The sequence below is a fragment of the Amblyomma americanum genome, chromosome 11 (assembly GCF_052857255.1).
Source record: "Amblyomma americanum isolate KBUSLIRL-KWMA chromosome 11, ASM5285725v1, whole genome shotgun sequence".
In the NCBI taxonomy this organism is placed as follows: domain Eukaryota; kingdom Metazoa; phylum Arthropoda; class Arachnida; order Ixodida; family Ixodidae; genus Amblyomma; species Amblyomma americanum.
Window position 1 is genome coordinate 51,500,547 of NC_135507.1, and position 72,089 is coordinate 51,572,635.

General features: G+C 49.3%; 1 protein-coding gene across 1 annotated transcript; it reads right to left on the reverse strand.

The window, feature by feature from the left end:
* Positions 1-13,917: 13,917 nt before the first annotated feature.
* Positions 13,918-38,741, reverse strand: LOC144110182 (piwi-like protein 1). The gene is made up of 7 exons (XM_077643016.1): positions 38,602-38,741; positions 34,110-34,575; positions 29,691-30,536; positions 29,179-29,319; positions 23,349-23,921; positions 22,159-22,542; positions 13,918-17,034 (listed from the first exon to the last, which is right to left on the reverse strand). The coding sequence occupies exons 2-7, from the start codon at positions 34,428-34,430 to the stop codon at positions 16,582-16,584; spliced, it is 2,718 nt and encodes a 905-aa protein (XP_077499142.1). The 5' UTR covers positions 34,431-34,575; positions 38,602-38,741; the 3' UTR covers positions 13,918-16,581.
* Positions 38,742-72,089: the final 33,348 nt, after the last annotated feature.

Consider the following 72,089-nt stretch of genomic DNA (forward strand, 5'->3'; position numbering starts at 1 on the left):
GAGACAGGTCGCTAACCAGCAGAATACAGCAAGCAGCCAGCCAGCCAGCGCGAGACACTTCAACGTCTTCGAAGACACTTCAGCGCCACCTGAGAACACCAGGTGGCAATATAAGGGCACATATATGCACCAAACGGACGACATTACAGAAAATAAGGTTTTAATAAAGGCGTGGGAGGCCATGCTCCGGGATGTGCGTTGCTCGTTGTTACTTTTAGAGGTGAAGGGAGTGGTGTATAATCGCAGCGCTGTGCTCGACCTCGAGGTAGGTCACTCCTTATGGGACGGGGACGAGCTCGGCTACTTCCATTTCCTTTCTTGCCTCTCCTGTATAGCCCGTAGAAATTTTCTGGAATTCCTTTACAACAACATGCGTACATAGGGGATTGCGTGACTAAAGAGCTGGGAGTGGTTGGAAGCAATTAATGGAAGGGTCACTGCCACTACAGCTGGAAGAAATCCAAGGACGCAGCACTCGAAGCCTGAATGAACCTGAATGGGCCAGGGCTCTGTATCCAAGGCTAGGCAGCAAATTAAAGGGAAACAACAAGCCAAATTTCTTCTCACGACTCTAGTTAGGCCGCCATGATAGCAGCATTTTCCCTTCATCTCTGCACATTTTCCCGACAAGGCACATTTAGAACACCGGTCTTTAGTGAAACGATAATTTCCCACGTTTTCAATGGGTTATTAAACAAAGTTCCCTTTTTCCGTCAGTGGCTTGATTTTCTCACGATATGGGAAATTTCCCACGATTCGGCAACACTGCTGGCGGTGCGCGCTTGCGACCGATTTGAGGAAGGAACTTCTGGCTACTCGCCCGTGGGGAAGGAGGAAAGCGTCCGCTTTCCTGCGTCTCCACGGCGGGCCTTGCCGGCTAGGAAAGGATACCGCAGTCCGGAAACTCACGCAAGCTGTCAATCAAATGACGTCAACCCGATAAGAAAAACATAATCCTTATGCACTGCGTGATTCGAACCACCATCCTGCCGTTCCGCAGTCGAGCATGCTAACGACTACGCTACTTACGGCTTTTTTTGTCTTTATTGCCTGTTTCGACAGACTACGCTACTTACTGCAAACGCATATGTGATTCTCCTTGCAAACAATTGCTATTATTTTTCAATCTTTTTAGGCTGCCCCAACCTAACGAATAGGGACACTTTATTTCTCGTACTTTTTATCGTCCCACAATAATTTTTGCAAACAATTGCCCTGCTTGCACCGTCTAGCGTAGGGAGGGTGCGGCCAGGGCAACTGTTTTTTCTTTGGCCCAATCTAACCTCTGTCTAGCGTAAGGTAGTGGCACGGGGACAACCACACTAATCTGCGGGCTATAGTCGCACAATAATTTTGTCTAGCGTACGGAATTATTTTTCTTTCTTTTTCTCTGCCCATATTATTATATGCCTAGCGTCAGGACGCTGGAGAGTGCTTGCGGAAAGGCGTCGAATCAGACGAATGCCTCCCAAACGCCCTCTATTGTGTGCAGCATTTATGATTCTCAAGCAATTGTGTACTTAGCATCTCAACCACACATCAGTGACACAGCAGCAACACCGCGCTAAAGGCTTTCGCCTCACCGCACTTTAGGTCAGCAAAGTGTCCCCCCCCCCCCCCCCCCACTTGAATTTTTCTCAGTGCACGGAAAAGCCTACGTTCTTTCTCAGCTTTTACGAGGTTTGTAATATACCAGGCCCGGGCTTCTGACTGGCCGCTTTTATTACGAAAGCACTACTCCAGACAAACCAGCCACGAGCGAGAATCTTGTCTTGGGAGGGCGAATCTTGCCTTGTCGGACTTGGCAGGGCGTAGCGCCACCTGTAGGTCACGTGAGTTTGTGGCGCCATCACAACCTGCCCACCGAATTCTGAGCAAAATGAGCACCGTGGCAGGTGGCAGTTAAATTAATGATTGGTCGCGAGGGTTGCTAGGGAAGACAACATGGGTCGCACAGTCCCCGCCGGTGGCAGCACCTTCCTTCGCAGGGGAGCGGAGCAAAGCTTACTTTCTGCACCACCTCTATGGGCACTGCTGCTCACCTGGACGTCCCGCGGACGTCCTCTGGACGTCTACGGGAGTTTTAATGTCTATTGGGACAGCGCCAGGAGTGGTATGAAGACTCCCGGGAATCTGTGAATGTTAAGAAGAGAATGACCAATTCTGCATATATGGGCATTAACTCACTAAAGCTATCGCCTCATACTTTGAGGCGGAGCTTAAAGGGGCTATGACATGGTCGTTCTTCATATTGCAGTTTTGTGCTTCAGTAACTAATACAAGAGCTTATGATTCAATTTCCGAAATTTGGCTCCCCTGGACGCGCTGTATATTCCAAAAACTGCGATCGAAATTGAGAACGGGAAACTCCTCCCACCGGCAGCGACCGCCATATTGAACGCTCTCGTGACGTCACCAGGGCATGCACGGAGAAACGCCGCCTGCTCTCGTTGCTGCAATATGCGCAGCAAGGTCTCATTCCGCCTCTACTTTTGCAGGCGATCGAAGTAGCATTCGTCCCCCATATATGAGGGACTGGTGCCGCAAAAGCGGTAATAACAGTAACGCAGTTTTTCTTCAGTATAGGTAAGGTCCGGTCACACTATAGGCCGATGCGACGGCGATCGACGGTCGGTGGGCTGGTCGGCACGCAAAGGCCGTCGGTGACGTACTGGTCTGTCACGCTAGACCGACGACGACGCCAGCACGATCAACGAGCGCGCATCGTATTAATGTTAAGAGTCAGCTTTGTGGGAACCAGAAGAGTGGGGCAGGGGACACGTTGATATGACATTCTATAAACATAGGAATTTTAAAACTTATTGGACCTCATGCTAGCCACGGCGACATACGCGATGTGCGTGCACCAGCGAAGATGTGCTTTCAATCAGTGCCTGCGCATAGAACCGATCGGCGAGGCAAGCGACACGGGAAGAAAATGCCACACGACGGTGCCGGTCGTCGCGCCGCCTGGGCTTGTGCGGCCGAGCGAAAGCTTCACGCCCGGTGAGGCGACGGCCGGAAAAACTGCGCTTGTGTACCTCATCCGTATCGAAAAAAGCAAAACGAGCGGCTACGTATCAATCTTCACACTTTATTACTAATCAGTGAGAAACTTTTGCCATATTCTTGAATTTCGGTCGACGGTGGACCGCCGGCCCCTTTCGTGACGAGGCCTAGCGAGTACGCAGGATTCGTGTGTGCGATTTCGGCAATTGCGGAGAGCGAATTCGCAAGTTTTAGCGCCTGCAAATAGCTGTCGTGCGTAGTTTTGGCTACAGTGCCCTCAAAGCGACGGCTGCCTACATCGCAGGACGCGAGTACAACAAGGGGGAAGTGCCGATATGTGACACGGTCTGCATGGCATGTGAAGAAAGCAGCCGGCAGCAGCCGGCGGCATCGACTGTAGACAACAAATCTGGTTGTTTTCATTAATTCAAGTAATGTCCGAACGTATTTTTAGTCAAAGCGATCTCAAATTAAATTTTGGTGACATAAGAGAAAGCAGATACAATTAGCGGGAAGCGCCGGTATCCTACGCGAAGCGTTTCCCAAGTAGGCGATATAGCATCCTCGGCGCTTATTGCAGCGTTATCATGGTGTGTAAATGAGTAAAAGTGCAATTTGTGAGCAAGAGTACGTAATATTTAAGATAAGGAGGAGCCACCTTGCGTTTTATGCCACGCAAAAGAGCAGTACTGTTTGCGCAGAGCCATGTAAACAACCTCTGCGCGGGGCGGCAGTTGTCGTAATCGTCGCACTCCTGGGGCACAATGCGCACGCACAACAAAATGCTAAATCCTGTACGATTATTTCGAAGCACTCATTTAGACGGCGGCGACTATTCATCGGTGAGGGCAGTGAAAGCATTCGAGTCGCTTAGGGTTTTGCAAGCGGCTTGGTTCCTGCAAAAGGGTTCTCGAAGGAAATGTATATATATCTTCGACTTACAAACGCGTACATGCTGCGGAAAAGTCGCACACGGCCCTTTTTTCTGCTCCTTTCGTGCCTCAAGGTTACTGTAGTACCACCTTTTGATAATTTGAGTTTAATTATCGAGCCGATGAATAGCGGACAAGAACTTGGTAGCTAGCTACAAAACGCCGCGGCTTTCACGGCGCACATCGGCGAAGGCATGCACGGCACGGGCCGCTTTCCACATACGGGAGCACTTGACTGCTCAAAAGAGGCCCCACGAATAACATACGAACAGCATGCTTCTAAGCGTGAATACTAAAGCAGGGGTCCATCGATGTCTGTTTCCTCAACGATCGGAAAACGGGCGCCACAAACAAGTCCGCTTTCCCAAGGATCACTCAGCTCGCGTACAAAGTCGAAGGCTTCCCAAAACAAAATACGGAAAATGCATTTTATTTCGCTAAACTAAAAGAAAAAACTTTTCGAGCGACCGCTGTCGAAGGTGTGCATGCAAGCACCTCAACAGCTCGCAGCAGACGACGCGGGGCGTGTATGCCCTCGTGACGTCAGCGATTAGAGGTTGCCACACCAGCAAGCAGTTCGCAGAAGAAACGAAAAAAATCGTTTTAGAAATATTTTCCGCACAGAATCAACTGAAAATTCAGGGAGTTACAATTTAACCTGTCGTGAATTAAACGCGATAAGCAAAATATGCGTAAAAATAGGCTGTCATGGCGCCTTTAAGTGTCCCGCTAATTGAAGAATGAACACATGCTTTCGCACCTCTACGAGATTTAACTCCGTTAAACTACTACCACTTATATATAACTGCGCTATAGACGGGAAAATAAGGAAGTGGCACAAACATGAGCACAGACTAGCAACTGAAAGAAATTTTACTGCAGTGACGGCAATATGTACCGAGGGCCACGCCCACAGCATAAAAACAAAAAGTTTGAAACCAAGCAGCAAGATTCACCGCGTTCTTAGAAATCATGAAAACTGATCTTTCTTCTTTTCAAAATGATAGATGGTGCGTTCACGCACTTCACTCCTCCTTTATCGATGACATGTGCTACAAATAATTCGCGCACAGGCTTGTATCTCCTCAGAACCTTGTTTTTGTCAAGATTCGCGGTGCAATTGCAGGTGGCCACCTGTTCAGGCAGATTCTTTCTCGCGCTGTCTTTGAGATCCCTGTTATGTTCTCTGAGCCTATAATTTAAAAAGCATCCAGTCTGTCGTATACGTATGATGACCCCCAGGACCCCCGTCGTAGACCACTTCTTTTTTGCATTCGGCGGAAGCCATCCCGTGTTTCTTTCCGCACTGTTTTGGCGGCTTTCTTGTAGACTGACCATTTCTCAAAGTTTTTCCAGTTTGTTAGGTTCAGAAAAACCGACCTTATTTATGTGTGTCACGAACCAACTAGCCCGGTTAATTCCGCTCCTGGCACAACCACTTTTTTATTGGAGGAGGGGCGAATACCATCGGTCCATGGTTGTCCGCCTGCCAGCTATAGATATGGTGTAGTTAATGGTATAGCCTACTGGGCTGTATCACTGTCCGCAGCCGGAGTAGTTATGGCCGGGACCCACGCTCTGGGCTTGCGGAGAGTAATCAACGTGCTGCCTGCGGCCATGCGATCGGGCAGCCGCCCACTGCCGGATGAGATGAGGGGTCTGGGCTGATCCAGGCATGGCACGTGCGAATCTGGCTTCAAATTGCGGCAAAAAAAAGTTTAAAGTGGATATGCAGTACGATCTGCCTCTCGGTCCGGAAGGCGTTCCACCTAGCCGCTGCTTGTAGTTCTCTGATTATGAAGAGCTCGGTGCCTGACTGGGAGTTGCAGCTGGGCAGACCGAAAGAATTTCCCATTTCTACGCGCTACTGGCTTCTCGTTAACATCTTGACTGCGTTTGAGTCTGTGTAGATTTTCCCGTAGAACTCATCTGCTATTTTAACTCTATTATACATAACGACACTGCTCTCTTGGTCTCTTAACTCATTCATCTGATTTTTGCCTGTGCCTAGCTTTCTCTTCAAAGCTTTTAGGATAACTCCTTCCTGTGAAGCATGCTCGATTGTTACCATAATAAACTTCCCAATATCGGTTACTTGCGCTGCTTGATTGGTTAGAGGCTTTCATATCTTGGCGTTTCTTAATCAGATCTTTCGCGTCCTTAGAGGGCTTGCTGGTATCCTCTCTGACCATCCTACCACCTACTTCTGCTGCGCTCTTCGTAATGATAGCTGTGAGATTAACTTTCATCGTTTGAACATTAAGGTCGTTTTCCTGAATTGAAGCCGAATATCTGTTCTGCTGCGAAATCCTGAATTCCTCTGCATTCCTTCTCACCTCTTAACACGTTGATTGACTTCCGCCTCACTAGTTTCTTCCGTTTCCTCTTCAACGTCTAGGCTAATTCGAGACCATTGACAGTTTGCCAGATTCCAATTACAGTTTTCTACACAAATTGTATGGCGGAGGTGACATTGCCGACATTGATGACGAGCTATTGCAAGATTTCTGCTCAAAAGGTTCCGACTTCGTACGCCAGGCTTCTCTTCCGCGCTAAGTATGGCTGCGGTGTCAATAGCTTGTCTTTCCCACCTTTCCTTGAACCCGGTAGTACTAGGCAGAAGCATCTGCGGCATACACTGCATAGCAAGCGTCGGATGTACAAGACATTCAAACCTATTCCTCTATTCCTTCAGTATGTGGCTCATGGGCGAAAGTCGTAACGATGGCCGCAAAAAGGTGGTAGCATTAAGCGCGATAAAATCAATGCCTTATCGTGACGGGGTTGTTGTCGCTTTATAACTCCCCGCTATTCAACACTCAAGTGTTGGCAGCCTGATAAACAGTATCGAAAGCGTAACTACTGCTGCAAAAGAAGTCATCGTACATGCAGTCCATGTTTTTTTTTTATTACACACCTAAAATGTCGCATCATATTCTGCGCAATGTAGACTGCAGTGAGACGCGTTCATTACATTCGGGCAGGCGTTTTCACCGCCCATAAAGAAGTGCAAAGACTGAAATGAAGGACAACTCCGGTCAGGTTGTATGAGTAACAGACCATATTCCCATATTTAAAAAAGTGTGACTATAACAAAGCGAAAAGGAAAAAAAGCATGCGTGCACTTGATTCCTTGTGACATTATCGGCATTTGTATACATGGATGTAGTAACTACATCTCCGCTAGGTGCTTCTATTCCCAGTGTATTAAATCTAGAAATGTCCTCTGCGTTAGGGTACGATTGACAAAGGCGTCAGGGATCAACAGTCGTCACTACGGCGCCTTCCTGGCACAGGCCTCGTTGCAGACGGCCATCGAAGAAAACTGGTTTCTGCCGGCCAGGCACCGGTGGCCGCCGACCACGGCTGCGGAGGTGCGCTGGCAGGTGGCGCAGCGAGAAGTGCGCGAAGTAGGGAAAGTGGAGGTGGCGCCGCTCACAGGGCACGGCGCGAGGCTTGCCGCAGGAAGAGTGCCGCTGTGCTCGATGGCCGGCGCACCGGCCGACGCACTCGGCGGCCGTGGCAAAGACGGCGCTGTCGTTCGACGGACACGTTCCCGAAGGGAAGCTCCACAAGTGGCAGCGGCCGCCGTCGTAGAACCACCAGCTATCTCTCATGTCTTCCCTGCAATAGGCAGACAGCATGGTAGGGTGCTTTCAGCCTGGATCGCTTTTCACTGTGGACGCCAACTAGAATTTAGCCAGGTTGCGAAAGTGGATCAAGCTACGCAAAAATACTTGCAGTACGGTTACGACTATGTAACGCGAGATTCAGTGGCAGCTGATTATAGCATTTAGTTTTGGGGATATTTTGAGGTAGAAAAGATAAAGGGACTACATATCGCACTGGTGTAGTGGTCAAGTGATGCATTCCTGCATTGGCAGACGGCTGTTCCAAGCAGAGCCACCCCTAGGCTTATGCGACCCAGGTTGACCGTTATATAAGGTGAGTGCGTTAATGACCGGTGGGTGCGTTAATGATAAGTCATTAACGCACCCACCGGTTACGCCGACGACGGCGACGCGCAAGCTAGGGACGGGCGCCTAACAGCTCTCGCTGTAAAAATAGAATGACGAAATGAACGCACGCTGAATAATGTACAGTCTTGGCCAAAGGTCTCAAGGTAAAATGCTTTTCGCTTCAACCACATAACAGAGCTATTGCGGCACTATTAAAGACCGAGTTAAATGCTAGCAAAATGTTTCTTCTTGCGGTACAGAAGTTTTCTGCTTGACTGGTGTTTTGAATAATCCGCTACACGGAGCAATCTATAGGAACATTCATTTCGCTGCAGCTGAAGGCTGTGGCCTTAAAACTTTTGACCAGTGCTTCACTATAGTTATGAACAGTTAGCAGACAGGAGAAAACAAAAGGCTTGGACACCGTAGGAGGCTCATTGCGAAGTAAACATTTTGACAGATTTGCCTTTCTGGTTGGGTTTGAAGACATAATGAACTGCACATCTCCAATCAAAAATTTTACTTTAAAGGGGCTCGGAAACGCCTTCCGGGGGGAGCACATTAACTCGCTTAATCACTGCACTGTGCTGCCATGAAAACCAGAGCCATATAATACCCTTCTACTTGCAGCAGACGACCCACAATTATGCGTCAAAGTTGGCGAGCCCTTCCCGGCGACTTTTTCATGCCCGCACCCTCTTCCGTCCCCCGCATCTGTGTAGACAAGGTGAGAGGTGGCCATTGGTTAGATTCTTCCAGACGTCAGGCAGCTACCGTGGCCGCGGCCAATAAGCCGCTTAGCTCCGGCGGATCGGGAAGCTCCTCTCCCAGAGGAGGGGTCGGCGAAGGAGCGCCTACCTTCCAGCGTGCAAAAAGTGACGAGAGGAGAGGGAAAGGCACGAATACATTGAAATTCAAATGTTAACTACCGATAACTCAGCTTCTACAAAGCGCATTTAAAAAAATTACTGCCGGGCACTATTCGTGAAGCGGCGTGCTTCAATATCCCAGGCATGCCGCAACTTTATTAGAGCCCCTTTCACAGCCCCTTTAACCTAACGTTTCGAAGCCGACTCGGCTCCTTCATCAGGGGTGACTGAGGGAAGTAGCTAGCGTCTTTTAAGTGAGGAGGGGAGGGGGGGTGTGAAAAGAACGACAGCTGTGTCGCGAAAGGCGCGGGGGAGGGGGTTTAGGCTGTTAGTCAAGCTGGCCCACTACAGGGAGGCGCTGAATGGCGACTTCTTTTCGTTGTGTTGAAGAGCGAAGTCCCTGGGCATATACTGCGGGCAGGTTTCCTTTTGTGCGGTTGATATTGTTCGGGGTGGTTTGGATATGCCAGGATTCCAGAAGGAGCCTTTTGTGGTAATTTGTTTCGGTTCCGAGGACGCGGGTTTCTTCGAAGTTGATTCTATGGTCGGAGTCCTCGGAATGCGTGGTGTCTGCTATTTATCCCATACAAAGAGGACCAGAAACTCACAAAACAGGGTCGAATGTACAGAGAACCGCATATGCTTGTCTGCAGACGTCGACACCGAGAAAACCTGGGGTCCGTTACAGGCCCATCCTAGCTAAGCATGTATCAGCCAAGGCTGGTTCTGTGGTGTAGAGTTGGCCAGCGGTTTCTACCACAATGCAGAGCTTGGGGTAGGCTGGTGTGTACTTTTTGGTATTTCCTGGTTTTGTCGGTTGAAGTGCTATTACTTATAATAAACTGCACATCTCCAACCAAAATTTTAACTTTAACCCAACGTTTCGAAGCCCACTCGGCTCCTTCACCAGGGGTGACTGAGGGCAGTATGGAGGGGAGGGGGGGGGGTGTCAAAGGAACGACAGCTGTGACGCGAAAGGCATGACCAGATTAAATTAATAAGCTGTACAGCAGGAGCCCGCTGGGCATGCCACCGTTTACTCAAGTACGGGGACAGAATCTACATGCAACCATGGTTTGATTGGAAACAGTTTATGGGTTTATGGGGGATTTAACGTCCCAAAGCGACTCAGGCTATGAGGGACGCCGTAGTGAAGGGCTCCGGAAATTTCGACCACCTGGGGTTCTTTTACGTGCACTGACATCGCACAGCACACGTGCCTCTAGAATTTCGCCTCCATCGAAATTCGAAATTCGACCGCCGCGGCCGGCGGTCGAACCCGCGTCTTTCGGGCCGGCAGCCGAGCGCCATAACCACTCAGCCACCGCGGCGGCTATTGATTGGAAACAGTGACACAGGCATTATAAACTGACTTTTTATGGGTAATTTCCCTGTAATAACCGAATATGGGTTAACTTGTTTGCAATCGACTGAGTAGCCTCTGGCTTCCAAGTTATTGGTCCTGTGTGGGTGTCCAACCATTCGTGCCCGCTTTCAGCTTCTAGGCTGAGCTGTCGATGTCCTGCGCGCCATCGTTTGATCACTCGACAAGACCTCCATGCATGCCTCGTTGCTCAAGGGTACACTGGTGCTCCTCACGCATCGTGGATACACACGCAGTCAAGAAAAATATCAACTTTCATTTTACAGCCATGATGATGATGATAATAATTGATTTTTGGGGAAGGAAATGAGGAGGTGTCTCATATATCGGTAGACACCTAAACCGCGAGCCGTAAGGCAAGGGATAAACGAGAGAGTGAAAGAAGAGGTGCCGTAGTGGAGGGCTCCGGTATAATTTCGACCACCTGGGGATCTTTAACGTGCACTGACGTCGCACAGCACACGGGCGCCTTATCGTTTTTTTCCCTGCATAAAAACGCAGTCGCCGCGGTCGGGTTCGAACCCGGGAGCTCCGGATCAGTAGCCGAGCGCTCAAACCACCCAGTCACCGCGGCGGGTACAATAAGTAAACTTTCAATTTTCAAAATGCAACTTTCAATTATCAGTTTTTTCTTCTTTCCCTCCCTCCTTTATCCCTTTCTTTACATCGCGGTTCGGGTGTCCACCGAGATATGTGAGACAGTTACTGTGACATTTCCTTTCCTCAAAAACCTAACCAAACTAGTGAGCCGACGGCGTTCATAGAGTTCATTGGCGTTGACAACTTTGCAAAGGCCGTTCATTTTCATGAAAGGAAAGGCGCACAACCAGCTCCGTAGGTCTGTGGAGACCTCAATCTCGCTTTCATGCCCGTGGCGTTGGTGTCCGACTGCAAAAGCCTTCTTTGATTGCGTTCCGCACACTGGATAAAGAGCGCGCCTTCCCTGCCAGCCTGGGAGGTGGCATGAATTAAGTTAATTGTTGATCGCGAGAGATTGATCACCAAATGAACGCTGCGGCCCAGCTATTGCTGCAGTGCCACTTGTCAGCCACAACGCTGCCAGCGCTAATGCATTCAGGCCACAACTCTCTCTACCACCGCCACATGTATCAAAGCACGCGTGAGGCGTCCGTATACCCAGGGTTCCAGCTAGATATGCGCCCTTCCTTTGCTCAAAGCCATCGCCGTCTAGAACATTGTCAACGCCAATGAACAGAGGGAACGCCGCCATCTTTCGCTTTGTATATCCTGGATTAGTTGAGCTTATCCGCATTAATTTTTTTTCTGGTTGCAGTGGAACAGACACTCCCCAAATGTTGCCGCTTCTGGTTTTCCCTACGGGGTCTAGGCCACCTTCTCCGCTTCAGACCGCCGTATATAAGAAAGGACGCGGAAAAGGCGACCGGGAATAGTTATATGCTAACAGAAGCGGCCGCTGTCCGCGCAGCGCTCGTGGCGCGTTGGGACTATACCCTAGCGGAGCCATTCGTCGGTAAAGGCAGTTGTGGTACTCGTGAACAGCCCCTCAGCAATGGCAGCACAGAGGCCGCGATGATCGGCAGTGTGCCAGACGTCGCTTTTGCGTGGGCCGACACGACACACGGCTGCGGCGTATGCCATTGAAAATTTAAAATTGGTTTTGAAGAATGGAAATGACGCAGCAACGATGTCATATCTTGGTGGACACCCAGACCGCGCCTTAAGGGAAAGGATGAAGGAGGAACTAAGAGAAGAAAGGTATAAAGAGGTGTCGTAGTGGAGGGCTCCGGAATAATTTCGACTACCTGGGGATCTTTAACGAGCACTGACATCGCCCAGCACACGGGCGCCTTTTGTGTTTCGCCTCCATCGAAACGCGGCCGCCGTGGGCGGGTTCGAACCAAATAAAAAGCACTAAAGCTTTTTTTGATGTCTTTAAAACAGCGCATTACAAATTCAAACATAGACACAAGAAACACAGACAAATGGGCGATCCGGAGCTTTTTTCCACTTTCTATAAACATCAATCCTTGACCCATAACTTCCTGTTGCGCTCAACAAATAATATTCATGAACACAGTGTCAAGCAGCTGCATTCCTATTTTGCTAATATATGATTTCTACTGCTATTTTTGTTCTGTTAGCGATATTCAATATTTAATTGCACATATTGATGTTATTACTCTTTTGTTGTTTTGCTTTGTGTGAGATCTCTTTGTGATATGCATCATGTATGCTAAATGCTGTGTGTATGCTATGGAAATAGTATAGATCAGTTTCATTTGTGAACATTTTGGGTGTATTTTTTGTAAACACACGCTACTGCCATGCACATGCACATGCACGCACGCACGCACGCGCACACGCAGAGAGAGCGTTGCAGCACACACTCGCACTGAGCATTGCACATCATACTATTCGTCAATACTATTGTCAACCTAATATTGCGGTAGTGACAGATGTGTGTGGCATGCATTGGCGTGGACAGTGTTGTAGCAGTAACACGGCACATAGAGCATGCGCGTTGGCGTCGACATTGCTGCATAAACGTGGCATTTTATAATGGCAAATTGGCACGATGGTGAAAAAGCTCAAGATGCACATAACTGGCTCCATAGACCTCGATCGTGCTTTCAGGTAAGTGACGGTGGGGCCTACCTGCAAAGACCCATGCTTTCCCACAATGTTTCGTACTTAGCAATACTAAACCACCAAACTACCAGTAATTTGTTGTCTAAATTTGCAGGATTGTTTAAATTCAGCTATCACGCACTTTTATTTCACAAAAATCCGGCTTCCACTGCTTCGTTTCCTGCCAGGCGGCACACCGTCGGAACCAAGCTGGCCGTAGGGTGCCTCAAGGCACCCAAACTGACGACTGGGGTATTCAGAATGATCGCACCGACAGTGCGGTGATGCGCCAAAATTCTTGAAAGCCAGTCGCAGTCGGTCTGCGACGACAGCGACGCGAATTGGTGTCGCAAAATGGCTCATATACACTGTACGGCATTGACAATCGCTCTATGTGAAGTTGGATTTAGGTATCAAAAATGAAAATTTGTTTTTGAGGAAAGGAAATGACGCAGTAACTGTCTCACCTATCACATGGGCACACGAACCCCACCATAAGGGAAGGGATAAAGGAGGAAGGGACAGAAGAAAGAGGTGCGGTAGGGAAGGTCTCCTGAATAATATCGACCACCTGGTGATCTTTAACGCATGGGAGTCTTTTGCGTTTCGCCTCCATCTAGAATGAGATATCTGACCTAGAATACCGACCCGGCATGAAAAATACGCAGGGCAGCTAACACAAGCGGTCATGCATCTTTATTGGTGTTCCAAATTTTGGTACGAACAAATGAAAACTACAAGTATCATGCAATACCGTAACACTACACAACACGAAGCGAAGAACCCAGCCAATTAATGTTTGCATAGACAGCAGCCAGGAAGCCAGAGTACTTGTCCCATGTCAATGCTGCTTCAATGAAGCCAAGTGTTCAAGCGGAAAACTTGGTATGAATTTTATTGAACACACTGCAAATTACATCCAAAAGAAACTTTGTCCAAATCACCAGAAGTAACCTCCAAAGCTACACGCTGCACCCGATATAACACACTCGGTAACTGCCAAGCTTGTTGAAACATCGGAAAGAATATGAAAAATTACGCTATACATCCTTCAATGAAATAATGCACACCTTGTATGAATCACATAACTACACTTTTGGCATATCCCAATTCCAGTTAACACCCTTCTTTTCAAATATTAGCATTTCTAAGTCCTTTATACTTTGACAATTTTAGTTCGCATACAATGCATACGAGCATGCGACTGAGATTCATTGCTTAGCTTCTAATTTTAATACTTTATGCTTAGAAAAGGCCCCTAAGCCAAGGATTTGAAGATCCCTACGTTGCATAGCAGAGCTTCCATTGCCATCTGCCTGCTCCTCCTGACATACTTAGCCCTTTTGAGGCATGAGCGTTGAAACCCATCTCGTAAACTAAGACGTTAAGCTAAGAGATCGGGGAAATGTCATTACATTCGACATGTAGAAACCTGGAAGCATTCGGGGCCTTTCCAGAGCATACCATGCTGAAATTGCACAACTATCCTAGCCAGACCAGTAGCACTGTTATTCATAAAAATGACTGCAGTCGCAATTCAAATCAAAATATCTAAAGACAACATACGTCTATGCCGGATAATAATTCCATGCCCAGATGCTACATAGAAAAAACTTCAATTTCAGATCCTTAGACTGCTTGGTGTAGCACCATTCTTCCGTTTTGAAGACCTAGCTTCCCCTGCCCTCTGCCTATTTACTCTCACACAAGAAGTTAACCCCTCTTGAGCGCATCAGTGTTCCAAATGGTCTCTTCAACTATGAGACCCAGCAAAGCAGCAAGCAGAGGAATGGGGTTTGTCATCAACTTCTCATGAAGGAACCTCGCAGGCTTCAGGGGGCTTTATTTACCAAATGGTAACGGCACAACTTTTCCGACCAAATTCTCAGTGAAGTTTTTGTGACAACATTTACAAAAAAAAAGTTCCAATACAAATTTAAAGCAAACCAAGATGTAAAGACAACTGACCAAAAAAATTGCTTCAACAACTTTTGAAAGCAAACCATATGACAACATTTACGCACAAAAAGTTTCAGTACAAATTCAAAGCAAACCAACATGTAAAAACAAACAAAAAAGTTCCTACGACAACTTTGGAAAGCAAACCAACTACTGACAAAAAAAGGCACACAATGAAGGAAAAAGAAAGGCAAGAAATTAGAAAGTAAAGCATTGGTAGAAACAAAAGTGTTCCCCAATTTTTTGTGGCATAAAAAATGTTTAACTAACTAAATGGAAAAAAATAAAGCAATTCTATTTTAGGAAGAGTGCCTTACTCATCATTTCCAGAGAAAAAAAAACAGAGGGCTTTCAGTCACCATAACACCTCACAGAGGTTCCAAGATGAATCTTGAAAAAAGTCGAATATTTTTAGAGAAAAGTACAGGAGTGAGATGCTGCACTGACTAACTGCCGCATCACAAGAACACATTTTTTGAAATTGTTACGAATAAATCAAGATGAAACATAATTGCGCACATCAATAAATGCATGAGACGCTTAAAAATCATTTTCAGGCAGAGAAAACAAAAATAAAAAATAATCATGAGTGCTTCTCAAGCCCCACGTATGTGAAAATCGTGTTAGCATCCACACAAATTGCGCAACACCAATTGTTTCTGTGAAGCAATTGGAAGAACACCAATTGGTTCAATATATTCTTGGCTGCAACAGGTTAGACAACACTGCTCTACCTGTATTACATCCAGGCATTCCTAACTTGTTTATATTGTTTACTGCAACAACACATATGTGTCATGCTAACTCATTACAATTCATTCAATATAATCATGCGAAGAAAATGAGCCACTGGCCACAAGTGGCTGAATCAAGATATATGCTTCACTGCCTAAATAAAGAAAACCAAGTCAACATACTTCACTGAAATACGATACAGAAAACATACCATGACTACACGTCTGATGACGACATGCCTACATGGCTAATGAAAAAAATAAGATGTCTGCTTGCATTTTTCAATTATAAATGTACATCATAAATCATTCATTCACCCACTCTCCTGGTTAAAGTCTGAAAAAATTCGCTATAACAATCTGGCAAACACTTGGGACATTTGAAAAAATAGATAACTTGATAAGGAATAGCATAAATTTATTGCACAGTTTCATAAATTCATAAACAGATTAATGCTCTCGAACAACCAGAAATTCTCCAATAACAATACAAAAATGCCTGCTCTGAAAACTTGATGGCTGTATTCATGGGCAGTACATGTTATTTAGTTCAACAAAATCACGGAATAATGACACCCGCAATTCTTGAACCAGTATCCGTTAATTTTACAAAATCTGCCCATGGGCACAAACAAAAAGATATCAAGAAAGAAAACGCCAAAAAAGTCAAGCGTCAAGCATCCATCAAGAATCAAATTGCACAAGACATATCGAATTCATTGCTCTCCTAAGGTAAAGCGGAAAAAAATGTGCCATCTAGTACAGATAAACTTTGAATCAATGACTTACTGCCACGCAGCAGCTCCTGCAGCGAAGGCCTCAGGCATGAACCTTTCCACAAACAATCAGACACGCCCTTCACATCGCCAGTGTTCTCACCTGAAAAAGCAACCCTTACTACAGAGCCATGGTAAGGCTTAACCCATCCCTGCTTCTATTAGACGCCGGCGCTTCGTTCATGAACTGCCATGGGAACATGCGGTGGTCGATCACACACACCTGCTTAGCCTCTTTCCGTGCTCCTTAGATGCTGTGTGCAGGTGTGCAGGAGGAGGCAGAGTGCGCAAACCTCCCTTCCCACCTTCCTCACACCAGCGAACGTCAGCAAACCCCGAACGCCAGAGTTTAAAGGTAAAAGAGGGTTGAGGAGAGGCACGGGTTGTGCTCCGTGTGCAGTGACTGGCCGGCAAGGAAGGCCAGCTTGTGGGCGTACTGGCACGGGGCCGGCACGCGGACGGTGCCCGGCCAGTTGAAGTAGAGGTGGGTCAGTTTATAGGCCAGGCGCTGCATGTGGTCCGGCTTGAGGCCCGTCGTGTCGTAGATGACGTTGTAAAGGGTCGGGGCCACGGTGCCCTGGCGCACGCTCTGCGACACCAGGAAGAAGTCGTACCGCTCGGGGCGCGTCACATCGCTGTCGACCACGGTGCCCGGCGGCGGGTTGGTCATGCGCTCACGGTTGGACAGGAAGAAGCGCGTGGAGATGTGCTTGGTGACCACCACGAAGGCCAGCTTGTGCTGCACGCCCGGGAAGAGCGCTTGCAGCGAGGCCACAATCTGATTGATCTCCCACTCCTTCACCTGCGCCGCGAACACACGAGACATGCTTCAGTCGCGCCCGCTGCCGCCACCTGCATCACCTGCCAGTGCACTTCTGCTGACAGCAGAGGCCATTGGAAGTTACCGAAAAGTCATTGGACGATTGGTGGCTCAAAAGCAGGGAGGAGACATAAGGTTAAATGTACAGGACTGAAAACGGAGAATTGCAAAACCAATTTATAACAGTTAAATAAAAAAATCCTATGAGATCACTGCGACCCCCGCACTGGAGGAATGCGAAAGCATTGACGCCTCCTTGCCCCTCTTTGCCTAAATAAAGTGCCATTATTGCCCATTTCGAGTTAAAAAAGTTGGCGCCACGCTTCGTTTTTAACAGAGGCCATTAGAAGTTACCAAAAAGTCATTGGACGATTGGTGGCTCAAAAGCAGGGAGGTGACATAAGGTTAAAAGTACAGGACTGAAAACGGAGAATTGTAAAATCAATTTATAACAGTTAAATAAAAAAAAACCTATGAGATCACTGCGACCCCCGCACTGGAGGAATGCGAAAGCATTGATGCCTCTTTGCCCCTCTTTGCCTAAATAAAGTGCCATTATTGCCCATTTTGAGTTAAAAAAGTTGGCGCCATGCTTCGTTTTTAAATTTGGCGCCACGGTTCGCTCCGTATACACTTCCGGTTTTTCAGATTTGGCACCAAGCTTCAGCTCCACCAATTTCCTGTGTTTTAAATTTGTGCGCCATTTGTGTTTGGCCCCGCCCACTTTTGGGACATTTTTGGCTCTGATTAATTACTACCCAACTAGCACCTCATGATTCCTCCTTCGAGATTTTTTGATGCTGAATCTAATGCAAACATTGTTTTCCTTATAACTCAATTCGTTCGAACGTTATCGTGATGACAAGCTCCTAATGACATGAAACCGCATAAAATGCCATGCAATGCTTACGTATTATTAAAATAAAGCCGATCCGGGGCCAGCTGTGCACGCGCTACCTAGGGCTCCAGGTAGTGGCGTATGGTAACGGGACTGCACCAGGAGCTTTCACCCAAGCCCCAGTGGCAGCCGTGTTGGTGTACATTGATGGAACGTAGTGGAAGCATGTGCGCAAGTCTAACCTGATTATCGCCACTTGCTCGGGCTTCGAACATCCAATTTACATGTTGCACATCATCATACAGCCCCCGTCATCTCATGTGAAAACCACCAAAAAAACATTATGCTAAACCTTTCGATTACCGCACTGCATTGCCGCGAGCCTGGTCCCGAGCAAGGCGTGCATGCCTGTCACATACTTTGTAGCCATGATGACATCCTCACGGAAAATCGACCGCCCACGCAGGTGCCATCTGCAAAGTTTCCAATATCCGCACATTTTGTCATGCTATTCTGAACTCCCGCGAATCAAATCAGTGCGTACGTACATGGCAGATGCTCAGAGCTCCAGCCTCTTGATTCCTAATCCTATTCTACTAGTCCGAAATTCAGCCTGCCTTGCTACAAAAAGTTACCGTTCTTGGAAGAAAATTTAAGTTTACTGTGGAATAAAAGCTTTCTGTAATCACTACAACGCCTCGGCAAAAAGTTAAGCGTGGTCCACTACTGCAGTTTCCTGCCGGATCACACTTCCAACACGGAGGCCGCATCATCTCAAGCAGATACGAAATGTAAAAATACCCGCGTAGTCTGCAATGTAAATGCAAGTCAAAGAACAGCTTGTAAATATTAATTAGCCACCGGTGGTCTAAATTATCCCCGTGCCCTTTACTACACCATATCTCGCGCAGCTTTCATGCAGGTTTGGTACGCTCAGTGCCAAAAGTTTTTAGGCAATTGAGTATATATGCCGTTCGGTCGAAAAGCCGTCGTCGCATTCAGCCCATCGTGTCGGAAATAATGGGGGCTGCGTAAAACAAATCTTACCATGCCAAGCGTTTTCCGCAGAACGTTCCGGATTGTCTCTTATGATTCAGCGTTTCGCGCAGCATAATGTTAGACTAGCTCGTGGCAGGAATTCCAACCGGCGTTTTATAATCTGGGCTGCGTAAAAAATCCTCTCATGCTAATTTGCGGTTCTAGTGATAGACGATTCATTGGTGTGGGTTAGGCGATGAAGAGTTAATGAATGGACTCCTTAGAATGGAAAGCCTAACTCCCTCCGCTATCGTGTTACACCGTTAAAGCGAAGCTTTAGTGTCCTCTCCAATTCATTTAATGTGATAGCATTAAGTGGACCATGAAGGCGAAAAACTCGCCAGCAGTGTCTACGTGAAGCATCCACCTGAAAGGGACTTCCCTCTCTCCACCCTCCACCTGTCAACTGTCCTCCTGCAGGGGAAAGGAGCAAGACGTGGGTCGATGGATGAGGAGCAGACCCCCGCTCAGAATATATAGCCTCCCAAAGAACGATGCGTGTGAAATTGAAGCTTCCTGGATCCATTACTTCTCGCACAGCTCGGGAAGAACAACATGGTTCTCAAAGGCCCACCGGTGGCTCTGTTCGAAACGGCCACCTTCCTGTGCAGAGGTATTCCTTACAAAAATTTCCTTTAGATAGTCAATAGACTGCCATAGACTAATGTCTATAATGTCTATAGGCTGTTTATGGACAAATGCTATAGCCTGTTTATAGACTTCTGTCTATAATGTCTGTAGACTCTTTGTGGACAAATGCTACAGAAACATCTGTAGGCAATAATAATCCTATAGGCAGTCTATACACATTATATATGTTTATGGCCATACAATTTTAGTTGACTTTTTTCCGTAGACAGTCTATAGACTATGAATTGACAAAAATATACATCTTTAGGAAACAGTAGTCTCTATAATAAGTTTATAGACTATCTATAGACCATTTTTGTAAGGGATATCGCATAACCACTCCCGCACTGCGCCGGTAGTGGTATGAGGACTTGCCGCAATCTCAGATTTTGCATAGAAAACAACTGGAGTAGACTGGGTAGTGGAAGACAATGGACTCAGAATTGGAATAGAAATATAATTACAATAAAATGAAAACTGAAATAGACTGGTGAGGCAAAGAAGAATGCTGTTATATTTCCTCTGCATCAATCCAACTGATTGCTCTAAAATGTTTTTTCTTCCCAGCTACGAAACACGCTACAGCAAACATTTATCAATAACGTGCAGTTTGACAGGGCCAAAATGACGAAGTCTGTCTCGCCAGGACATTTTAGCAACCCGCGAAATGCTTGCCGAGATGCAATGAATCCTCGCGCCCATGTATTTATTACCAGTGGTGACGAACGCCACCAGACAGGTCAATCATGTTATTTTCTAGAAAGATGGTTAGACAAATTCTTTCTGCGACCTTCAATGGCTGGCCCAGGCGGGAGAGAAGAAGATGGGATGCCTGCACCGTCCAAGCCGCCTAGTTTTCGAGGCCATACGGTGCCATATGCCAGGCCATAGTCACGCCTTCAAAATTCGATTTTCTAAGAGCCGCAAAGAGAAGGTGGGTGTGCTTCTCGACCAGTAAATGTTGGAAACACTTAATAACTGACATACCCTGCCAAGAACTCCTGCTGACAGTAATAGACTCTCGATGTATTTTTCCTGAAAGTCGAGAGAAACTATTGAAATGTTTTGAGGGGATGGCATTAGCATCGGCCAGCTACGTATCTCTCATTGAGACTATCCGAATAACCACAATAGTTATGTAGCAAGCGATTACAATTTAGCTAAGCAGCTTCCCTGTAAACCTGATTCGCTTGTATTTGGATGTTCATGGTTCATGGATTATATGGGTTTAACGTAACAAAGCGAGTTAGGCTATGAGGGACGCCGTACTGAAGGGCTCTGGAAATCTCGGATGTTTGCCACCACTACAGACACAGCGCAAAATGCCTGCACTACGAACCTTCATTACACTCCACATGCGCCTACATTATTTGACTTTATTTACATGATACTGCAGATCTCAAATGGTCCAGGAAGGATGGGCAAAAATTAGAAAGAATCAGCATTTGTAAAGCCAATAAATAACAATACAGTTCAATGGTCACAGTACACATTTTGGAGAGAGTATTTAAGCTCCGCTTTAACGATATGATGCGGCAGCATAAAAGGTTGATTCCCATATATGCAGAAGGTCGTTCTCTACATTCATAGAACCATGGGACTCCTCATACCTCTCCTGGCACGGTGGTGCAGCGGTTAAGCAATGAGAAACATGCCTGTGCCCTTCTGCGCCCCAGGTTTCTCTTTTTGAGCGACCAATCATTAACTGCCATCTGCGATGGTGGGCAGCTTGCTACCTATCCGCTAGGCAGGTTGCGACGCCGCCGCAAGGCCACGTGACCTAGATGGCCCACCTGCCTCCTGGGTTGCTTTGTGGGCACCACCTGCCATAGTCATGCTCGTGACTTTACTTACGTTTGTCAAGGACGCGTCCGTATGCAATGAAGGTCAAATTACCACGTGACTTCGCTACTTACAGCAAAAGTGGTTGCACAGCGCCTGAATAGGTAGATACCCATACTTTCGACTCGTTATATATGTGCTAGTATAGCGGCATCATTTGTATAAATTCTAGGGGACACCAGCTTGATGGAGAATGTTCAAAGTGGTGCCAAATGACGACGTGTTGTGGAGGATAAAACTGCTAATTGAGATGAAGCCCAAAACATGTGCGAGATTCGCACCGATGATCTTCCCATCCTAAACCGTACATTCCAAGGATGTTCAGGCGGCCATTGCGGCCGAACCGCCTGTCGGAGGGGATTCCGGTTGGTGTCACACGATTCGTCCTGTTGTGTTGCACACGTTTAAAACATTAATTATCTGACATAACGAAGAAATATACCGGATATAGCGAAGCTGGCTGTAAATATCAAAAGTAGTGCAAAATCCATGAGGTAGATGGCGCTGCTTGTGTCTTAGAAGGGATGTTTCCGGAAAGGAAACATTCGCAAACATTCATATTTACTCTTGTTCACGTTTGCTGAGCACACCGATGTAATACGGAGCTCCCGTAGCTAACACTCTGAAGTCGTACACTGGGGCAGCGTTGGCGGAGAAATTTTTCGCTCACAAGTCCAATGCCTGGTGTTCTGGGTAACAACGCCTCTGACGCTGTCGCGTTAAAACTGCAGGTAAACAGTACCATAAGAAATGCTCACCTGGGGGATCTGTCCGTCGGACACCCCGTCGCGGAAGAAGATGATGCGGTCGGGTGAAGCGCCGTCATTGCACTGCGAGTACTTGCGCAGCGCGTCAAGCAGCAGCGAGGCAAGCGAGTGGCCCAGCCCCTCGTGGGTGTCGTGGAAGGAGACGCGTGAGTACCACCGTGTCAGGCTCTTGTTTATGCTGGCCACGAAGGCGCCCGCCGAGCGATGGGGTGAGCTCGAGTCGCGGTAGGTGTCGTAGCCGATCACCATGGTGCTGACCAGAGGGATCTCCAGGCACCAGGCCTCACCGCCCAGCTTGCAGTTCAGCTGCACCGCCACCTTGGTGGCCACCGAGCGGATGTTCTTGCGGTTGCCGACGGTGCGCGCGAGGATCACCTGGAAAGTGTAGCAAAAACAATGAGGGCCATCGTCACCATTATGCACTGTACTGCATTAGCCATGGCTTTGCTTTCTTCAGTCTACTTGCCCCATCTGTACCAGTCTACTTGCCTCATCTTACCCTACAGCTCCTTGCAACGTTAACATTTACATACACATCGACCAACTTTCACACCTAGACAGCCCTCACATCGCTCTTGGCGTAAGTGTTTACAGCGTAGGGAAAAGAGGAAACAGCTAATCTTGACAGTAATATAGATTACAGCACGACCAACTAGACAGTCATGCTCCTGGCCAGAGAATTTCTCGGTGCTCAGCATGTCAAATGAAGGGATTATTCTCTTTGTGCACAGCGTTCTCGCCAGTTATGACTAATTGGAGCCTCCATTTATACAAATGAAACCAACCGAAGAACAATTGAAATTAGGTAATTCTAAACTATGTGTCCTGAAAAGCACACCACACCACAGCACAGCACACCATCTCCGTATTTTGCACACAAATGGCAAAGGGAACACTCATTTCAACTGATTCTAATTGTGTTTCAAAGAGGCTGGGCTCGGCGCTCTATAATAATGATAATAATAATGCTTGTTGGCATCAAATACAATATACAGGATGCCGGAGGTCGGCAGAAAAAGCTGTCATGAAGACCACTTGACAAAGCCGCAGGCCCCCTGTACAATGGTAATCTTACAGCATCACAAAATCAGACTCATGATAAGTCTTGAAAACTCAATCCAGAGTTTTTACTGGATTTCGCTACCCGCTTCGGGCGACAAAGAACAATAGCGTCGGCCAACCTGTGTGTGGAGGCCGAGGTCGACGCAGGCCTCCTTCTTGATGATGTCATAGCGGTCCTTGCGGTTGTTGGGAAGCACTATCAAAGCCAGCTCAATATTGCCTCCTCTGGCAAGCTGGCGCAGGGCTTCCACGAAGCCGCTCGGCCGGTCGTCATCCAGCAGCACCAGACGCGGTTGCCTGATCTTGACGCCCATGGGCGGGCACACGGACATCAGGGTGCGCGTGAACTCCGTCACATTGGCCTCCTCGCGTCGGTGGCAGAGGACGATCCACGACTCGACGGCGACGGCCACATGCAGCGGCCGGTCGCGCGTCTCGCGCGAGAAGTCTGCTGTGGTTGCGCTGTACCGGTACGTGTTGCACCCCTGCATCACCTTCTCGGGTGGCAGCACGCGGGCATCGATTCTGACGAGCGAGTCGTCGAACCTTAGACCCCAGCTGTCCATATCGTTGCGGATAGCCTCGTTGTTGTTGATGCGATCCATGAACTCGAGCAGGTTCCGCACCCGTTTAGAAGGCTCCACGCGGGTGTGCTGAGCCAGGTCCCGCATCACGGACACATTGGCTCGCATCTGCGAAGGAATTAAGGGCCTGTTAGACGGCAACTGTGGTTTGTGGTCTATGGCCGTCCCAAAGCAACTCAGGTTATGGAGGGACGCCATAGTGGAGGGTCTTCGGATAATTTCAACCACCTGGACTTCTTTAACCTGCACTGACAATGCACGGTACGCGGGCCTCCACAAATTCGCCTCCATCGAAATGCGACCGCTGCGGCAGGGATCGAGCCCGTGTCGTTCAGGTCAGCAGGCGTGCACCATAACCACTCAGCCACGGTGGTGGCGGACAGCGGCACTTATCTGGATAGCTCCAATGGTTCAGAGTCCGCCAAAAATTTTCAGTCGGGTCCCAGAAGGCCCGTATACCCATTATATGCTAAACCAGTTTTAAAATTAGCGCAAACTAGACTTTGTAGGAGCACATGTGCCCTTAGCGATCACGACACAGCGCGGGGTCCGCAATCTTCAAGTTCCGACAAAGTGCATACATTCATGTGGGCATGGCTTAAACTGGGCACGCTTTATGGTTCTACAAGGAATGGTAAAAGATGCTGACGCCTTCCCGTCCCCAAGCCCGTTGCTCCAGAAACGTTTGTAGCGCCTTCAAATCAATTCGAACAAAAACCTTATGAAGAAGATGCACAAACCCCCATTTCTGGTTTCCAACCTTTCAATTTTAAATTCAGGCTTTTAGTACATACTAAGTCCTAAGCATTTTGCAGTACCAGTTTTGTAATGCAGTAAAACCTTGTTAAGCCAGCTCAGAGCGTACTCGCATGAGCAATACTTGCGCTTAGGAAGTTGCAGCACGAAATCCCCCACCTCCGCTTCCATTCAGCCTCATATCTTGTTGCCTGCTTAAGGCGTAGCGGCTTATCGCGAACGTTTCGGTTACCGTGTACTAATCACGAAAAATGCTGAAGGAATATCTCGTAGCACACCCACGAGTAAGCCGCGCATCCAATGGAAGCAAGCTTCACGGGTAATACGTCGATACGGATACAACGTAGCACGCTTGAAGCAGCTGACAGGCTCGGAGAGCGAGCACTTGTGTGACCTAACAAAGCACCTCTCCTTCGCCCGCGGGGTGGGAGGAAAGGGAGCGAAGCTCGGAATGCTTACCACCGCCGAAGATAACGCCTCCGAAGTGCTCGTAAAAGTTCACACCGGAAAGGTACTCTAGAAACTGTCGCCTTTTGCATGCTTAGAGACAGACAGTCCATTTGAGGCGTCGTTCCAGCAACGGGGGCGGTGCCACGCGGCCTCTTACTGAAGCGGCGAGCTGGTGATCGCTCTGCGCGGCGCGTGCAATCGCAGTGGTTTGGAGCCAAAGATACGCGTCAAAAAAGCATACTGTGTTATTCTACGATCTGCAGACATTCCAAATAGCAAACATGTTGTTTCTGCGAACACGTAAAGAGTTCAAAAAGCAGTGATTAAGTTCATTCTGCAGGTTGGAAACGAGTTTCAGCCCAATGACCCATCTGTTAATCAGCGACATACTCTGTTGACGGCACGTTACCGTGTGATCAATGCATTCCTATCCGGAGTTTTGTTCATGCTACCAGCGTAGCCTATTACAGCTGCATGAAAGCAGTGCAGAGCTTAAACACTTAGCTGATACGGAGTATATTTCATGCTACCAGCGTAGCCTATTACAGCTGCATGAAAGCAGTGCAGAGCTTAAACACTTAGCTGATATGGAGTATATTGGTTATATTCTAAGGCAGACGTTTGCAGCAAACAGATTTTTCATCAAGCTTCAGTCCATTCTGGTCTAGATTAAACACGGCTTTCTTGCCACGACGTGATTGCTAAAGAGTGATATGAGTGGCAAGAACTTCACAATTGTACCTTCATTCTTCAGATATAATGCGTAAAGTGGATGAATAATTGCAAACGCTTCTTGTCAACTGTCGTCTGCTCACTCGATCACAGCGTTTTCCCCCGCTTGTCAAAAACACATTTTGAGCTCTAATTTCGACTGTATTATAAAGCGCGAATGGCCCCTGGCTGCCGCTTCAAGCAACAGCTACATTGCCTCTTCTATTACCGCATATGTGACCAACGTACGCTGCAGATGGACTATAATCGGATATAATTAAATCTGCACCAAAGCTCCGCCCACATTCAGGACCACCGAAAAGAATTCCTCCATGAGAAAATGTCGACCACTGGTAAAAATTTCTGTTTATGCAAACAAGCAGTCAATCATGCGTCGAAATTGTAGGCTCAAGGATTTTGACGTTTCTGGCTTGTTTGATGCAGTCCAACATTAAAAAGTTGATTTTGATCACAGCTGTAATTGGTAAGTGTTGTACGCTGTGGACCATGGCCAGTGTTACTAACTGCTGATTTTTTTTTTAGTTGTGCACTTATAAGCTCAGCACGCAATAAATACACATACCGCATTTACGCGAGTAAGGGCCGCACTCGTGTAGGCGTGAAATATAGCGTCAGACTGCCTGTGTCATTAAAGTAGTTTATTTGCGCTTTCGGGTGAGTGCCAAAAGAAGAAGAAAGTGAACGCACAAAAAATTACACTTTAAAGTGTTCGTCGCACTTCACCATGCTGAGTTCGCAAGTTTCAACGCCGACGGGGTTTTGGCGCGTGGCACTTGCGAACTAGCGAGATAAAAATTTAATTTCAGCCTGTTATGCAGCCAAACTCAACCTTAGGATCTTATTAATAACCAAGAATCATTTACTGCTGCTTACCTAGACTCTAAAAATCACATCAAAGGTGCTACAACGTCAAGAAGCCGCTTTGCTTCTATAGAAACGCAGGCTATGGCATCGGCGCCATCACCGCCTCGTCCGCTATGTCGCACTGCCGCCGCGCCACCTATAGGAGCTGGAATGACCGAATAGCGCTGTCCGATAAAGACACTGTTGCCTCTGTCAAAACGCCATCGAGGAAACTTAAGACGGGCTTCGCCTGTTCAACCAAAACGGCCGAGGCCTAGCAGAGAAATCAGGCAGCATCTAGTGGGGAAATTTATAGCCGATTGAAATGCCCTGGCAGCTGCGCTAGTACAGCCTCGAGCCATATAACAGAATAACGAATTTATGTGGTCATGCGCGAATAAAAATGACAGAATTTTGGCCTAAATTCTATAAATGTGGAAAAGCAGAACTGCATAAATCCTAGCTACTCAAATGCAACCGCATGAAAAGACACGGCACTGCATGAGCTGTTGCTCACGTGACTCCGACCCTGATGGCTGTCGCGCGCTGTGAGCGGGGACGGCGGAGCGCACTGGCGACGCGTTGTGGGTGAGAATATTGGCTAAGCGGTGGCGCTAGGTTTGTAAACGACGGCGGCACCGTCGGCAGTGATGGCACAAAGCCACAAACAGCGCAAGATCTTGTTCCAGGATAACCCATCATAATAGTGTTTTCGAACTAAAACAGTACAGTATGGTATTTGGGGTTTAACGTCCCACAGCAACACAAGCCATGAGGGAGGCCGGTCTAGAGGGCCAGAAGTAATTTACATCACCTGGGGTTCTAACAGTGCCCGCGTGTTCCGCCCTTGATGCAATTACCCTATTACTGATGCAGTACAAGGGCAATATGATAGTAATGTGACGAAACCGGAAAAACATGTCAGGTGTCACCACGCAGCCGTCACGCCCGCGTTTCGGGCTGGAATCGATCGGCGTGGACCGAAGTGATGAACCTGCCCATTCCGTGGACACCTTCGGAATACAGCCTCAAGTGTCCACACCACGAAGTAAAATATCAATTGTAAATTGAGGGAGTTTAAGCTCCGCATTAATGTCGACCACTTGGGATTCTTTAACGTCCGCTCACATCGCACAGTACCTGGGCACCTTCGGCGTTCCGCCCCCATCGAAGCGCGCAGCCATGAGCCCAGGTCTTAAGGCTCAGTAGCCGAGCGCTCTTACCATAGGGCCACCGCGGAGGGTGGTGTAGCATAGCATTCACAGCAGACGTACTCTACTCTAAACAGGACGACTAGTACTTCAGCACAGCAGACCGGCGCATTCGATAGACGACGGCGCGAATGACGCAGTGGCAGATGGTAATAATGCACTGCGACAGCCATGTTCCCGTTGTCGTGAGCGCTCTCCTGCCTCTTATCCTGTAAGAAACAGGTGGCGCTTATTCTATATAAGCTGACTAAGCAGAGCTGACAGCCTAACCACTTTATCAGCGAAAGCTGTCATTCCTTTCGTTTAGCTCTGCATTTGACTCTGGAATCTACTTTGTCAATCATAAGTGGTAGCCTATAGTCAAATATAAGACAAGAAAAAAGCGGTTTTCCCCGTCCCAGGACCCCCTTGCGACCACTGGCGTTGGCTGGTGGTTCTCACAACCTTGTTTGCGTGACAATGCAAGGAGTCGCAGATGAAAAAGGGATAGTCTCCTCACTGCACTGTGGCGCCGCTCACTCCATTGTCATGAGAATCGGCGACGCCGTTTGTTAGTAGGAAGCCCTTTGATGGGGAGAAGCCGCTTCGTTCTTGAGGTGCATCCGACTGCAGCCGTGGTGATAAGAATAAGCGAAACCTGATCTAGCGATCTATCACCTCCCACCTTCTCTGCCATTCCTCTCGTACTTGCCCTCCCCCTCTCCACTTATGCGAAAAGCTGGATTTCCCTCTTTCCACTCTGCAACCTGTCAACTGTGGCAAGCAGGTAACAAGTGAATTGAATTAAGCTCCTAAGGCTGACGCTGTTGTAGATCACGCGATAGAATGCAGGGCTTTATGACCAAACTACATCTGTATCATCTGCCACTTAAACAGCTGACGCTGACAAAAAAAAAAAGAGACAAACAGCCGTATACGTGTCGAATAGCCGTATAGGCATTGTTGGTCTAGAGTTCCTAGCACTATGGCTGGCAGATTAGAAGTGCCATGAGGTTTGTCACATGACGAACTGACAAACGTTTCGGTATGCCGCGCATTAAAAGAGAACGCCGTTGCAACTGTTACGCTGTTCAACATAGCACACTTTCAACTTTCCGCACCGCGCCGTCACTGGACAGCCCTTTTGCGTCGTGCCGCTGCACCTCATACTCTCCCACCACACTGCGTTGTATTTGCAAGTATTCAGGTATTCACGCTCGCCGAGCGGCGCATCAATGGCCTGATCCCTCCCCGCCTCCTCCGTAACCCCCACACCCCCCCGCCGGTTGTGCGCACGTCTACGGCCAAGTCGCGAACACAGGAGTTAGACCCATTATAAACAGCGGCCGCTGTAGAAAAGGTCAAACAGCACTACATTCAAACCGACTGCCCACCTCGTCAGTGAGTCCCGTCAGGACACATAGCTCCGGCACCAGGTAGATGTTCTGCGTGCGACCGGCGCGCAGGTCCTTTTCCTTGGGACGGACCACCAGCAGCGGCTGGTGCATGTCGCGGATGCGCCTCTCGTACTGGTCCTGCACATGGCATCGCCCAAAGGCGGACGGGGTCGGTCGTACCTGCAGCTATACTGCTAAGCATATGCACTGTCACCTACACTGGGCTTTGCAACACATGGATAAATTTTTGAAGAAACAAAATGGGCTGTATGCCAGATAGCTAGTGGTTTGTCACAGAAAGACGGCATCAATGGAAGGAAAACGTGATTCAGTGAGAGGCGGCTGAGCCAGATAGAGAAACAAACTTGGAAAAATTCGGGTACCACTTCAGAATGGACCCTCCTGGCATAATATATTGGAAGAAGTTTCTGATGTGATGGTGACGACACCACCAGTTAATTCACCACTTTGCACAGAACCAATAACATGTCACTAGTAACAACACGTACCCGGTAGTAGTCGGCGTACGTCTTGGACCCCTCCTTGGTTTCAAAGGTGCAGGCCGGGTTTTTGTTCCAGTCAATGTCATCCACCCTGTAGGTCTTGTTGTTGTAGGGCGTCATGACAATGCAGCCGGCCACCCGTTTCACGCACTCGTCCTTGTAGTTCGGGACATGCTGGATCTGAGACATGAGGTCGAAGACGCTGTCGCGACGCAGCACCTTGTGCAGCGTGTCCGTCACCAACAGGACGCCCGCATCGTGCTGACCAATGGCCGTGACAAGCCCCTGCCACAGCTCGAGTGCGTGCTGCGGAATGCTCGCCACGGCTCGCTTGTCGAAGAAGTACCGGTTGATCTGCACAAAGTCCAGGCGCTCCAGGTTGCGGCGCATCTGCGTGTTGAAGAGGCGCAGCAGCTCCGGGTTGAACGGGGCCAGTTCCTGGACCCACTTGAAGCGGACGCAGATGATCATGCCGTCGGTGCGCCGCTGCGGGAACACCTCGGTGATGTCCTGGTTCAGCCGCTTCGGCGACTTCAAGTCAGACATGCCATCGAACACGAGGCACTTGTCGAACATGTCCATGTAGTCCACGAGCAGGGCACGCCGCATGCGACTAGACTCAACCGTCGGCGTGAACTCCACGTGGTACTGGTGTATGCAGCACTGGGGCATGGAGATGAGCCGGAAGTAGTTGGCCACAACCTTGATGGGGCTGCCCGAAGTGCCTCTCTTGTTGTTGATGTGCGCAGGCCGCGTCTCGATGACGGCGAACTTGTCGCGGCGACGCCGGGTCTCTAGGCGGTCGCCGTCGCCACTGACGCCAGGTGTGACGGCCGGTGCGAACTGTAACTGCTGCAAGCAGACATGAAGAGAGGGAGAGAGAAAGCTTTGCACACAACGCCACAGCTCACTCTACGCATATACTTAAAATTTCACGAAGGCACTAAGTCTGCTTAAGAGCGCAATTACGAAAGCCTTTTCTGTCCTATGTTTTTTCCCTCCATTTTTCACCCGCCGCGTTGGCTGAGTGGTTAGGACGCGCGATTATTGAGCCGAAGTTCCCGGGTTCGATCCGACCTGGGCGGTCGCGTTTCGTTGAAAGTGTAACGCAAAAGGCGTTCGTGTGCTGTGAAATGTCGGTGCTCGTTGAAGATCCCCACGTGGTAGAAAGTATTCCGGAGATCACCACATGGCACCTCTTACTTGGTTTCTTCTATCACTCCCTCTACCACACTTCTCACCACATGGCACCTCTTAATTGGTTTCTTCTATCACTCCCTCTACCACACTTCCCTTACGATGCCCATTCCTGTGTCCGCTGAGGTATGTGAGACTGTTACTTCATTTCCTTTACTCAAAAACAGCTTTCCCTCTATTTTTCACTGTTTTGTTATTCGTCGTGATTTTTGTTAACTTTTACTATTTCATTTTTGTAATTTCTAATTTTTATTTTTATTTCAGTTTTTATTTTACCGTTTTTTGTTTTTGTTCTAATTTTATTTCATTGCATATACGTTATTTGCTTGTGAACTGTTGCTTAGCTTTTTTTACATTTCTTTACTACACAACTTATGATTGAGAGTGGGTGCTAAAAATTTCCGTCCACAACATGCGTCCACGGCACTCATGAGCGAGGATAGGCTTACGCCTTAACTCATACTCCTCTTGAGTTGATCAAAGAGATGATCTTGAATACTGCAACAACCCGTACAACCGTTACATCAGATACGCGCTGATGTAAAAACTCCTGCTCTTTTTGACTGTTGCAAATAGGTTTGAGCAATATGGCTGCCAACCACATCGAACTAAGGCTCTAAAACACGAAAAGTTCTATCCGTGTGGGCATCGCATATTAAAAAGCTCAGAACAACTTTCTGGCGCTGCTGCACTTGTGCAGCCACCCTTCATGAAGAAGAGCCGCATTCCTGCACCCTGTGGTGCTACCACTGCGGAGGGGACCACGCCCTTTCAGTACAAGGTGCTTTGTGCGACAGCGCTTGTGGTGTCCTTTCTTCGTTGTGTCCCGTTGTTTTATTGCGCTGTTCAAATATGAATCAATACCAACTCGCCCAGATCGCAGCTTTAATGTGCGACAGCGAAGAGACCGAGTTTGCATACAGACGGCCTATTTTCATCGAATTCATCTTCGTTGAACGCTGGACCGTATCCTTGCAAGTGACACCTATTCTGACGTGCAAAAACCCACAAACTCATCCTAACCCCCTCCATAGCACTCCGGTCGGACCACACCTCCAAATGATCGCCTACCCCATCCGCCCCTGGACACAGATCGAAAGGAGCACCGACACTCGTCCGGCCTCATACGGCAACTTGGGCCAGACTAGAATGATTTCCAGTGCAAATTACCTCAACGCAACCCCCTTCCCGATCACACCGGACACCTGCGCCACGGAACAAGCGGACAGCAGCTGAGGTATCAGCATCCAATCCGACATTCATTGATTGGAAAGCTCACCTTGTTCTACTGCGGGCTGCCCAAGTCAAACCTGCTCAGCCAGGTATTATCCTCAGCCAGGCACCATCCTGGCCCTCTCCCTGGCCTTGTACCACACAAGCTAACTTCATCCAACCACCCTTCATCAAGTACTTGGCTCGAACAGCAATGTGCCGCCTTTAAGGAGTGTTTGGCATCATGCGAACAACATATCGCCTGCATAACGGAAGGCATAACCTGCATGAAATCAATGGTCGCGGATATTCTCAAGGTCGTCAATCATCAATTGTCTCGTCTCCCGCATTTTCAGCAGACGATCTATAATTTTAGAGGACACAGGCAAGACTAATATAGGGCGGCAATTGTTTATGTAATCAGGCCGGCCTCCTTTATGTATAACTATGACTTTAGCTATCTTCATGCTATCAGTGAATTAGATCTTCCTTACCCAGCAACAACTCACACGGCTCGCTTCTGCCTAAACAATTTACACGAAGCTTCTCTCTACCTCCCCAGTCAACATCAGATTGCATGACACCGGTCTCTTCCTACCTCTTACCTGCCTTCCTGGCGTTCACCGGAACCGACAGATTGCATGATTATCCGGCGCCTTCCAAGAGACCCCTGGTTACTTCATCATTTCAGCCTTTCCCCAATCGATCTCCCTCTTCACGTTATCAATACCCCCGTCTCATCAAACCTAGTCTTTGGCCCCTCCCCCATAGCATGACACCAAGGCTAGATGAAGGCGGCTTGTAGACGCGACACATCACACAACTCCGTGCCGCAACCGGACGGTGGCCTACAATGACGCGGTGGTCTCATATTCACACGGACTGGGCGCTGCAACGTACGTGATGTGTACAGCCCCACACGCTCTCGTCTCACACATACACCTCCAGCCCATACGGTCAATCTCCTAATGCTTCCACCCTGGAAACTATTCCAGCTGTGCACACCATCAGCTCCTTCACTCAGTTACCCCCGCATCAGTATACACAGTATACACGGGAAACATGGATATGCTATCCGTTGCCTTCAAAAGCGCACAATCCCGGCGGACCTATACGGCTACCTCAGTGAGGCCCTGCGTACCCCCTGCACGGTCACAGGTAGGTAGATTTCTGGCCATGCTGGGACCGCAGGTAATGTGGTGATACTATGAACAGTATCGAAGTCTCCTCATTTTTCCCGCGAAAACTGACGGCAACGTCGAAGCCTGCGCTCCACGGCACCATCTTAGCGTAGAAAAGCTCCGTTTCGCGTTGAAGCAGCTTCTCGTCATTAGATTAATGCGCTAAGACGTTTAATGTATACGGGCGAACTTCGGCAAGTTGTCTTCGGTGTCACCACTGTGAAATGCCAGATTGAGGGCCACCTGAGGGGCTATCTTCATTTCATTATATAGAATTAAAGAATCTGAGAGCGCATGCATATGCATATAATTACAGAGCAACGCTTTTAAGTTCTCGAGTAGCACTACGACGCGAATCCCAGGTAACAGGCCTTTAACAGGTGTTGTTATAAAATTGAAATGCCTCCGATTGCATATTCTTCCGCTCTCTCCATTCTTTGCACATTCCGCGTTCACCCTCCCCTGTCTACGGTAGCAACTCTTCGGACGGTTTCCGTGGCAGCCATTTTTCAGTTGCGAATTACTACTAATACGACGCAAAACCCAAGGGTGCCGCCGCGGTTGCTCAGTGGTTTTGGAGCTCGGCTGCTGACCCGAAAGACGCGGGTTGGATCAAGTCCGGCGTTCTCGAATTTGCATGGAGGCGAAATTCTAGCGGCCCGTGTACTGTCCGATGTCAGTGCACGTTAAACAACCCAAGGTGGCCAAACTTTCCAGAGCCCTTCACTGCGCTCATAGCCTCAGTTGGTCTGGGACATTAAACCCCATAGACCTAGGCCTAAAACATAGCCAACAGCTGTTCAAGAGCTGTCGCTGTAAACAAGAGATAACTCACCTGAGGCACCACAGCTGAAGGGGCCATCGCCGCCATCTGGTGGAGGTGTGCCCCGTCGCCGATGGCCATGCTGTCGATGGAGAACGACAGGCCCGCCACGCTGTCAACGGCGGGCATCGACGGCAAGGACACCGTCGCAGGCCTCAAAACACCAGGCGTCCTTGGAAAAGCCGCTGGTGGTGCCATGGCAGCAGGAAATTGAGGCACCGTAGGTGCCGCCTGTGCTCCGGGCAATACGACCACGGCCCGTGCCCTGCCGCGCGAACGGCCGCGAGCGCGACCGAGGGGCGGAGGTGCTTGACCGCCGCTGTTTTTGTCCATCTGGCTCTACAACGAGCCGCTGAGCTACAGCGGTGCCCACTCGTCGCGGTGGTGTTGAAGACAAGACACGTCAAGGGTGAGACGGCTTAGGTCTATGTGCTCGCCTCGTTGACTCGAATAGCGGCAATGGGGCGCAGCAGAAGCCCTGCGGCGACGAACAAAGACATGATCGTCACTCTTAAAATGCAAGCAGGACAAAAGGAGCAAATATGGGGAGGCAACTGCATGGCACCCGTACCCGAGCGCTGACGTTCAGAACACGCGTTTTTTTTTTTTTCCTTCAAGGGATAACACAACCTGCACCTCAGCCGCTGAGGTGTCTCTGTGGTTATGGCACTCGGCTAATGACGCGAATGACGCCGGTTCGATCCCAGCCACGGTGGTCGAATTTTCATGGAGGCGAAACTCTAGAGGTCCGTGTACTGTGCGATGTCATTGCACGTTAAAGAACCCCAGGTGTCGAAATTTACGGAGCCCTCCACTACAGCGTTCCTAATAGCCGGAGTCGCTTTGGGCCATTAAAGCCCATAAATCAAACCAAACCAAAGCAACTTTCACCTCAAAAGGCAAGATATTCCGTTCGATGCAATGAGACAGTACACAGTGCAGACAACAGCAACGAAGCTTACTCACGTGGCATCGTGCTTCAAATGGTGAGATTCACGACTCAAGAGCGCTACCTGGGTGTCCTTCGCTATAAGGCCCGACCGAAATATTGCTTTCCGTGTGCGCCTTAGCTGATTTTGAATTGAAAATAATATTATTTAGGCACTACCTGCGACGTTGCGTTCCGGATAGTTTGGGTAGAGGTACAACGCAACCAAGGCATTGGCTGGGGCGTTTAATTCCTTCCCTAACGTGTATACCTCAACAGCTAAGTCACACACTAAGATCCAAAACGGCTTGGTACTACTGGAACGCTACGCATCAGGGATCTGACAGTCGGCCGTCGCTCTATATATACTAATGATTCTTGTTCCACCAGCCATAACATATAGGTATCCAGGCAATCACTGAAATGCACTGCGAGGCTGATCGTTTCGGTGGATATCCTTCCTGCCAATTAATTACGACGGGATGGAGCAGACTGCGCATTTACGCGTGTCTAGTTCGACGGCTCCTCCTCATTTCCACCAAGAGATGTGGCTCTGAACAGCGCACCGATAGCTCAAGTACGCGAGGGCGTTGCTGTGCAGATATTGCTTTTCGCCTCACATGAAACACGCCCGGGATCCACGAGCGCTGCAGGTAGCTCGCAACTACGTACAGCGTCCAAGACGCGTTTCAAGCGCGTTGCAGCGTCTGTCGACAAAGCTGCACGAACAGCAAGGCTCTGTGTGCATGCAGTCGGTGACCACGTGACCGCGTAACGGAGTAGCGAGTAACTCGGCAGGAGAGCCGTCTTCGAGCGAAAGAACGCCAGCGACAGAGGACCGACCTCGTCTGTTTTAACGAGGTAGAGAAATTAAGTTAACGCAGCATACAAGATAAAAGCATTGACCAAACAAATTTAACAAGGCGGCACAAATAAATTGGAGGACGCTTAAGCTTCGCCTTTACGAGCGGAGACAGACAGTGTGTCGCAGAGCTGCCAGGGTGTCCACGGAACGCCTTCGCCCGTTCGGCGCAACGCTGTGCCCATGAAACAAATGGCCTGGAGTCCCCAGCAGGCCTCTGAAGAAAGCCCATCCGCCGCCGAAAGAGGTCGCCAAAAAGTTGCGGAGAAGCTGCTGCCTGAATTGGCCGTTGTGCGTCTCCGTTGCGATTTTAGAGGAAATGAAAGACGCAGTAACTGCCTCACATATCAGTGGACACCTCAACCACGCCGTCAGGGAAAGGAGGAAGTTTGCAGTGAAAGACAAATGATGTAATGGAGGTCTGCCTCCTCTCTGGCGTCGCATTCGTTGAACACAAGAGCACACGGGCGCGATCTACATCACATGCGCTCGGGCAGTGCGAGCACCACGACATCGCAATGGTTGGCACCCGCACAAAACAGGACGCACGCAGGTCCGGCCACCGCTGCCTGTCCGTCTGCAAAGCCCGAAGAGGTCGCGATGTGTTGCACCCACGCTGCCGCGCGCAGGGGCGGAACCGTCATGTTATCACCGGGCTGAGCGTTCGGACCAGTGGACGTCCAGTGATTTCGTTTGCTGGTTCCCTAAATTGAAATCCACAACCCCTATGCGATGTCAGTCCACGTTATTAACTCCAGATCGGCGAAATTACCGAAGCCTTCTACTACGGCGCCTCTCATAGCCCGAATCGCTTTCGAACGCCCAACTATATCAATCCAAACCGAACACGGTCATTATACCACCTGTCGTGCCTTAGTGCAAGCTATTCGCATTTACTTCATCTCTATAACATAGATTGCGCTGCGTTCAAACAGATCACGACAGTAAATTAAAATGCATTATAAAGCAGAACGCGATTTTTATGGGGTCACATTTCAAAATTTGCACACTCATAATTATTCATGAGCGCATCAGTACACAAAGACACTTCACGAAGTCAGAGACCACAACGCATTCACTAAGTCCACCTTCTATTCAGTTCGAACCAACGAGCCTTCTTGACGCGTTTGCGCGTACTCACATCGCAATCTGAGAGACCTTGGTTCCATTCCCAGTGTCTAAGCGATTTTTTATGGCGAAAGCCTTTACAGGCCAATGACTCGACAGCGGGGATGTTCGCAGAAACGTGTCACACTATAGCTGTCAATCGAACTAATGACGTCAGCATACAAGAACCGAATAAAAAGTGAAAACCTTAAAAATTAATCACAATAAAAACAATAAGAAATACAAGGAAATTGACAAACATAGGTAATGAGAAAGAAATAAAAAACAAATTGAAATGACAAACAGAAAATAACAGAATTTTTTAAAAATATACAACGGCCACTGCCGTCGTGGAAAAACACCCGCGTTCTGGAAAGTTGCATGCATTAGCGTTATCTGCGCGCAAGCAGATATAAGTGCCCTCAGAAATTTTTATTTGGAGATTATCGTGTTTCGGGTAACAACGCATTGGCCCACAACGCCGACTTATCTGCGAAAGAGCTCCTTAAAGCCATCGCGTTAAACTCCGAACAGAACGGCACAACCAGCCATGGGCATGCAGCGTTCGAAGGGGATATAGCGCGCGCAGCACTCGAACGCAACAACACCAAACGGCATCTGGATCCAGGGGTTTAGGCAACGCACAACGAAGCTTTCGGCCATGAAACAACCAAGATCACACATAGCAAAAAAGTGACGAAAACCTTTTAAATTTCTGGAAACGCTAAACTGACTCGCAATTCCCTTCACTCGTGGCAGTCGGAGGAGCTCGTCGTCCGAAATGGGCACGAAATTAAGCAACGTATTCCAAAATGAAAATCGCAATTTTTGCCAAACGGCAGCAACCAGCGCGTTTTTATTCACAGCTGTTCACGGCTTTTCTTTTCTCAACGCCGGAGAATGCCGGCGCGTCACTCGAACGCTAGTCTGAAGACCACGTAACTCTAAGCACAATGCTCACATAATTCAGCTTAAACTTGCACAGCTTAGGTTTCCGCACCACTACTAATATTTTTTTATGAACTGCCCGCACTGACCTTTTTTTATGACAAGCGTCCGTCCTTGTAACTTCTCTCAGCTGAGACCCAGAAAGCCAATATACGTAAGCGGCATGATGAACGTCTCGGTTACTGCATCGCGACAATAAGCATACAGTGAGGTTTAAAAATAACTCAATAACGCAGAGAAGAGATGCGAAGCTTAAGCAAACAAGCCCAAAGCAGCCTTTGGCCTCCGTGCACTCTTCGAACGCTCAGTCTTAGCAGGTCTGAAAGCATTCTCCATCAAGATCAACAAAAATTCTGACTCTTGGGAAAGATTATGAAACTGCAAAATGCATTTCCGCAATAATTAGAGGCGAATACCGAGGCAATACATAGCGACTGAGAAAAAATCGAGATCCAAATCGCGAAGGAGCATGATACTTTGTACATCTCTCGAGAAACGCGCCGTTAGGCCTAACGACAGATCTCGAACTCAAATCATTAGGGGGAAAAAAAACTGGTTGCCAAATTCCTCAACACACCACGAACTTAAAAATCTCGTTCAGAGAGATGTGAAATAAAAGCACGGGAAAATATTGCGAAGCAGCAAATAACAATACTCACTTAGCTTTGTGTGTCCGACCTCAGCTGACGAACAGCCGGCTTCTACACCAGTCAACTACAGTTGCGTCTTCTCGCTCTCTGCTCTCTTCCCGGACTGGCTTAACACGTGGGCGAGTGTCACGTGATCATGCTCGCGTGCTATTGGCGCGCCTAAAACAACAAAAAGTAAAAAAAAACATGTCCGACATGCGTCCTGTCTTCGCACGAACGCACGCCGGGACGCTGCGGTTTGGCTTGATAGAATAATAATAATAATTGGTTTTTTGGGGAAAGGAAATGGCGCAGTATCTGTCTCATATGGACCCCTGATCAGCGCCGTAAGGGAAGGGATAAAGGAGGGAGTGAAAGAATAAATGAAGAAAGAGGTGCCGTAGTGGAGGGCTCCGAAATAATTTCGACCACCTGGGGATCTTTAACGTGCACTGACATCGCACAGCACACGGGCGCCTTAGCGTTTTGCCTCCATAAAAACGCAGCCGCCGCGGTCGGGTTCGAGCCCGAGAACTCCGGATCAGTAGCCAAGCGCCCTTACCACTGAGCCACCGCGGCGGGCGTTTTGTCCAACTCGCGTTGTGGATAATCACCACTCGATGACTCGTTGATAATCAGCGCTTTATGTTCCGCCGCGGTGACTACTAAGCCGGAGTACTCTGGTTGGAACCCGGCCGCGGCGGCCGCGTTTCGATGGAGGCGAAACGCAAAGGGCACCCGTGTGAGGTGCGATGCCAGTGCATGTCAAGATCCCTGATGGTCGAAATTAATCCGGAGCCCTCCACTACGGCACCTCTTTCTTCCTTTCCTTCTTTCACTCCCTCCTTCCTCCCTTCCCTCACTGCGCGGTTCCGGTGTCCACCCACATGTGACACAAATGGTAACGGTAGCGGGTGTTTGAAAAAAAAATAGCTATGTTCCCTGGGAATACCTTGACCTTACTTGTTCTTGTCATTTCTTAATAGCCCCAGGGACTTCCGCAAGGGCTCGGCACAAGTTTAACGAGCTGCTGGCGTCCGGTCTCCAAGCTCTTATGTTTCTCGACTTCTTGGCGTTGCTACCGCCTGCTTTCGGCGTGAAATTTTCTGTCCGAGTAACTCAAGACGGCGGTTCCCATAGTAAACCGATTTAGCGGCCCAATTGGTGATTGATTGCTGACGTCATTAGTGTATCAAATTGGTGATCGATTGGTGACGTCATTGATATATCCATTTGGTAATTGATTGGTGACCTCACTTATAAATCGAAGATGTCGGCCAATAAGGGTAATTTATGGAAACGTAAAGTTCGTAATTCCATTGGTGTACCTCGCTTTATTCTCATTCATATAAATTCTAGTAAACCAAGCAGCTATAGCGCTGGTTACTTCGTCTTCCACACGGTGGCTGAATCATTTTTTTTAAGCGAAAGCTTTGCCACTCCCCTCCGGAGCTCCTTCGCCGTGTGCGAGAGTTTGAACTTGAACCGAGGAGAAACCCTATGGCGACAATCAACCGCCGCCGAAACCGAGCGCTGGTCTGTTTCAATAGGCCGTCGGCGTTCATTGTGCTCATTGACGTTGGCGCTGACAGCGTTCTAGGTTCCGATGAATTTGGGGAAGGAAGGCACATAACTGGCTCCCTTGCTCAGTGGACACCACAATCGTGCTTTGAGGTAGGTGGCGGTGGTGAGTGTGATGTGGGTTGCATGCATTAGCGCCGAACACGTTACGGCAGACACGCGCATTGCAGCAATAGGCCGCAGCGTTCATTGGGGGACCAACCTCTGACTGACTGATGTTGCTGAGAGGAAGAAGGAAAAGGAAAGGGCACGGGCCTGCCTACTGGCTCAAGCCAAGCCCCGCTCGCTGTCGCGTGCTGCTCGCAATCAACCATTTATGCAAATGCCACCTGCGAGGGTGGCAGTGCTGCCTATCCAGTGTGCGGAACGCACTCAACGTTACAGACACCCGAGACGCGTCTACTTGCCCGAGCATTACAGAAAATTGGAAATTAAAAATTTGTTTTTGAGGAATGGAAATGGTGCAGTAATTGTCTCACATAAGTAGGTGGACACCCGAACCGCGCCATAAGGAAGAGATAAAGAAGTCAGAGAAAGAAGAAAAGCGAGAAACAGGTGCCGTAGTAAAGGTCTCCAGAAAATGAAAATGGTTGGTTGAAACATTGGCCGAGGCAGGAGCGTGGCCACCTGAGCTCCAAGCAGCGCGCAGGGCATTGAATCATATCGACCGGCTTCACCGCGCACCGGACGGCGGCTCGCTGCTGCAGCGTATGCGCGCGCACCCGCGCTCACGAATGGGCGCGGCGCTGCTCGAGTATGAGCAATTGACACAAGGCCCACCCCCTACGGCTCCTGCGCGCCCTGGCCTGCTGCCTCGGAGGTACAGCGAGAGATCGTCGGCATTGCGGGAAAGCGGAGCACACCCCTCTGTGCTGTGCAGCAGCTGGCCAGAGCCGTCATACACGAGGAGCTCCAGGACCATCTCCTCGTGTACACCGACGGCTCAGTGGCCCGCGACAGCTGCTCCTTTGCTGCGGCGGCCACCATCCCCGCCCTGCGACTGCACAGCCAGCAACACGCAGCCTTCCTGGGCTCCTCCACCACGGCGGAGTTGATGGGGATCCAGCTCGGGCTGGACCTGCTGCTCAACCTCGGCCCTCCGCCGCCCAGGAGTGCTCTGCTGTGCGACTCCCGCGCCGCCCTCAGCCGCCTGCAATCAAACGGCCGCGGTACCCCACTAGTGCGGGAAATTCGCTCGCGCATCGAGCGCCTCGCGCAGAGAGGTTGTGCCGTGCGTGCACAGTGGGTGCCCGGTCACTGCGGCATCGCCGGCAACGAAGAAGCTGACGACCTCGCGACCGCTGCACACCAACTACCTGCCAGCGATCTGCCCCTTGCGCTGGAGGGCGTGCGTGCGGCCATCCACGGCCATCTTCGAAAGCAGCACCCCGACCCACGCATCGCGGGAGGTGAGCGCATCGACAGTGTCACCGGCTGTCGCGCACTTACACGGTCACAACGTGCAATGATCCTCCGCGCGCGGATTGGCTGCGTGTGGCCCGGGGAACGACGGGTGCGTCACGGAATCGCGACGAGTGATGTGTGTGACGGATGCGGTGCAGTGGAAACACTAGAACATCTGCTCCTTCACTGTGCCGCGTTCGCCGATGCTCGTCGCGATATGCCTGCGGCCTATAGGGCGCAGGGCATACTACCAGACACCATCAAGACGGTATTGTGGCCGCAGGGCAGTGCGCGCACTCGTGAACGAACTTTGGTGAGCCTCTGTGCATTCCTCGAACACACGGGCTTGACGTCCCGTCTGTTCTCCGTCAGGTAGTTACACGCAGTGACCGAACCCTTTGCGAGTTATACTTAAGACGATTAACAACTGGACGCTCCACTCTAGTTGTAACCAACACAGTGCTGTGCGCATGTGATTTAATTCCTCTAAAATGAACTAATCACGCGCACAACCTGGACACATTTCTTATTGTGTAAATAGTTTGTACATATTACTTCTCCCCCTATCCTCTCTTCCTGTCCCCTCACCTCTTTCATTTCATTTCTCCATTCTGCCTGCTATCCTTTATTTCCGCTGCCCAAGCTCAGGTGCTTCAGTATCGATGGCAGATGCCGGGGCTAGCAAAAATCTTTTCCTTCCTTTTTACTATTATTTTTAATAAAACCACTACCACCACCACTTGGTTGGTTGGTTTTGGGGGAAAGGAAATGGCGCAGTATCTGTCTCGCATATCGGCGGACACATGAACCGCGCCGTAAGGGAGGGGATAAAGGGGGAGTGAAAGAAGAAAGGAAGAAAGAGGTGCCGTTGTGGAGGGCTCCGAAGTAATTTCGACCACCTGGGGATCTTTAACATGCACTGACATCGCACAGCACACGCGCGCCTATGCGTTTCGCCTCCATCGAAACGCGGCCGCAGCGGTTGGGTTCGAACCCGGGTACCCCGGATTAGTAGCCGAGCGCGCTAGCCATTGAGGTTCAGCATTAGTTAAACGGCAGGTAATTTTTGAGCGAAAAGCTTGACTACGCTAAGTAAAGCAGTCTTCGGGTAGGCAGCACAAGTACCTTGAACGAACTTCCGCCCAACCAAGGATAGCCGTCTATGACCATATGTGGCACAGTTATGGTGTCGAATCCTTGAGCCCAGACCTTGACTCATGGCCTTTAGTTGATTTTTGGCATTGCGTGACCTTCGGGCTGACCTTTGACATTTAGAACGTCCGATAGGGTGTTGTGAAGCCATGTGATGGCATCCGATGGCTGTGTCGTAAGACCAAGTGATATATCATGTCATAGCCACGTGGTCGTGTGGGTATATATAGAACGGCTGTCGCGAGCGTGTAACGGAGCTGCCATAGACGAGCCTCAAACGCTTAGTAAGTCGTTGCTTTTTGCTAAATTCCACGGTTGCGTAAGTTAAACCACTGCATATTTTTTTAAGTGTGTTAGCTCTTACTCAACACGTTTCTCCATTTCTCCGGGTCTGCTACCACCTCCCTACGGGTGGAATTTTCTAATTCCAAGATGGCGGCCCCCATACTAACTGGATATAAGAACCCAATTGGTGATTGATTAGTGACGTTATTAGTATATAGAATTGGTGATTGATTGGTGACGTCACTGATATATCCAATGAGTGACTGATTGGTGGCGTCATTTATAAATCCAAAGGTGTCAAAATCGCATTTCCCATCTTGTACCTCACTTTACTCTCATTCATATCAATTGTAGCAAACCAAGCAGCTAACGCACGTTACTTCGTCTTCCAGACGGTGGGGGCATCTTTTTCCGCTCTGTTCTGTACCTGGACGCGTACACATACAACACCATCTGTTTATTCTTTTGGAGCCTGCCCAACTCCGATGATCTCGCCGCCCTTCCTTTGTGGTTCTTTGTGTCCATGTTTCTGGGCACCGGTTGAACCAAGAAATTGCTCCTCCTTTTGTAATAATAAGAAAAAACGCTTGTACCGCCAAGCAGTCAAAACAGGTCTTCCATCATCATGGACAAAGTACAGGCATTGCGATCATGAATATCAGTCACTGCTTAATACAACTCGTCATCATTTCTTCAGTCACGACCTGTCCACCATGTTAACCAATAACTGTCATAGATTTTGGCGCGTCATCAATCCGAGTTCCCACCCCGAAATCGTACTAACTAATCCTGACGGTGATCCTGTAACTGAAACTGAGTGTGCACAGCTTCTTAACGACGCATTCGTCTCAGTGTTCACCCATGAAGATACCACTTCCTCGCCCATGTTACAGTCATCTTCCGTCACTTCCATGCCAGAAATTATCATTAACGAATCAGGAATTCTTGCCCTTTTGAATAACCTCAAAGTTACTACTAGCTCTGATCACCTTGGATTTAATAACAAAATACTAAAGAATGCCTCTTTAAACCTCTATCAAGTATTGACATCACTTTTTTCACAATCATTATCATCTGGTACAATTCCTGACGACTGGCGTACAGCGAAAGTAATACCCATTTTCAAATCCGGAGACCGCACCATTCCACTTAACTATCGCCCTATCTCATTAACCAGCAACATCTGTAAACTCCTGGAACACATAATTCATACTCAAGTAATTAATTATCTAGAGGAGCACGATATCATTTTCAAATACCAGCACGGTTTTCGCAGGGGTTATTCATGCGACACACAACTCACTGGATTTTCTAACGACATATTTTCCGCAGTAGACGCTGGCTTACAGGTTGACGCAGTATTTTTAGACTATTCTAAAGCTTTTGATCGCGTTCCCCATCACAGGCTCCTAACCAAATTGACAAACTTAAATCTCCATCCCAGCGTTATTTCATGGATAAAACAATTCCTCGATAACAGAAAACAATTCACCTCTGTCAACGGCTTTAACTCGTCTTCTGTCCCCGTAACATCTGGAGTCCCCCAGGGAAGTGTACTTGGCCCTCTGCTCTTTTTAATTTTTATTAACGATCTACCCAAGTGTGTATCGTCTCAAATTAGGTTATTCGCGGATGATTGTGTAATATATCGTAATATTACTAATGAAACCGACCGCCAATCACTTCAAACTGATCTTGACGCTGTAACGGCTTGGTGTTCTTCCTGGCTAATGTCTCTAAATGCATCTAAAACAAAGTTAATGTCGTTTACTAACCGTTCCACTCGAATTGCTACAACATACTTCCTCAATAACGATAAAGTTGAACTTACAACAACTTACAAGTACCTAGGAGTTCACTTTCAGTCTGACCTAACTTGGCATTACCATATTAACACAATCTTAGCATCAGCAAATCGCGCACTCGGCCTTCTTAGGCGTAATCTCAAACACGCGCCTTCACACTTAAAAAAACTTGCTTACATCACGCTAATCCGACCGAAAGTTGAGTATGCGTCTGCCATATGGGACCCTCATCAAGCTTACATCATAAACAACCTTGAATCCCTGCAAAACCGTGCTGTTCGCTTCATCTTTTCAGATTATTCACGTTTCACCAGTGTCACAGCATTAAAACAACGTGCCGAGTTGGAACCGCTATCATGTCGACGCCATTTCGCTCGCCTAACCTTGCTTCACAAACTGTATCACCATCCCACCCTCCACGACGACTTCTTTTTGCCACACCCTGCAGTCTTTCCTCGCCGCGACCACGTTAACAAAATAAAACGCGTCACATGCCGTTCATTGCTCTACTCGAAATCATTCATTCCTCGCACTATAATAGATTGGAATAACTTGCCATCACACATAGCTACTGAGGTTAACCCACAATCGTTTCAGCATTCGTTAAAACAAACCATGGACTAACAGATTTGGTATTTTTGTTGTATTATGTGCATTTACTGAGTATTTTCTTCTGCGTTGTTTGTTGTTGTTATTTGTGTACATTACTAGTTTTTAATTAATTATTACGTGTATTTTGTTTCTAATGCCTGTGCCATATTTTTATGCTTGTATCGCCCCCCCCCCCTATGTAATACCCTCGCACGAGGGCCCTTAGGGGTATTGTAAATAAATAAATAAATAAATGTCGGCCTTGTATTCGCCCTCGTCTTCTACTAGGTATCCCAGTTTACCAGTTGCGCTCTATACCAGCGGACGATCTTCTACGTCTAGGCTGAGGTAGCTAGGCTCAGTGGAGCCCTGTTGGAATAGGGGCCCAACCTTGCTTAAGAAGAGGCCTCAAGTCATCAGCGCAGTGAAGACGACGGAGGCCTCGAGACGCCAAGCCCTTGATAGCACCCAAATAGTTTTTTTTCTCTCTCTCTACGTCTTTCCAGTTGAAACCTGAGCATGGTTTCGCTTTACGTGCTCCTCATAGGTGCCGTACGCCCCCCATGTTCGTCAGCTCGGTAGAGGGGCTGTTCATGATGCCAAGGGATTTCTTGTACGCCTTTCTGATGAAACTGTTGGGGAAAGGCAATGTGATGTCAGTGCATGTTAAAGATGCCCAGGTGGTCGAAATTATTCCTGAGACCTCCGCTACGGCACCTCTTTTTTCATTTCTTCTCTCAGTTCCTTCTTTACCTCTTCCCTTACGGCGCGGTTCAGGTGTCCCCCGGGATATGTGAGGCAGTTACTACCCGGAGTTCCCGGGTTCGAACCCGACCGCGGCGGCTGCGTTTTTATGGAGGAAAAACGCTAAGGCGCCCGTGTGCTGTGCGATGTCAGTGCCCGTTAAAGATCCCCAGGTGGTCGAAATTATTCCGGAGCCCTCCACTACGGCACCTCCTTCTTCCTTTCTTCTTTCACTCCCTCCTTTATACCTTCCCTTACGGCGCGGTTCAGGTGTCCAACGATATATGAGACAGATACTGCGCCATTTTCCTTTCCACAAAAACCAATTATTATTATTATTTCCTTTCCCCAATAATAATAATAATAATAATTGGTTTTGGGGGAAAGGAAATGGCGCAGTATCTGTCTCATATATCGTTGGACACCTGAACCGCGCCGTAAGGGAAGGGATAAGGAGGGAGTGAAAGAAGAATGGAAGAATGAGGTGCCGTAGTGGAGGGCTCCGGAATAATTTCGACCACCTGGGGATCTTTAACGTGCACTGACATCGCACAGCACACGGGCGCCTTAGCGTTTTTCCTCCATAAAAGCGCAGCCGCCGCGGTCGGGTTCGAACCCGGGAACTCCGGATCAGTAGTCGAGCGCCCTAACCACTGAGCCACCGCGGCGGGGCATTTCCCCAATAAGCAATTTTCAATTTTGAAAGTAAATGGCGCAGTATCTGTCGCTTATCTCGGTAGACACCTGAACCACGCTGTAAGGGAAGAGATAAATGAGGGACAGAGAGAAGAAAGGAAGAAAGAGGTGCCCTAGTGGTGGGCTCCAGAATAATTTCGACCACCTGGGGATCTTAAACGTGCACTGACATCGCACAGCACACGGACACCTTTGCGTTTCGCGTCCATCGAAACGCGGCTGCCGCGGTCGGGTTCGAACCAGGGTACTCCGGATCAGTAGCCGAGCGACCTAAGCACTGAGCCACCACGGCGGGTAATGCCCATTTCCATTTTGTTCTTTTCCCAATTGTTAGGTAGTAGATACGGGAGTGCGTACGTCATCCTCGGTATGGTGACCTTGAAAGTGATCCGCAACGCCTCTCGCTCTTGCACCCCTTTTGCATTGTTCGTAACCCGGCTTAGCATTGTGCACATCTGTTTTGTTGAGCGTTCCAAAAGCTGGATGGCATGACCCCGCTTACTCTTCCACTGCAGCCACATTCAGAAGATGAAAAGTTTATTCGTACTTCTTAGGGGTTGCCCGTTGATTTCCAATTCTATCGTTCACCTGCCTGTTTCTTTTTGGGAAGAGTAATAAATTCCGATTTTTGTGGTGAGTACTGCATTCCGCTATATAAAGCGAACTGGCCGATTTCATCGGCCGCTCATTGTAGCTTTTCTTGATTGTATTCGATCGGTCCTTTTGCCATTCACACTGTTATGTCGTCCTAATCAATTGGTTGTTCTATATCTTTAATGTTTTTCTGAAACAAGGGAGAGATACCGCAAGCGTGGAAAGCTGCGAATCTGGTCTTCATTCCGAAGCCAGGGAAGAAGCTCAGCTTTGTGCGTCTTGGACCCATTTCCATCACATCTTGCGTTGGAAAATTGATGGAGCACGTAATTCAAACAAAACTCAATAGATTCATGGAACATCCAAAATTCATCCTGACACCATGCTAGGCTTCAGATCAAACCTATCGGCATGCGATGTCATGCTACAGCTGAAGGAGCAGGTCATCGATAACAAGGCTGTTGATACTAGTGTCATCGTTGGACTGGACGTCTTCAAAGCTTTTGATAGCATCAAACACGTTGCCATACTTGAGAACCTTCGCGCGATAAATGTTGTAGTCAAGACATATATACTACCTAAGAGATCGACTTTCTCTCAAATCGGGCTGCTACCATCAGCCTGGGAGGACAATCACTCGAAAACATTATATTGGGGAATAGAGGGACGCCGCAAGGGTCCGTTCTCTCTCCGACCCTGTTTAATGTAGCGATGATCGGGCTTTCAGGGCAGCTGGACGGAATCAGAAATCTGCATCACACTATATATGCCGATTTTGAAAGCACACTTCAGAGAGCCATAGATGTAATAGAGAAATATCTCTAGCCGGTTAGCTTAAAATGCTCGGCAGAAAAATCACAGGCTCTTTTTATGGCATCTCAAAAAAAGGAAAATTGGATTGTAAAATATTTATTGCGTCGAGAGCAGGTTGCAGGAGACACGCTAGGTGGCCGCTAGCCCATGGCTGGCGGCGACCTCACTGGCCAGCTCGATTGCCCGTACTTGAATGTTGGGGTCCGAGCTGACCAGCACGGCCTCCCATCGCTCGGGAGAAGGGATCTGTACCAACTCCGCCGAAGGCAGACCATTTGCGCAGTTCCAGCGAATGTGGTCGTATGTGGCCCTTTCACCACATTTATGACAGTTTGGGTCGTACTGGCCAGGGTACATGAGGGCAAGCACTGCCGGATTCAGAAGGGAGCGTGTTTGCAGTCGGCGCCTGGTAACTTCCCTCGCTTTTGTTAACGATTTGTGGGGAGGGGAATATGCACACTTCTTCAGCCTAAAGTGATGGGTGATGTCATGAAATGAGATCAACCCGTCCATCGTGAAATTCGGGTCGGAGGGCGCGTTCACTGCCCGGTCGACGAAACCTCGGGCTTGCGCGTGAGCCGCCTCGATCGTTCCCTGGATTAGACGAGTGGGCAAGGACCCAAGATCAATTCAACTTCTCTAATCGGAAGGGGGGCGTTTCGAAGGATGCGGAGTGAGGTAGGTGTGATACAGCCCCTGGCGAAATTGCGAATGGATGTTTTGGAGTCGCTGAATATATCAGCACGCGTGTTCGTTATAGCTAAGCTATTGCCGCTTCCTCCACCGTCACGGAGGAGGTGGTTTCTACCGACGCGGCCGCCAACGGGGCGCCGTTCCCGTTCACCGCGGCCAGTACAGACGCTTTTCTCTGGGTTTGCCGGTATTCCGCTGCGTCCACGTACACCACATTGTCGCTCCGGCCGTATTTGGTGTGTAGGGCGCGAGCCCTCGCTGTGCGTCGGCCTTCGTGGTGCGCGGGGTGCATGTTCTTGGGTGTAGGGGTTTAATCAAAAGAGGTTTCCTGATGTGCGTGGACAACTGCGTTTTCGAGTCCCTCTCTGGGAGCTGTTCGCACATTTTTAGTCTGTATAGGATGGCCCTTCCCGCGCCCGTACGAGTGAGTAGTCTGAGCTGGGAAACGAGGTGCGCCTCGCACAGCTCCGAGGATGTGTTGTGAACCCCAAGGGCCAGCAACCTTTCCGTGGACGTAATGTGCGGGAGCCCAAGGGCCGCCTTGTAGGCCTGCCGGATTGCAGGGTCGACCTTGTTCCTTTCCGCAAGCTGCAGTTGCGGGTAAGGGAGGAAGTAGACGATCCTGCTCAGCACGAAACCCTGCACAAGTCTACATAGATCTTTTTCTTTCATGTCTCGCCTTTTGCTGGAGATCCGTCTGATTGACCGTGGCCGTGAGTCTGTTGTTTCGGTGTTTTTGCGATTGCAGTGTATGTACATGCCCAGTATGCGTATGGGAAGGAATTTTAACGCGATAGCGTTAAGGATTGATTGATGGATGGATTGATCTATTTTTCCTTCCCTTACGGCGGGATCCCGGTGTGCAGCAAGAAATGTGAGACAGGCGTCATTTCCTTTCCTTAAAAGCAATTGTTCATTTCATTTTCCTTCCCTTATGGACCCCCCCCCCCCCCCCCCCCCCGGAGATATGCGAGCGAGACAGGCGTCCTTTCCTTAAATTGTCCAACGGCCAGCATCGCGCCGTACTGGCGATGGCGTTCCGTGTACTCCTCAGCAACGCTGCTACACTCTCTTAAAGGGACTATGCAATAAATAATTACGTAAAGCAGAAGAGAGATAGGCATTCCATCCCTCGTCCCCCCAACGCAAGAATTTTTAAGCTAGCATCAATAACAACGAAGATACAGACGATTAAAAATTCCGCTCCTCTCGCCCCCTCAACTCGTACACGCAGGGCACCAGACAAAAATAAAGAAAACAGCTCTGGTACTGGGCCCCGCCCATGAATACGTCATCCGCTGACGAACCCTAAAAAGATTGGACAAGTTTGCGACGCAAGTCACGGGAATTTTCAGAAGGATATCGCTTAGAGGTAGAGGCCTCAAAGAGAAGAGCCTAATGAAACTAGTACAGGCATATATACTAAGTAGGATCAGCTACGCGACCCCCTTCCTCAAGATAGGGGCAACAGAAAAAAGGCAGCTTGATGCCATAACCAAGAAAAGCTATAAGAAGGCGCTGGGCTTGCCAATAAGCACCTCAAACGAAAGGCTACTAAATATGGGGCTTCACAACAACTGGAGTGAGATAGCTGAAGCGGTAAGATCAGCGCAGCTAGATAGGCTCAGCAGGACGAGCACCGGCAGAGCTATACTAGAAGCGGTCGACAGGCAAACCGACAGGGGGATGCAAAAGAAACAAGACATTCCAAAATGTGCTAGGGAAAAGATCAGAGTAGACCCATTGCCCAAAAATATGCACCCAGAATTCAACAAGGAAAGAAGGGAAAAGAGGGCAGAAGCCATGGCCAGAGGACTGGACAGTCTAGATAAGAAAGCAGTGGCATACACAGATGCAGCAAGTGGGAAGCTAGGAGCAGCCGTGGCCTCAGTGGTCAACGGAAAGGGGGAACCTGAGATAGCAGAATCCATTCGAAGCCGCAACCCGGAAACGGTGGAAGAAGTCGCAATAGCGCTCGCATGCGTAGGAACGCAGGCCAAAATTATAGCTAGTGACAGCAAAACTGCAGTCTACAATTATGGCAGAGGGAGGGTTGCCTTAGAAGCAGCACAAATTCTAAAAAAGAAGGAAATTGGGAGGGACGTACGCATCGTGTGGGTACCAGCTCACGCATCCATCCCTGGAAACGAGGCGGCAAACACCCTGGCTCGAGACCTCTACTTCCGAGCCAGGGGAGAGCCGCCCGACTGCAAGGACCTGGATGAGAGACTGATCAGCTATGCAGAAATAATAGAGAGCTATAGAAGTCAAAGGAGGATCTTCCCTCCGCCGGACAAAACACTAGGGAATAAAGAAGCTACAACATGGCGTAGACTACAAGCTGGGAACTTCATAAACCCGGTGTGGGCATCACACGTATTTAGGGAAAAGGAAATAGAGGAAAAATGCAAAAAATGTGAGAATAGGAGGACCCTAGATCACATCATTTGGGAATGTACACACTCCCCAGGGATTAAAGAAGGAATAAATAGCAAGGAAGCCTGGGAAACCCTTCTGCAAAGCGCGGACACCGCCGTGCAGAAAAAAGTCATTCACCTGGCACTGGAGGCCGCAAGAGACCAAGAACTCTATGCCTGCCTTTAGATGCGAGGCTCCCGGCCCCCACCCCTAGGCCTGCGTGCCAGAGATGGGGAGTAGGGGAGCCTCTTCTCTGGTGGAAATAAAGGTTTTTGGAATGGAATGGAATCCCTTTCATCTTCCGGTTGTCCCTCCTAGCACCCCAGCAGCAGCGTCGGCGGCGTGATTGCAGCGCGCGTCGGGTTTCTTTGCTTGTCGTCTGTTGTAGTTAGCAGTAATGCTTGACGTTCATGCCTGACTGTCAAACGAGCGCTGGGTTATAGTACTAAGCGTCAGGTGCGAAGTGTCGACCGCAAACGCTGAGACGTTGGCGGGCGTGCGATGCTGGCAGTCCGATGCGTTCCATCCAGGCAGCTCGCTCACGCACGTCTCTAAGAATAACATGCCCGAGTTCACCTCGCCAGTCACTGGGTTAGCAGCCGACTGTACAGCAAGGCGTATTCATCTCGGGCGGACGAAAAAGACACTGCGAGTGGCTCCAGAACTCTCGACAGAAGGAGGCGGCAGAGGAAAATTGAAACCATATGCGCGAAGGCAATGCCTTGGCCTGCACTTGCCCGAGAGGGTCGCGCGGCGGCACGAGCAGACGATTTTCACGGCTACCGGAAGTGTGCCCGTGACGTCGTGGCTGCCGTGGCTCCAGCGAATGACAGCGTGTGGTGGCCTGGGGACGTCATGGGTACAGTGACGTCTTTTTTCACGACTTTAGTTCCAAAATCGGTCACTACGAGCACACCAATCGGCCCGCGAATTAAAAAAACACGTTTTTTAAAAATTTATAATAAATTGCTGGCTCCGTTCTGGACTTGGTGTGAATGCTCATTAGCATCATTTCTAAGCATTGAAAACATTTACAAACGACTTTGAATTCTTTGCATAGTCCCTTTAAAGGCGAAGCTTAAGCGTCCTTCAATTTTTTTTTGCTTGGTCATAACGAATCTTATTTTTCTTAACTTAGAAATGGCAGCTAATGGAACGATACACTTCAAGAGCGACCCCTTGAAGCTGGGAGGAGGTGGATGCAACCAAGCAGGCAAATTTCCTGATGTTTTACAAACAAATCTTATCTAGCCTTAACGAGCTCAATCTTCAATTTCATCTGTATTTCAAACAGAAATTCAAACAACTTCAAGGCGATGTCAACTATCAATGTAGGAAAACTATCCTTAATTCACTTCCCTTCTTTTAGGGGGGATATCCAAAATTCCTCAAGTATGCTTCTCCACAACCAGATTGTTGCCCAAGAGATGGCTGACCATGCGTTTCAAGCTGGAGCAAAGCAGCAAGCACTATATAGTTTTTGTTCGATTCTTCGACAATACATTTCATGTTTTCTATATGCACCCATAGCACCTCTGCTGTAGTCTTTAGTTTTTTTTAGAGATGTTGGCCATCTTTTCTTAGGAAGCGTAGTTATGTGGGAAAAATGAGATTGAAAATTGGTTTTTGCAGAACGGAAATGGTGCAGTATCTGTCTCACATCTTGGCGGACACTTCAACCACCGCCCGAGGGACTGAGAGAAGAACGGAAGAGGTACTGTAGTGGAAAGCTCCGGAAAAATTTCCACCACCTGAGGATCTTTAACCTGGTGGCTTCCTGGCCTTACAGGGCTGGGATCAGGGGACTCTCGCACATGTATTGGAGGCTCCTTTGTCACTGGGGTATGTGTTGCCAAACCATCGTCACAGCGATCGCACGTCCTTTCTTTCAATGTGTAAGGTAAAAAAGGAGCCTTTCCGATATTAGTGGTCAATGATATATTGGCTTCCGAAACAGAGATAATACGGGCTGGTTAGTATTTCTTTTCTGTCAACATGTATTGGCTCCCAACCATGGCACTGTTCATGAGGGCGTTATTAACAAAATGGCTCGCATACATACTTCGATGAATTATGGATCGAAGGAGTGTATATGCAGTGAAATGTGCAATGAAATATGTCTTGTTTTGATTGAATACGTGAGCTACGGTTTGCATTATAAGCGATTATGGATAATCCGTACCAAAGCATGCCAGTTTGTACCAGCAAGCACTGACTCACTCCCTCTTCATGTGAGGGTCAATTAGAGCCCTTGTGATTATAACCAAATTGCAAATGCAAAAACTAGGGATAACCACTATTTCGGCACAATTCCTTTATTAATGCGATAATATCTTCTCCTCATAAGAGATTTTGTGTGCACACATGTAGTTAAAAGACGGGTAAAGAGGGCTCGTAGATAAAGGGCCTGGCGGCTTGAAGTTCCATCAGGAACTCTCAGAAGGCACTCCTTCATGAACCGACCACGCTTTCTTCGCCAAATAATGAAGTCGCGTTCGCTCTTAAAATCCGGCTTGCTATTAGCATGATGAGATTTCTATTTTCTGCATTGTTTGCACTGCAGTGATGTTCCTGAAGTGATCATGTCGTCAAGGAATCATGCACAGAGTGCGCCAAAACCTCCCAGGCCACAGGGTGTGGTATTCAGTAGTACATTCTGGCACCTGTGACACCTGCGAAAGTACTGAGCTCTGAATTTCTCTGACAGTTCTGAGAATTTCGTAAGGCTCTGGTATGCATAGCATGTGTATGAGAACAGACGATGCAGCGGTCCGTGTGCCAGTACTTTTGGGGTCCACGTGACCAGGGCTGCTGCTCTTCCTTAAAAGTGACGTCATAACACACCCCTGTGCTCAGAAACCGAAATCGCTCAGTATAAATAATGCAATAGTAAATTATTTACTGCACATATAAATCGCAGAGCACGTATCACGTGTACTGAGGCAATACGCATTGTTTGAAACAAAGAACACGCCAACAAAAAATTTGGAAGCTAATATTAGCAACTAATTAAGAAAGACTGCTCAGCGATTGTTTTCTGCCCATAGAATGTTTTTAAATGGCACAGAGTTCATCAATCGAACTGACCACCTGGCTTTCTTATGGCTCTCATGGCTGCAAAACACAGGTGGCTGTCTTGCTAGCAGTGTGCTGGCTCTTCAAAGGTGCCATTATTGGGTGCTATGCCTCCTGCTCCTTTGACGTGCTCAACCAAGGCTACAACTTTTTGCGGTGACCATTTCCGAGCAGTAATGGGGAAATTGGAAATTTCATTTATGGGGGTTTAACGTCTCAAAGCGACTCAGGCTATAATAGAAAATTACGTAAAAAACCCAACAGGTAATGGAAATTAACTTCTGACTCTGAATTTGATACAACTAGAATTCCTTTGAACAACCTCGAAATGTACAAAGTGTGTACTTTCTTTATCCTTAAGCTTGCTTCCTTTGAACTTCCAGTGAACAGAACGTTCACCAGTGCCAAGTCAGTTCAATTTGAATGTACACTTTTGTTCTTTCAACATCCTCAAGAAGCTTGATGGTATAGAATAAAGGATGTGCATTTTGGAGGGTGGTCGAAGGAAGTGCATTCAGACTGAATTTATGAGCAGGGGTCAATTGTTGGTCCAAAGGAAGTTCAAAGAAAAACATTGCTTCCTTTAGACTTTTGAATAGAAAATTCACCACTGCCAAATGTACTTCCTTTCTTTGTCCTTCATACATCCTCAAACTTGCTTCCTTTGAACTTCTCGTGAGTAGGAAACTGGGCACTGCCAACCACGTCCATCTGAATGCACTTCCCTTGGACATCCTGAATGCACGCATGAAACCAATAGACTTGCAAAATGGTGCCTGATCCTACTATAGGCGTCACTGTGATCTATGCTGTCAAGTACCAGCAGGAGCTTCATTTCACACAAGAAAATTCAATAACCTCCAGCTGTCGAAACTGGGCATTTATTCAATTCTACGCTCACGTGCAAGCATTGCTGCAAGTGCTGCAGTGATGACTCGGGCAGGTGCTCTTACAGCGAGCATGTACAGGCTGAAAAATAAAAGAAAACATGAGAAAACAATGCCTAAACAAACATAGTGTAGCATTTCGTAATTTTTGTAAACCTGCAGAGCACAAACAGTGCGAATGCCAGGCGCCACAGTGCTGTGCATTCAGGAAAGCATTACTGCCTTGACCATCGGCGAATAAGCAGTTGCCTCAACCAGATTTTGAAACACTCTTGCATCAAACGGCTTGCAGGAGTTCCTCATGGACTTAAGGATAATTAAATACAATTTTGCCCACTTCAACACCTTCTTAAAATGGTCATGTTTTCTTGCTTTGCATATGCACCTGTGAAATGAGCTTAGTGCCAGCTTTTCTGCCGAGAACAAGGCTTGTGTCACGTTAATTATTGCCGCCAACACGTAGCCTGATAACTTTGTGCCTGGTACATAATATTGTCACGTAGTGGTGACGGCAGTCGTAGCAGCGATGAACACGGACGAAAGGGTCTTCTAAAAGAAAACTGTTTATTGGGCTGACTTGCACCCAAAATGGACTGAATCACTCGGCGGCGGCGAAGCGACAAGCGTGCTCGGCGGTCGTCGAACAGAATGCCCGCCGCTGACGGCCGTGCTCAATATAAAGCTGATGGCGAACTTTCGAGATAAAGAGCGCAAAGTTACTAGAACATTCCGGAACAACGTAGAATCAGCTCTGCCTGGCTGCGATCAATCGAGATAAATCTAGTCTCGTCTTGCGTCGCAAACAAAGCGATAAAGTGGAGTGGCAGCAGATTTGAAAAACGAACAAACACTGCAAATATTTGCGGCATTACTCCCCTCTCAAAGAAGCATCGACCCGATGCATTAAAACAAATAATGCGACTAATCAGGGAAAAAAACGGATCTTGCGAAAATAGAGCATGGGCAACTTCTGGTCGTACGCGGCGTCGCTTGGATGCAGTCATTGCGTAAGAGATGACTTCATAATCCAGTTCACCCAGCCGACGAAGAACCTTGTACGGGCCGAAATAGCGACGCAAATGTTTTTCACTCAATCCACAGCGGCGAATGGGCGTCCACACCCAGACTTGGTCTCCTGGCTTGTATTCCGCGTTGCGTCTTCGTAGGTTGTAGCGTCTTGCGTCGGACCGCTGCTGATCCTTGATCCATAATCGGGCAAGCCTTCGAGCTTCTTCTGCGCGTTGAAGGTAGGCGGCAACGTCGACGTTCTCTTCTTCTGTAGCGTTAGGCAGCATGGCGTCTAGCGTGGTCGTGGCCTTCCTGCCATGGACGAGCCTAAAAGGCGTCATCTGGGTGGTCTCCTGCACTGCGGTGTTGTAGGCGAAGACGACGTAAGGCAGGATGACATCCCAGGTTTTGTGTTCAGCATCGACATACATAGCGAGCATATCGGCGATGGTTTTGTTCAGGCGCTCGGCCAGTCCGTTGGTCTGCGGATGGTATGCAGTTGTCCTCCGGTGGCTGGTTTGGCTGTAGCGCAGGATAGCTTGCGTTAGTTCCGCTGTGAATGCTGTTCCTCTGTCCGTGATGAGCACATCGGGGGCGCCGTGTCGAAGAAGAATGCACTCCACGAAAAATTTGGCGACTTCTGCTGCTGTTCCATTCGGTAGGGCTTTCGCCTCGGCGTAGCGGGTCAGGTAGTCGGTCGCTATGATGATCCACTTATTTCCAGATGTTGACGTTGGAAAAGGGCCAAGCAAGTCCATGCCAATCTGCTGAAAGGGCCTTGAGGGAGGTTCAATGGGGCTCAGAAATCCTGCTGGTCGTGTGGGAGGAGTCTTTCGCCGCTGACAATCTCGGCTGGTTTTCACATCGTGTGCGACATCGGCAGAGAGTCGGGGCCAGTAATACTTGTCTTGAATGCGGCGCAGGGTGCGAGTAAACCCGAGATGTCCAGCTGTCGGCTCGTCGTGTGAAGCCCGTAGAACTTCTTCGCGGAGACAAGTAGATACAACAAGGAGGTAGGCTGTTTTGTTCGCTGTAAAGTTCTTCTTCACAAGGACCTCATTCTGCACACAGAAGGAAGACAGTCCTCGCTTGAATGAAGCGTGGGGTGAAGAAATCTTGCCTTCCAGGTACTCGATGAGGCCTTTTAGGTCGGGGTCCGAGCGTTGCTGCTGAGCAAAAGAGCTGGGGCTGATGGGTCCCAGGAAGGCGTCTTCATCGTCGTCTGGCGGCGGTGCATCTACAGGGGCTCGTGAGAGGCAATCGGCGTCAGAGTGCTTGCGTCCGGACTTGTAAACGACGGTGACGTCAAACTCCTGGAGATGCAGACTCCATCGAGCGAGTCGGCCAGAGGGGTCCTTCAAATTGGCAAGCCAGCAGAGCGCGTCGTGGTCGCTGACCACCTTGAACGGCCGTCCGTAGAGGTAGGGGCGGAATTTCGACGTAGCCCAGATGATGGCAAGGCACTCCTTCTCAGCTGTCGAATAGTAAGCCTCGGCCTTGGAAAGGGAACGGCTAGCGTATGCGATGACTTTCTCCAGCCTGTCGCTTTTTTGAACGAGGACGGCGCCTAGTCCCACGCTGCTTGCGTCGGTATGAACTTCAGTATCGGCGTTTTCATCAAAATGCGCAAGGATCGGCGGGGACTGTAAACGACGCTGAAGTTCCTTGAAGGCTTCTGCTTGCGGCGCTTCCCATTTAAACGGCACGTCTGCCTTCGTCAGTTGGGTCAGGGGCTCGGCGATGCGCGAAAAGTTTTTCACAAATCGTCGGTAATATGCGCAGAGTCCGAGAAATCTGCGCACTGCTTTCTTATTGGCCGGCAGTGGAAACTGTTCAATAGCAGCTGTTTCCTTCCTTGCTAACGATGTGGCCTAGAAGCCGCAGCTCTTCGTAGGCAAAGTGGCATTTCTTTGCTTTCAAGGTTAGGCCAGACGACTTGATTACGTCTAGTACTGTTCGAAGTCGTTTGAGGTGCTCTTCAAAGTTCGAGGTGAAGACAACGACGTCATCTAAATATACCAGACAAATTTGCCACTTCAGGCCTGCCAGCACTGTATCCATTACTCGCTGAAACGTCGCTGGTGCGGAACAGAGACCAAATGGCATCACCTTGAATTCAAATAGCCCATCCGGAGTTATGAATGCTGTCTTCTCGCAATCTCTTTCGTCGACCTTAATTTGCCAGTAGCCGCTCTTGAGGTCCATCGATGAGAAATATTTGGCGTTGCAGAGGCGGTCCAGTGTGTCGTCGATGCGGGGGAGGGGGTAGACGTCCTTCTTTCTTATGTTGTTCAAGCGGCGGTAATCCACGCAGAATCGAAGTGCGCCGTCTTTCTTTCTCACTAGAACAACTGGTGCCGCCCATGGGCCGTTTGAAGGCTGGATGACATCGTCGCGAAGCATTTCTTCGACTTGGTCCCGGATGGCTTGCCGTTCTCGCGGTAACACACGGTAGGGGCTTTGACGGAGAGGTCGGACGTGTTGATCCATTATAATGCAATGCTTGGCAATTGGCGTCTGTCGCACCTTCGGCGATGTCGAAAAACACTCACTGTAGCTTTGAAGCAGATTGCGGATCTGGTCTTGTCTGTTCCGGTGCAGGGCTGGGTTGATGTCGAAAGTGGGCGAGTTCTCTTGGTCAGGCGAATCTTCTGCGGAGCGGTCGGAGAGGGCGAAGGAGTCTCGTACGTCAGATATTTCGTCGAAGAAAGCAATCGTCGTTCCTCTGTTAATGTGCCGGTATTCTTCGCTGAAGTTAGTCAGCAGTACTTCGGCCTGGCCACTATGGAAATGTGCGATGCGTCTTGCGATGCTGATTCCTCGGTCTAGAAGCAACTGCATGTTCCCCTCGATGATGGCTTCAGCGTTAATGGCTTTCGTGGCGCGTACGGTCACGATAACGCTTGATCGAGGTGGGACGCTCACTTCTTCCTGCAGAACACTCAGGGCAATGTGATTTTCCCCAGTTTTCATCGAAGCGATAGCGTTGTCCGTCGAAAGCGTGATCTGCTTGGATCGGAGGTCGATGATCGCCTGATGCTCATTAAGGATATCCACACCCAAGATCACTTCGTGGGAGCATTGCGGTAGCACAACAAAGGTGGCAGGATAGGTATGTCCTTTGACAGTCACTCGCGCTGTGCATCGTCCTGATGGCGTAATGAGGTGGCCCCCAGCGGTGCGAATTTGTGGGCCGTCCCAAGCCGTTGGGACTTTTCTCAGCTGCGCAGCGAATGTTCCATTCATCACCGAGTAATCGGCTCCTGTGTCGACTAGAGCGGTAACTTTCCGGCCGTCGATAGTCACTTCTAAGTCGGAGGTCCTGGCTCTTGCATTGCATGTTGCTCTCAGCGTCGGGTCACAGCTTCGTCGCGTATGCGAGTCGCGGGTGGGGCGTGTGGTCGAAGTTCTTCTGGGTGGCGGCGTCGTTTTCAAGGCAGCCTGCGTCGTGGTCGGGGTTCTCATTGTGTGCGGCGTCAGTGCAGCGAGTGCCGGTTCTTCATGCGGCGTCGCGGGTGCAGCGTCTTCATGGGGCGTGGTCGGTGGAGGATCTTCGGCGTTTCGCTCTTGAGCAACCTCACCTCCAGAGGTTGCTGCCTTTAGTTTCCCCTACGGGGGCTGGGAGACCTTCCTCGTACCGCGGCTGCGTAGCTGCGGTGTGGCGACGCTAAGCACGAGGTTGACGGCGATGGTGAGCGCGAAAAGCGGTTCGGCGTGTACTCTTCTCGACACAGGTACTCGTCGATTTCCTGCGGACGTTGTCCGAAGCGTGGTCGTCGGGCGTTAACGGCAAATCCTCGAAGACTGATACGTCGGTACGGGCAGTGACGAAGAATATGGCTGGCCTCACCGCAATGGAAGCACAACGGCCGGTTGTCGGAAGTCCTCCAGGCTGTGAAAGCAAGCGCAAAGCCGGCGGTATTTATAGCGAAGAATAGTGTGACGTCATTGCTACGTCATCGCATGACGTCACATAAGGTGATACGAACCTCAGCTCGAAAGGCCAAGGTCAAGTGACCACTGGCCATCAGTCACGTGGTTGCTGGTCATTAGCTATGACCGTACCATACAGTCATATCATGGCTATGCGCAACAACACAATAGTCATATATTGTTGGTCTTGGGGGTGTGTGCTTGGTTTGACCTTGGTCGGGCTTCAATGTCAGATGCACAAAGCCAGGCGGAACTCTGAATTTTACCTCGAGTAGTACAGCTTTCGCTCAAAAAAAAGGACAACGAAAAATCTGACGTCTCCTGCCTTTAGAGGAACACTGAGGTCAAACTGAAGCCGGCTTGTATCGATCAGCATAATCAAAGTAAGTCTACTGCAGCACAAAGGCTTCCCCCATATCTCTCCAGTTAACCCCATCCTGTTCCAAGTGTGGCCACCTTACCTCCGCATGCTTCCCAATATCATACGCCCACCCGACTTTCTGCCATCCCCTGCTAGGCTTGCCTTCACTTGGAATCCACTACCATACCCTTAGCAGCGACCAGTTATCGTGGCTTCACAATATGTATGCGCCCTGCCCAAGCACATTTCTTCCTCTTCATTTCAACTAGGACATCATTAACTCTCATTTGTTCTCCGACCCTCTCTGCTCTCTTGTCTCTCAACGTTACACCCATCATTTCCCTTCCTGTAGTTTGCCGCGTTGTCCTTAATTTAAGTTGAATCCTTTTCATTATACTGTACGTTTCCGCTCCACGGGTGAGTACCGGTAAGATACAGCTGTTGTATACTTTTCTCTAGAGGGATATTGGTAAACTGCCGTTCATGATCTGAGAATGCCTGTCAAATGCACTTCACTCCACATTAATTTGCCTAGTTATATCACTCTTGTGGTCCAGACCTGTCCTAAGTAGATGTATTTTCTAACCACTTTCAACGCTTTGCCACTTATCGTAAACTGCAGTTCTCTTCCGAGACTGTTACACATTACTTTAGTTTTCTGCACATTAATTCTAAGACCCACTGTTCTGCTTTGCCTGTCTAGGTCCTCGATCATGCTTTGGAATTTGTCCATGTTATAAAATGCAGCTTTTATAACAAGCGGCAGTTTATAACAGGCAGTTTCGCAAGGACATTGTGGTGCACTGGCAGTTTATTTAGGTGCAGATCCCGGAGCCTAGGCTACGCTTTCATTCACTTCAGAACAGTGACCACAAAGCATTTTTATGTAGACATCACAGGCTTGAATAGAGCGGTGGGGGAATTTTTAAACGCAATGAGTGTGCTCAATCTGAACTAGTCCCAAGGCATTCTTGGTACTCTAGAGACTTTCGGGTCGTTGGACGAAATGCGTGTGTATGGCGCTCTGCTTGAAATGCGGCATTGTCACGCTTCAGTTCGGCACTCCATGTGTTGATATGCGTGAATGAAGTCATAGAAAAGGGCAGCATGGCCTACGTGCATTATTATGCCCGTGTTTGACGTTCACTATTCAATTAAATGGCGCAAAGGTGACACAAGTGCGAACGTGTGCTCGCACATCTTTACGTGGGTCGTGGATGCAGGGATACACCTTCCGCTCAATGTCTCTGCAAGGTATCTTTGATGGACTGCTTTGTGGTTGCAGGCGGCGGCTCTGGCGGGACCTCAAGAGCTGAAGCGTCCAATGCTGAGGTCGTACGGTGAAGGCTTCGGCGAGGCACCCGTGGCGGTGTTCGACGTATTCCTGGACGATGACCCCCGCAAGCGATGCAAGGACACAGACATGGAGGCGCCATTGCTCGAGACCATAGCCGAGACAGGGCCGGATCGATAACGGTGCTCCCTCTAGTCCAGCCCTCATCGGTAATGCTGACGTGCTGACTGGAACTGATAATACTGACTGGAAGTGACGTCTCCCAGTGGTCAGTGGACATAGTTTTTTAATCTGATACTGTGGGCCATGACAAAGGACGCAGCGTCTCTAAGTATTATCCGGGATATTTGAAAGCCTCAGATGCCAAGGGCTACAAGCTATGGAGGCCAACTCTATGGTAGTTTCTCGCTCTAAAATCAACGCTAGACGCCCACCTATATGCACCTACAAATCGAGAATATATATACGGCTAAACTGAGGATATACACACGCAAATGTAACTTGACGCATAGATCTATGGAATACACTTCACACACAAGGCCTAGTCGTTTGATGTCAACATCTAGTGAATTCGCAGCTATGGGCTTCGCTGGGGAACGAGGCATCCCTTAGCTAATTAAGCAGCAGTTCGTGCACTGGGACACGCATTACCAGTGCGTTTTGCCCCGATAAAACTCCGAACACTTGGCCCCACAACCAGCAGCCGGTTACGGCAGTGAAGCACAGAGAGCCCAACGACGGTCGGCGTCGGCAACAGCTGAACAGGGTGATCTGAGTCCCCTCGCAAAATGGTAGCACCTCACGCAGGAGCGCGGACATCGATGCACCCGATGCATACCGCCCGTTGACGGTAAATTTTTTGATAACTTTTTCAAATTCCGGGAAAAAAAAATTGAGGCCATTAAAAGACCAACACCATGCGTATTCGCAGCAGAATTTTTTTTGTGTCAACAGTATTGACAGCCATGTTTCTTTTCATGAAAAACATTCTTTGATCCGAAGAACCGAAATAAAAGACGATATGTTCAGGTCGTGTGCATCCAGATTTGCGAAGAGGAGCCACCATGCCTGCTTTCGGCGCTGTAGGTGAGGAGCTTTCTTCTACTGACGTAAAAAAGACTTCTAAAGAATAGCACTGTATTGGAATCTTTTATAAATTTTGTAATTTTGCCATGATACGTACCGCTTGGCGGGGTTGAGTGTGAGGCCTGCTGCTCTGAGATTTCCCAGGACATCCCCGAGATGATCGAGGTGCTCCTCGAAGGTACGGGAGTAGATGACTATGTCGTCCAGGTAGGCGAGGGCGTGATGCCATTTAGCGTCGCCGAGCACACGGTCAATCAGCCGCGGAAAGGTGCTCGGGCTTCCGGACAAACCAAAGGGCATCCTAACGAACTCGTAGATACCCCCGTGGCATGTGAATGCCGTTTTGCACTCGTCGCCTGGTCGCATCTCTACTTGGAGATAGCCTTGCTAGCGTTCAGAGTAGAGAAATACCTCGCTCCGCCAAGGTTTGGGACGATGTCAACGCTTGGGAAGGGGTACGCATCCTTCTGTGTGACTGCATTCAATCGCCTGTAGTCCACGCACAAGCGCGAACTACCGTCCTTCTTGGGGACGAGTACGACTGGGAATCCCCAGGGACTCGTTAAGCGGCGAACAATGCCCGCATCGAGCAGTTCTTGCAGCGCCGCGTCAATCGCCTGCCGTTTGGCGGGGCTAACCGGTCTCGGATTGAATTTCCAAGGCTGTGCGCCCCTGTTTCGACACGGTGCTGCGCCACTTTTGTGCAGCCGGGGCGGTCCATAAATATATCATCGAAGTCGCTTAACAAGGAGAAGATGCGGCCGCGCTCGCGCTCCGTCAGTGACCCGTGGTTGCGAGGAGACCATGTAATTTCGCGTCCTTGTCCGCGCAAAAGGCGTGGGGACGGGGATAGAGCGTTCTCTCGGGAGCACGGTGTAAGAATTGCTCGGGAGGCATTCCTCTCCCCCACTTCGGCTTTTGACATCCGAGGAGTCGCGGCGGGCGCGGTAGCTAACGTCTCGAGTGGCGTGAATGGGGCTTTCCCGGTAGCCGCGGTTGCCGACGTCAACTACGATTCCCGATTTTGCCAAGAAATCTCGTCCGAGAATGATGGGGACCGTGAGTACAGGCAGGTGAGTGAAGCGCGCGACTTGGAGGGGCAGGTTGCGCTTTCGCAGCCGAATGCCGTTGCGTCCCAGATGAGAGACGACTTCGTCTCCGATGAGCGACGTGCTCGTGCCAGTGTCGAGTAGTGCTTTGAACGCAAATCCTGCGATTGCAAGTTCTATGAACGGAGCATTCACACTGCTTGTCGTTCCGACCCTGAACAGCCAAGGGGCCACGATTGCGGCTGCAGCGCCCGGTTCCGCCACGGCCGCCGGCGCCACAACCGGCGGCCTGCCTCGTTTCCCGGCCCGGTATGGCACGCACGTGCAATGTGACCCGCTTGGCCACAGTTGAAGCAGCGCACAGAGTTCCGTGCATGGGACAGGGAAGAGCGAGGCAGCTTTCCCGCACGGCCATCCGTGAGCGCGTTCCGAACCAGCATTTCCACCCGTTGACGCTGTCCTTCTGGAGACGCAACCCCTTCGCGATCGTTTGACCGAGCTTGGGAATATCTGTCGGGCGGTTGCTGAGAGGCTGACCAGACTCCCGGCCGTGTGCCTTCGAAAAGCGCGCCTTCTCCCGAGAACCGAGCCGGTGGCCGAGCGGATTCGTTTCGTAGGCGCGTGCTGCCGTTCCAGGCGTAGCTGGGCTCCAGTGGCTCCCATGGCGGTGGTGGGGTCCGGTATACGAGCGGGCTGCCGAGAGTTAGAAGGTGTCTCGGCTGTCAGGAGCCTTGATGAGCGGTGAACTCGTCACATGTGGCGCGGTCTCGGTTGTGCCGTTTGGCAGGCGTGAGACGAAGGGCGATGTGCCCGCCTGTTCCTAGGGGTCCCGCGCCGATGGTGGATGAACGCCAGCGCTTGGCGTGCTGGTACCGTGGTATCTGGCAGCGTCCACGATGTTGCGTACGTCACGCCTGCGGCGGTGTGTCGTCCCGTCCGTTGAGCTGATTCCGCTGGTGGAGTGCCTGGGCAGGGCGTACCCTAGACCCCTGGCCGGGCTCTGTGAACCCCACCGTAACAGGCAGTGTACACTTCGGATCTGCCACGTTCGCCGGGGGCGAGTTGCTCGAGCGCGTCCGCGCGTGAGAACCACATTGAGGCGCCAGTTGTGGGGGTTCTTACTAGGCCGCTGTGCCTCCTTTGAGGTCTCGGCCGTGAACTCCGAGCTCCCGGTATCGCACACCAGGCGCGGCCGTTCTCACGGCGGCGCAACAGAAATGCGAAATAAGAACACAACACTGAACAGGACGCTTTGCCCGGGGCCATATGTTTATTGGGGCTCTCCCAAATCGCTGGATACTTGATCTGCGACCCTTGCCGTCTGGCTTGGTCGTGTGGCTGGCGGGGCAAGATGGCGACAACAAAGAGGGAAGATGGAAGGTATTTACTCTACGTCCTCTCGCTGTCGCGGCTCGCTGTCGTCTCCCTCGGCCACGGCCACTACCCGCCGATCTCGGCGCACTTGCCCGTTGTCACTTTCGGCCAATCAGCGACCGCTCAGGCGGCGCCTGGCGGTCAGTGTTGCCACATTGGCCAGTTGGTTTTTCCCAGTTGTCGGCTCAAAATTTCCTGTTTTTTCCCACAAACTTTCTTTAAAATATAGCAATTTTATGGTGAATATAAGAATGAGAAAAATAAAATAAATACAAAGCCCATAAATAATGAACAACAGCGCTGGATTGCTCTTGATCGCATCATCGTCAATCGCCACTTCATTTTTATTAGTTTTTACGTTTGGAGGTTTGAATTAAAAGGCATACGCTTCTGCTTGCTGGAAAAACCTCTCGCGGGACGTTCTCATGACGGTCGTACTGCCTAGACCAAGCACAGGTACAACGAGGTTTCTCCTCAATGGGCCGCAGTCATGCGGCGCAGCATCTTGGCTTGTACGAGGCATCAGGCACCCGTCGGCACCCGCTCGTCTCCAGTCGTGGTACGCTGCACGAGCCGCGGGAACCGTGGCTAGAAGCCCGATCATGACAGGACACGTACCAAAATTGCTTACTGATGACCATAGCGGCAGTAGACGTGGGCATATGTGGCAGTACGATTAGGCCATCGAACGCAGCCATATATTTACAAGCAACCAAGGTGGAAATGATGAACTATCGAAATAGAATATAAGGGCACATATATGCACCAAACGGACGACATTACAGAAAATAAGTTTTTAATAAAGGCGTGGGAGGCCATGCTCCGGGATGTGCGTTGCTCGTTGTTACTTTTAGAGGTGAAGGGAGTGGTGTATAATCGCAGCGCTGTGCTCGACCTCGAGGTAGGTCACTCCTTATGGGACGGGGACCAGCTCGGCTACTTCCATTTCCTTTCTTGCCTCTCCTGTATAGCCCGTAGAAATTTTCTGGAATTCCTTTACAACAACATGCGTACATAGGGGATTGCGTGACTAAAGAGCTGGGAGTGGTTGGAAGCAATTAATGGAAGGGTCACTGCCACTACAGCTGGAAGAAATCCAAGGACGCAGCACTCGAAGCCTGAATGAACCTGAATGGGCCAGGGCTCTGTATCCAAGGCTAGGCAGCAAATTAAAGGGAAACATCAAGCCAAATTTCTTCTCACGACTCTAGTTAGGCCGCCATGATAGCAGCATTTTCCCTTCATCTCTACACATTTTCCCGACAAGGCACATTTAGAACACCGGTCTTTAGTGAAACGATAATTTCCCACGTTTTCAATGGGTTATTAAACAAAGTTCCCTTTTTCCGTCAGTGGCTTGATTTTCTCACGATATGGGAAATTTCCCACGATTCGGCAACACTGCTGGCGGTGCGCGCTTGCGACCGATTTGAGGAAGGAACTTCTGGCTACTCGCCCGTGGGGAAGGAGGAAAGCGTCCGCTTTCCTGCGTCTCCACGGCGGGCCTTGCCGGCTAGGAAAGGATACGGCAGTCCGGAAACTCACGCAAGCTGTCAATCAAATGACGTCAACCCGATAAGAAAAAATAATCCTTATGCACTGCGTGATTCGAACCACCATCCTGCCGTTCCGCAGTCGAGCATGCTAACGACTACGCTACTTACGGCTTTTTTGTTTTTATTGCCTGTTTCGACAGACTACGCTACTTACTGCAAACGCATATGTGATTCTCCTTGCAAACAATTGCTATTATTTTTCAATCTTTCGGCTGCCCCAACCTAACGAATAGGGACACTTTATTTCTCGTACTTTTTACGTCCCACAATAATTTTTGCAAACAATTGCCCTGCCTGCACAGTCTAGCGTAGGGAGGGTTGCGGCGAGGGCAATTGTTTTTTTTTTTGGCCCAATATAACCTCTGTCTAGCGTAAGGTAGTGGCACGGGAACTACCACAATAATTTGCGGGCAATATTCGCCCAATAATTTGTCTAGCGTAAGGAATTATTTTTCTTTCTTTTTCTCTGCCCATACTATTATATGTCTAGCGTAAGGACGCGGGAGAGTGTTTGCGGAAAGGCGTCGAATCAGACGCATGCCTCCCAAACGCCCTCTATTGTGTGCAGCATTTAAGATTCACAACTAATTGTGTACTTAGCATCTCAACCACACATCAGTGACACAGCAGCAACACCGCACTAAAGGCTTTCGTCTCACCGCACTTTAGGTCAACAAAGCCCCCCCCCCCCCCCCCTGAATTCTTCTCCTTCTCAATGCACGGAAAAGCCTACCTTCTTTCTCAGCTTTTACGAGGTTTGTAATATACCAGGCCCGGGCTTCTGACTGGCCGCTTTTATTACGAAAGCACTACTCCAGACAAACCAGCCACGAGCAAGTATCTTGTCTTGGGAGGGCGAATCTTGCCTTGTCGGACTTGGCGGGGCGTAGCGCCACCTGTAGGTCACGTGAGTTTGTGGCGCCATCACAACCTGCCCACCGAATTCTGAGCAAAATTAGCACTGTGGCAGGTGGCAGGTGATTGGTCGCGAGGGTTGCTAGGGAAGACAACATGGGTCGCACAGTCCCCGCTGGTGGCAGCACCTTCCTTCGCAGGGGAGCGGAGCAAAGCTTACTCGCTGCACCACCCCTATGGGCACTGCTGCTCACCTGGACGTCCCGCGGACGTCCTCTGGACGTCTACGGGAGTTTTAATGTCTATTGGGACGGCGCCAGGAGTGGTATGAAGACTCCCGGGAATCTGTGAATGTTAAGAAGAGAATGACCAATTCTGCATATATGGGCATTAACTCACTAAAGCTATCGCCTCATACTTTGAGGCGGAGCTTAAAGGGGCCATGACATGGTCGTTCTTCATATTGCAGTTTTGTGCTTCAGTAACTAATACAAGAGCTTATGATTCAATTTCCGAAATTTGGCTCCCCTGGACGCGCTGTATATTCCAAAAACTGCGATCGAAATTGAGAACGGGAAACTCCTCCCACCGGCAGCGACCGCCATATTGAACGCTCTCGTGACGTCACCAGGGCATGCACGGAGAAACGCCGCCTGCTCTCGTTGCTGCAATATGCGCAGCAAGGTCTCATTCCGCCTCTACTTTTGCAGGCGATCGAAGTAGCATTCGTCCCCCATATATGAGGGACTGGTGCCGCAAAAGCGGTAATAACAGTAACGCAGTTTTTCTTCAGTGTAGGTAAGGTCCGGTCACACTATAGGCCGATGCGACGGCGATCGACGGTCGGTGGGCTGGTCGGTACGCAAATGCCGTCGGTGACGTACTGGTCTGTCACGCTAGACCGACGACGACGCCAGCACGATCAACGAGCGCGCATCGTATTAATGTTAAGAGTCAGCTTTGTGGGAACCAGAAGAGTGGGGTAGGGGACACGTTGATATGACATTCTATAAACTTAAGAATTTTAAAACTTATTGGACCTCATGCTAGCCACGGCGACATACGCGATGTGCGTGCACCAGCGAAGATGTGCTTTCAATCAGTGCCTGCGCATAGAACCGATCGGCGAGGCAAGCGACACGGGAAGGAAATGCCACACGACGGTGCCGGTCGTCGCGCCGCCTGGGCTTGTGCGGCCGAGCGAAAGCTTCACGCCCGGTGAGGCGACGGCCGGAAAAACTGCGCTTGTGTACCTCATCCGTATCGAAAAAAGCAAAACGAGCGGCTACGTATCAATCTTCACACTTTATTACTAATCAGTGAGAAACTTTTGCCATATTCTTGAATTTCGGTCGACGGTGGACCGCCGGCCCCTTTCGTGACGAGGCCTAGCGAGTACGCAGGATTCGTGTGTGCGATTTCGGCAATTGCGGAGAGCGAATTCGCAAGTTTTAGCGCCTGCAAATAGCTGTCGTGCGTAGTTTTGGCTACAGTGCCCTCAAAGCGACGACTGCCTACATCGCAGGACGCGAGTACAACAAGGGGGAAGTGCCGATATGTGACACGGTCTGCATGGCATGTGAAGAAAGCAGCCGGCAGCAGCCGGCGGCATCGACTGTAGACAACAAATCTGGTTGTTTTCATTAATTCAAGTAATGTCCGAACGTATTTTTAGCCAAAGCGATCTCAAATTAAATTTTGGTGACATAAGAGAAAGCAGATACAATTAGCGGGAAGCGCCGGTATCCTACGCGAAGCGATTCCCAAGTAGGCGATATAGCATCCTCGGCGCTTATTGCAGCGTTATCATAATGTGTAAATGAGTAAAAGTGCAATTTGTGAGCAAGAGTACGTAATATTTAAGATAAGGAGGAGCCACATTGCGTTTTATGCCACGCAAAAGAGCAGTACTGTTTGCGCAAAGCCATGTAAACAACCTCTGCGCGGGGCGGCAGTTGTAATCGTCGCACTCCTGGGGCACAATGCGCACGCACAACAAAATGCTAAATCCTGTACGATTATTTCGAAGCACTCATTTAGACGGCGGCGACTATTCATCGGTGAGGGCAGTGAAAGCATTCGAGTCGCTTAGGGTTTTGCAAGCGGCTTGGCTCCTGCAAAAGGGTTTTCGAAGGAAATGTATATATCTTCGACTTACAAACGCGTACATGCTGCGGAAAAGTCGTCGCACACGGCACTTTTTTCTGCTCCTTTCGTGCCTCAAGGTTACTGTAGTACCACCTTTTGATAATTTGAGTTTAATTATCGAGCCGATGAATAGCGGACAAGAACTTGGTAGCTAGCTACAAAACGCCGCGGCTTTCACGGCGCACATCGGCGAAGGCATGCACGGCACGTGCCGCTTTTCACATACGGGAGCACTTGACTGCTCAAAAGAGGCCCCACGCATAACATACGAACAGCATGCTTCTAAGCGTGAATACTAAAGCAGGGGTCCATCGATGTCTGTTTCCTCAACGATCGGAAAACGGGCGCCACAAACAAGTCCGCTTTCCCAAGGATCACTCAGCTCGCGTACAAAGTCGAAGGCTTCCCAAAACAAAATACGGAAAATGCATTTTATTTCGCTAAACTAAAAGAAAAAACTTTTCGAGCGACCGCTGTCGAAGGTGTGCATGCAAGCACCTCAACAGCTCGCAGCAGACGACGCGGGGCGTGTATGCCCTCGTGACGTCAGCGATTAGAGGTTGCCACACCAGCAAGCAGTTCGCAGAAGAAACGAAAAAAATCGTTTTAGAAATATTTGCCGCACAGAATCAACTGAAAATTCAGGGAGTTACAATTTAACCTGTCGTGAATTAAACGCGATAAGCAGAATATGCGTAAAAATAGGCTGTCATGGCGCCTTTAAGTGTCCCGCTAATTGAAGAATGAACACATGCTTTCGCACCTCTACGAGATTTAACTCCGTTAAACTACAACCACTTATATATAACTGCGCTATAGACGGGAAAATAAGGAAGTGGCACAAACATGAGCACAGACTAGCAACTGAAAGAAATTTTACTGCAGTGACGGCAATATGTACCCAGGGCCACGCCCACAGCATAAAAACAAAAAGTTTGAAAACAAGCAGCAAGATTCACCGCGTTCTTAGAAATCATGAAAACTGATCTCTCTACTTTTCAAAATGATAGATGGTGCGCTCACGCACTTCACTCCTCTTTATCGATGACATGTGCTACAAATAATTCGCGCACAGGCTTGTATCTCCTCAGAACCTTGTTTTTGTCAAGATTCGCGGTGCAATTGCAGGTGGCCACCTGTTCAGGCAGATTCTTTCTCGCGCTGTCTTTGAGATCCCTGTTATGTTCTCTGAGCCTATCATTTAAAAAGCATCCAGTCTGTCGTATACGTATGATGACCCCCAGGACCCCCGTCGTAGACACATTCTTTTTTGCATTCGGCGGAAGCCATCCCGTGTTTCTTTCCGCACTGTTTTGGCGGCTTTCTTGTAGACTGACCATTTCTCAAAGTTTTTCCAGTTTGTTAGGTTCAGAAAAACCGACCTTATATGTGTGTCACGAACCAACTAGCCCGGTTAATACCGCTCCTGGCACAACCACTTTTTTATTGGAGGAGGGGCGAATACCATCGGTCCATGGTTGTCCGCCTGCCAGCTATAGGTATGGTGTAGTTAATGGTATAGCCTACTGGGCTGTATCACTGTCCGCAGCCGGCGTAGTTATGGCCGGGACCCACGCTCTGGGCTTGCGGAGAGTAATCAACGTGCTGCCTGCGGCCATGCGAGCGGGCAGCCGCCCACTGCCAGATGCGATGAGGGGTCTGGGCTGATCCAGGCATGGCACGTGTGAATCTGGCTTCAAATTGCGGCAAAAAGAAGTTTAAAGTGGATATGCAGTACGATCTGCCTCTCGGTCCGGAAGGCGTTCCACCTAGCCGCTGCTTGTAGTTCTCTGATTCTGAAGAGCTCGGTGCCTGACTGGGAGTTGCAGCTGGGCAGACCGAAAGAGTTTCCCATTTCTACGCGCTACTGGCTTCTCGTTAACATCTTGACTGCGTTTGAGTCTGTGTAGATTTTCCCGTAGAACTCATCTGCTATTTTAACTCTATTATACATAACGACACTGCTCTCTTGGTCTCTTAACTCATTCATCTGATTTTTGCCTGTGCCTAGCTTTCTCTTCAAAGCTTTTAGGATAACTCCTTCCTGTGAAGCATGCTCGATTGTTACCATAATAAACTTCCCAATATCGGTTACTTGCGCTGCTTGATTGGTTAG

Excerpts from the sequence above, each read along its gene's own strand:
- LOC144110182 (XM_077643016.1), bottom strand. The coding sequence starts at position 34,430 with ATGGACAAAAACAGCGGCGGTCAAGCACCTCCGCCCCTCGGTCGCGCT. Across the intron at positions 30,537-34,109 it reads CTTCAGCTGTGGTGCCTCAG|CAGTTACAGTTCGCACCGGC; the intron begins GTGAGTTATCTC and ends GTCTGCTTGCAG. Across the intron at positions 29,320-29,690 it reads CGTACGCCGACTACTACCGG|GACCAGTACGAGAGGCGCAT; the intron begins GTACGTGTTGTT and ends TGCCATGTGCAG.